The sequence below is a fragment of the Sceloporus undulatus genome, unplaced genomic scaffold, assembly GCF_019175285.1.
Source record: "Sceloporus undulatus isolate JIND9_A2432 ecotype Alabama unplaced genomic scaffold, SceUnd_v1.1 scaffold_19, whole genome shotgun sequence".
NCBI classification, from domain to species: domain Eukaryota; kingdom Metazoa; phylum Chordata; class Lepidosauria; order Squamata; family Phrynosomatidae; genus Sceloporus; species Sceloporus undulatus.
In genome coordinates this window covers 1,856,521-1,925,911 of record NW_024802941.1, presented here as the reverse complement: position 1 = coordinate 1,925,911, position 69,391 = coordinate 1,856,521, and the positions used below count along the sequence as shown (strand labels likewise).

Below are 69,391 nucleotides of genomic sequence, written 5' to 3'. Positions count from 1 at the left end.
AATAAAAGGGGGATTAAATTGGTTCTGGACATCATCAATCGGGGAAGACCTGCCGGAAGAGAAAGGTTTTTGTCGCCTTTTTAAAAGCCTCGAGTGAGGATAATTGGCAAATCTCTTCTGGTAGGTCATTCCAAGTTTTTGGAGCAGTGACAGAGAAGGACCTCTGGGAGGTCACCACCAGTCTGGTCTTTCTAGACTGTAAGAGGTTTTCCCGGAGGATCAGAGTGTACGGGAAGGATTGTATGGGAGGAGGCACTCCTTCAAGTAGACTGCACCCAGGCCATGTAGGGCTTTATAGGTGATAACCAACAACTTGTACTGTGCCCGGAAGCTAATAGGCAGCCAATGTAGTGATTTTAAAATAGGTGTAATATGGTCGAACTTGGATTTTCCGGTGACCAGTCTGGCTGCCATGTTTTGTATCAATTGAAGTTTCCGGATGTGGCACAAAGGTTGCCCCATGTAGAGTGCATTACAGTTGAAGCGACAAATCCAGGAGCACCCCCAAGCTGTGGACGCAGTCTTTCAGGAGAAGTGTGACCCCATCTAGAACTGGCGAACTTATCTCCATACTCAGATTGGGGTTACCTATCACGAGTACCTCCGTTTTATTTGGATTCAGCTTGAGTCTATTTTCCCTCATCCAGTCCATTACCGACTTCAGGCAGTCATTCAGGGGGGAGATGCCCTCCTTGGTCACTGAAACAGCATCTAGGCAGCCACAGGAATTTTGATTGACACAAGCAAATACTCATGTGCAAGAGATTTATCTCTTCTCTTTAGGGATGGATGTAAATCCATATATGCAAAAGAAGCATACATGTAGATTTTTTTTAACAGAAGTGAAGGGGAAAGTCTATTTACATGGAGTTTTCATCTGTGTCTCTCTCTGTCTCTGTCTCTGTCTGGCTGTTTAACTACAGAGACAGAGAGAGACACAGATGAAAACTCCATGTAAATAGACTTACAACAATATATAAACGCAGGCTAAAATTTTGGATTCTATTAATCAATGAAAGCCCACCAGTCACATAATGCTTTAATTTTCTGACATGTCATTTACAAATGTCTTCAAGCAACCTACCATATATACTCGACTATAAGTCAACCTCATGTATAAGTTGAGGGCAGGTTTGGGGGCCAAAATTGTGGATTTTGATATGACCCTTGGATAAGTCGAGGATAAAACTTAGGGACATGCAACAAAAGATCTAAATGATGAAGCAAAGGAAAGAAATGCCCAAGAACCTACAAAATTCTGGCAGGCATAGAAAGGTTTTGACTAAACTAAGGGCTGGATGGAAGGGAGAGCAGAGGAAGGTCAGTGCTTTCAGGGCAGATTGCACTCTTGCCTTCCACCAGGGGATGGTTCCCTTTTTAATAAGAATTAAAGTATAGTATTTACATTGACCCGTGGATAAATTGGCCTAGGTTTTTGGGGTCACTTTTTTGACTAAAATTTCTAGACTTATACATGAGTATATACAGTATACTGCCCTTTACAACAAGTTCCAAAAGGAGGAGGGATTACCTTAATAAGTTTTTGGACATCAGCTTTTGTAAGGGTCCTGTCCACATTAAATCCATTCCTTGGATCCAATACAACAGCTTTCACCTATACATTGACAAAAGATATTTCCAGATTCATCTGTATAATTTGCAGTTAAATACTTCTTGTTCCTAAATGCAACTGTACAATTACATAGACACTTTTTCTCAGCTGAAACTGAATGGAAGGAGGCCTAACTTTCTGACACTTGCAAGCATACTTATTTAGCTATCACCATAAATAAGGGGACTTCAGTCCTTGTATATACTTTACATTTCTGCTGCAAACTGTAAGTACAAATTCTGAGGGCTTGTAGGCACATAGGAATTTTGTTTGCTCATATCACATTGTAAAGCCAAGGATGGTTCCGTTCATTTTATCTAACTAAGTGCAGTCCACTTCTAAGTCCTTTTTATGGCCCAGTCCTAAAAATATAAATTTATCTCCATAAAATGCAGCTTTCACATACAGAGTCAATTATTCATGAATACTCTGGTGCTGCTATACTTCCGGTTATCTCCACAAAACTAGCCTGTACAGTGGATCCTTGTTATACGCTGGGGTTTGGTTCCAAGATTCCCCGTGTATAACAAAATCCGTGTATGCTCAAGTCCCATTAAGTATAATGGCATAGCAAAATGGTGTCCCTAATAAAAAATGGAACATCAAGGTAAATTTTTACTTTTTTGGAACATTTTCAAACCATGTATGCTTGAATCTGTGTATAAAAAATCCGTGTATAAGAAGGGCCGACTGTATATTGCAACTAATTCAAAATGCTTTTCTTACAGCCCACCCAATAATGTGGGTGGGTTAACGTACTACCAACCTGGATATCCTCTTTAAGTTTTACAGTACTGTGTTTTACAAACATGATTATTATTGTGCCAAAGTGATGGCATAAACATAGTGAAAACAGCATTTAAACAATACACACAGGTAGAATGTCTATATCACTCTTACTATGAATGCCACCAGAGTTTCTGATACGGTTTGTCCCTTCATGGCACATTCTTGTCCTATTTCACGGATGATATTCTTTATGACATTCTCTGCTTGAGTGTGAGACATTCTGCTCTAATAAAAAAAGGAGAACGGACATTTGTTACAACACATCTTAACTTTCTGCACACTAGCTTTTACCAATAGTACTGTGGTTGCATAATTTCATAAAGCTCATTAACCTTTTCAGTTGTAAATAATAATAATAATAATAATAATAATAACCTGGCCAGAAGACAGAGGTGATTTATGGGTGTTAGTGAGTCTGGTGCAACAGATTGCCCAAATAGCCTTTGTCTGATCTATGAAATGTATCTTATCCAATGAACAAGACTATGGCTCTGTGATCTGATAATTTAAGGGAATGGGAGTACTGTACAGTTGGCCCTCCACATTTGTGGCATTGACTTTTGTGGCTTTATTTGCAGTTTTACAGCTGTCTCTCCACATCATGGACTTTGTATTCACCAATTTGGTTATTCACAGGGGTCCTTCACCTCTAACCGCAGCAAATTATTTTCTGCCCAGGAGGAATTCCAAAACGCCCTCCATTTTGAGCATGACTAAGAAGCATTAGTTTACATTTTAATTAGTGTTTTTAGCTTTTATTTTCTGCCCAGGAGGAATTCCAAAACGCCCTCCATTTTGAAGCATGGATTTACACTGAAGCGTTTTGAACTTTGCTTTGGCCGTGCCCTACATTTTTTTCCTTGAACGCCTTACATTTGGCGGTGCCTTGCCCTCCTTTTCAGGGTTATGACATCAGCTCACCCTGTTGTTGGCGGAGAAGAAGGCTAAAGACCTTGGAAAGCTACACATCCCAGGATAGTAATGGAACCACAGCACAGAAAGTGGTGTCATTGGCAACACTGAGTGTCACGCTTGTAATAACGTGTGGTGGCTTTGAGTATCGGACTCTCTGGAAACCAGGCTTCAAGTCCCCACTCAGCCAAGTGTGACCCTTTGCAAGTCACACTCTCTCAGCCTCAGATGGCAAAAATGATGGCCAAACCCCCCCCCCCCCCTTTTAACAAATCTTCAGAGGAAAGGTGCCTCAAGAAGGGACCAGCACAGCTGCTATCAGTGGATGCTCTTTTCTTTAAGGCAGGGAAGCCATTCTAAAACCCTGTGAAGGGTCGCCCTAGATGGCCTTGGTCACACTCTCTCAGCCTCAGAGGGAGGTGTGTTTCCCCCCCCTTTCTCTCTGAAGGCATATTGCCAAGGGAGAAAGGTTTGCCTTAGGGTCGCCATAAGTCAGACACGACTTGAAGACACACAACAACAACAACAACAACAGCACGTGCGAAGGTGGACATGAGATGTTTGCACCTGCTTCTTCCTTCTTGGTCCCGACGTGAGGGCTCGGGGGTCAAGGGGGCGACAATCTTTGGTCTCACCTTCCCTCTCTCCTCAAGGGGGAAAGATTTCTCACTCGAGGGCGGTGCTTCTCAGCGGAGACTAGGCCGCGTTTCCATGGAGACGGCGGCAGCCTCAGTCTCCTCCTCAGGGAAGCCCTCCTTTTCTACCAAGAAGAAGAAATGTCCTCCATTTCAGCCTCCTGCCCTGGAGTTCACGAAACATATTCTCCTTTCTGAGCCTGTCTAAAAAAAGAAGCACACATTGACATAGCTATATAATATGAGTGTTTTTAGCTTTTTACTTTCTGCCCAGGACAGAGGGACTCCAAAACGCCCTCCATTTTGGACAATAGGGCTAAGAAGCATGTATTTGCATTGCTATTAGGAGTGTTTTTTAGCTTCTTGTTTTCTGTCCAGGAGGGGTTTCTAAAACGTCCTCTGTTCTAAGCATCACTAGGAAGCATTGGTTTATATTTATTTGTTTATTTATATTAATGTTTTTAGCTTTTATTTTCTGTCCAAGAGGAGTTCCAAAATGTCCTCCATTTTTGAGCCTGACTAAGAAGCATGGATTTATATTTATATGAGTGTTTTTAGCTTTTCTGACCAGGAGGGATTCCAAAATGTCCTCCATTTTAAGCATCACTGAGAAGCATTAATTTACATTTATATGAGTGCTTTTACCTTTTATTTTCTGTCCAGGGAGGAATCCCAAAATGTCCTCCATTTTGAACATGACTAAAAAACATGGATTTACATTTATATCAGTGCTTTTAGCTTTTAATTTTCTGTCCAGGAAGAATCCAAAAATGTCCTCTGTTTTGAGCTGGACTAAGAAGCACGAATTTACATTTCTAGGCGTGTTTTTTAGCTTTTATTTTCTGTCCAGGAGGAATTCCAAAATGTCCTCCATGTTGGCCATGACTAAAAAGCATGGATTTACATTACTAATATCTATATATCTATGTCTATATATTGTTTATTGGTTAGCCCTTAGGCCATATCAAAATAACACAAAGCAGATACAACATGCTATAAACTTCTATAGAAGGTCTATAGAAATTTAAAAAGCTAAATATAATAAATCTAAAGTATGAATAAAATACCATACAGATAGATACCATCTGAATGACATTTCTAATAGTATACAGTATTTAGCTTTTATTTTCTCTCCAGGACCAGGAGGAATTCCAAAATGTCCTCCATTCTGAGCATCACTGAGAAGCATGGATTTATATTTACAGGAGTGTGTTTAAGCTTTTATTTTTTGTCCACAGGGAATTCCAAACATTTTGAGGACATTTTGAAAGTCCCCCTGGAATTGGATAGATGGTTGAAATGTAGGACACGTCCTAGAAAAGGAGGACATCTGGTCACCCTGTCTTGGGGTCACCATAGGTCGAACGACTTGAAGGCACACATCAGCAACAGCAAATCATTATATGTATGGTGTGAAGAGAGAGGATAGACTTTTCTTTCCCTGCCAAGCTTTGGACAATATCACAATTGGAAGTATAATCCAGTGTCATTCTGAACGCAGTCATGCGTATTCATGTTATTGTGCGAAAGGTTATCAGACACATTTGCTAGCATTCCAAACGCACTGCGAACACAATCACGCATCAATCCACACTTAAGTAAATTTGGTGAACTAGGGAATCAGAAAGCTAAAGAAAGTGGGAGAGTGATGGGCATGGGCATGCATATGTATATATACATGTACATATATATGTATATACATATACATGTATATATGTATATACATCTAAATAATAATAATAATAATAAATTTTATTTTTACCTCGCCTTTCCATAGTTATGATCAAGGCAGCTTACAAAATTTAAAACATTACAATACAAGATAAAAATTCAATATAAAAGTTAAAAGCATTACTACAAGGAACAAGAACAGGAAATCAATAAAATACACATGTGAAGGGCAAAGAGAAAGAGAAATTAATTTACAATGGTCCGGGGTCGAAAGGGGAAAAAAATTAGGGGCAGGAAAATAAACAATTTAACTAAGGTGGGAAGGCCAACTGAAATAGATACGTTTTCAGATTTTTCTTGAAAATATCTAGTGAGGCGGCGGAGCGAAGCTCTACGGGGAGCTTGTTCCAAAGTGAAGGGGCAGCGATGGCAAAAGCCCTCTGTGAGGTCCGTGCAAAGTTTGACCTAGGGACCTCCAACAAATTTGTCCCGGATGTTCTGAGTGTGCGGGGCGGATTATATGGGGAGAGACAGTCCTCCAAGTACCCTGGGCCCAAGCCATTTAGGGCTTTATAGGTCAAAACCAACACCTTGTATTGAGCTCGGAAGCGAATAGGCAGCCAGTGAAGGTCTTTTAAAATAGGTGTTATATGGTCCTACCTGGAACTGCCAGCGACCAGTCTAGCTGCCATATTCTGCACCATTTGCAGCTTCCGGGTTTGGTACAAGGGTTGCCCCATGTAGCGCGCATTGCAGAAATCTAATCGAGAGGTTACCAAAGCATGTACAACAGATTTAAGGTCCTTACGGTCCAGGTAGGGACGCGACTGTCGTATCAGCCGAAGCTGATAACAAGCACTCCTGACCGTCGCATCCACCTGAGAAGTTAGCTGGAGCGACGAATCAAGGAGCACTCCCAAGCTGCGCACCGAGTCCTTCAGGGGGAGCGTGACCCCATTCAGGACCGGATGACAGATCTCACCACCCGAAACCGGGGAACCTATTACCAGTACTTCCGTTTTCCCTGGATTCACACTGAGTTTGTTCTCCCTCATCCAGCCCATTACCGACGCCAAGCAGGCATCTAGAGGAGAGATGCCATCCTTAGTTACTGCATCAGTCGAAGACATAGAGAAGACTATCTGGGTATCATCAGCGTACTGATAACACTGCGCCCCGTGTCTCCGGATGATCTCTCCCAGCGGCTTCATGTAAATGTTAAATAGCATAGGGGACAAGATCGCTCCCTGAGGGACACCAGATATCAGGGCCCTCCTATCGGAGCGACAGTCCCCCAGCTCCACCATCTGGGATCTGCCCGAGAGGTAGGAACGGAACCACTGCAAAGCAGTGCCCCCAATTTCCAACTCCCTCAGGCGTCCCAGAAGGATACCATGGTCGATGGTATCGAAGGCCGCTGAGATGTCCAAGAGCACTAACAGGGACACGCTCCCCCTGTCCATGCCTAGACGGAGATCATCAACTAAGGCGACCATGGCAGTTTCAACTCCATAGCCCGCCCGGAAGCCGGTTTGAAATGGGTCTAGAAAATCGGTGTCATCCAAGATCGATTGAAGCTGGAAAGCGACTGCTCTCTCGATCACCTTCCCCAAAAAAGGCAGCAGCGAGATGGGCCGATAGTTATTATGAATCAGGGGGTCTAAGGAGGGCTTCTTTAGCAGGGGTTTGACCACTGCTAATTTTAATTTAGATGGAAACTGACCCTCACTTAGAGATGTATTAATTATGCAATGCAGCATAATTCGCACCACATCTCCCCCCTGAGCTGTCAGCCATGAGGGACAGGGATCAAGGGAGCAAGTCGTCCTCCTAACACTTCGAAGGATCTTGTCCACTTCCTCGGTACTAACAAACTCAAAGTGATCCAGTATAACAGGGGCCACGGATGCTTCGGACACCTCTCCTACAGGATCTGCACAAATACTGACGTCGAGATCAGCCCTTATCCGAGAGATTTTATCCGCAAAGAAGTTGTTAAAATCGTCACAGCAGACTTTAGATGACTCCAACATAGGGCTCAGGGAGGGAGGGAGCTGAGTTAGTTATATACATATATATGTACAAGTATGTATATTCATATGTACATGTATATATGTGTGTGTGCGCATGCACTTGCGTGCATGTGCATATGCATACATCGCTCCTTCATAAATATATATATACATATGTCACAAACATGACATGTTGGCAAAATAAGACACCTCCCTCCCCATCACATCGGCTGGGCAACATGCCCAGGGAGGTCAGAATATGACTACCCAAAGGAACCCCCCATTTGCAGATCTGGGGTTGGGGGGTGGGTGGGAAGCACAAACCATACACTGCTCTGTTCATGTTAAAATGAGCACATATGCATTTTCCACTAGCTCTCTGCCCATACCATTGGAAACATCTGCTTTTTCCCCTCGCCAGCTCTAGAAGTGGAAGGACTACCGGAAGCAAAATAAAAGCAAGATTGCAATGAAGCCACTAGGTTGGGGGGAGGATACCAGGACTGAAGCAAACATGCATTCCACACCAACACAACTTTGAACTGAATGCGAATCAGCCTGGGAGAAGGATTTGTGAATTCGGTAGTTCACCGAATTTAGCTATTCTAGGGTTGACTTTGGATCGGCCTTGGAACAACTCCGTAATGACAGTGATTGCGTGTGATAATCTCCCGCGCATTAATGTGAATACTCATGATTGACTCCGGGATGACTTTGGAATAGACTGGTAGTTTTCGTCATGTGATAACAGCCATAGCAACAGTAATGGCTATAATGCAACTACTGTTTTAGCCATTTGAGTCTTGGGCCTCATTCCCACTTACAAATAAATTAGTTTGTGATCCGAATCCATGGATCAATTCACCAGCAGAGCAATCACATTTTCTTGTAAAATAGCCCACTTCTCGTTCAAATTGTCCAGTGATTCGCTTCCAAAGGGACCCTCTTCAGTGGATGATCATCTGATCATGCCACTAAAAAATTGATTCTGATCCGCATCCTGTTTACACTTGCGCTGAATCAATTTATTTCAAAAGATGCAGAAAAAAACGAGTCAAAAAGAAGCGTGTTAAATGGGTCTAGCGCATGGCCCCCCTCTCCAAACCACTTCAGCAATTGAGCTCAAGTGCAAATAAGGGTCATTTAAACAACTTCAAAGTGGTTTGCAAACAGGTTTAAAACATAGTGGAAATGAGGCCATAGAAAATAAAGCTGCATTTATATAATAGTCAGAGTGGTTTAGTGGTTTGAGTGTTGGATTAGGACTCTGGAGGCCAGGGTTCGAATCCCACTCAGCCATAAAACCCACTGGGTGACTTTGGGCAAGTCACACTCTCTCAGCCTTGGGAAGGCAATGCCAAACCGCCTCTGAACAAATCTTGCCAAGAAAACCCCATACAGTAATAGGTTCCCCTTAGGGTTGCCATAAATTGGAAATGACTTGAAGGCAAATAACTTCTTTCCTCCTGGTATGGTGGAAAATCCTCACTAATGTTGAAGATAAAGATAAAGCAAACTGCTAGTCTACTGACTCCTCCACATGGAACTTATGTGGGGTTTTATTATGTTGCCCTTGGGTTGCAAAACCATGGTTCTGGCCCCTACACATTGTACCTGGATAACAAGTTGAAAAGACACCAGTGATGGATACAGGTCCAAAACACACTTCAGTAATAATCCAGTTTGAGACCGGTTTAACTGCCCTGCCTCAATTCTAGGGAATTCTAGGAACTGTACTTTTGTGAGATGTTCAGCCTTCTCTGTCAGAGAGCTCTGGTGCCACAACAAACTACGGGGGCATTCCCACTTGGCTTATAATGTGACATCCAAATGTCACAGATCCAGTAGTCTCTGCTTTATTTTAGAAAGGCTAAAGGCATTTTTATCCCTCAAATTGGATAAATCCCTTGGTTTGAGGTATCCCTTGGTTTGCAGTATGAAACCTAAAACACTGGTCAGAATGCTCTCTGTTAACAATAACCAGGGGTCTTTTCACACTATGAACCACTTTTGGTGCAGCAGAAATAATCCAGGTTGCCACCACTTTAACTACTGTGGCTCAGTGCTATGGAATCCTGGGATTTGTAGTTTGTTCTGGCACCAGAGCTCCCTGACAGAGAAAGTTAAATGTCTCCCAAAACTAGATTGTAGAACTCCATAATATTGAGCCATGATAGTTAAAGTGGAGTCAATAACATGGATTATTTCTGCAGTGTGGATACAGCCTATAATTTCATTTTAACTGTCACAGTTTCATCCTATGGACTGAAAGAGGGGCACTATTTATGAAACATTTGTCTCATACTATAGATATGCCAGAGACAGGAAAGGGGCTAACATGTTTATTTAATCATGAATAAGCTAAAAATCTAATTCCATTGCATTTATGTTACAAAGGGGGAAATTAGCTACATATAGGTTTCTGTTAAATTGCTTCTTAATTTTGAGCTTCATGCCGGTACTAAAACCTTTACCAAAATGGTGAAAAATGCCATTCATTATTTCATTCAATCCCTTCACCTGTATCCCTGTTTTGAATTTGAGAGAAAAGGAAATAGCAGTATGAATTTTTGAAAACCTCATTTCTGATCTACCCAGTAAAAGCCCCTCTCTTCATTTCTTCTTCTCCCTCTATAATCTAATTCTTCACTCTCCCACTTTCTTTAGCTTTCTGATTGCCATGCAGATTGTACAAGCAAAACTGATCCAACAGTGTAGATCAAAATTCAGTTTCCTGGGACAGATGAGGAGGCTTTATGCAGTGATTAGTGCAGAATATAGGAGGACTATCCAGATACAAAGACCACTAACCTTCCAAACTGCACCTACCATACATTGGTTAAAATTCTTTTAACTTTAGAACAGAGAAAATTATCATAACCAATCATTAACTAAAATAAACAAAAGTGGTGTACAGACCGCCCCTTTCCCCAATGGATCGGGGCCTCAGCTGCCCTGAGGCTCCAATCCGCCACTTCCCCGCAGCCTGGAAAGGGGTGTTCTTGGGGCTTCATGCCCCAAGGGGAAAGGGAGAAAGGGGCCGCTCGGCCTCTTTCTCCTTTGTGTTGCTGGCGCAGCTGTGTAAAGGCTGCACCAGCGACACAAACAAAGGAGCTCCGCCCTTCAGCGGCACGAAGACGTCACGTCCACGCCACCCCATTTGAAGGTGGCATGGCTGTGACATTGTAATGGCAGCGCCCATGCAGAAAGGGCGCTGCCATTACAACGTGCTAGGGTTGGAAAGGACGTCTGGAAAGGACGCCCCAAGGCAACCCTAGTACGCATGAAGGCTGGCGCAAAGCACTGGTCTGTACAGCGCCATAGATCCCTATACCTATTGTAAACCAGTTGATATTTAAGTATAGGTTGAGTACTCCAAAGTATAGTACTCCAAAATCCAAAATTTTTTGAACTACAACACAAGTACCTTAGTACGTACTTGTTCTATATTTGCGAGGCTGAAGAGAGATGCCACTGCAGAGAGACCGAGGATCTGTGAAATGGTAGGAATCTACACCTCCCACAATTTCACAGATCCTCAGAGTGAACATTAATGCTTTCACACACAGTCACACATTTAATTGTGAGAGAAGATGGTTTTAATTTGTCCCTGCAGTACATCTGGATCTTTGTGGCAGACCAATAGGTCTTCAGAGATCCTTGCTGTTAGGTGCTGTCACTTGAGTGTGCTCTACAGCATCTGAGTCTAAGAATGGACTTATTTTTCTGAATGGTAAGATAAAATCTGCTTGCCCTGGGGCAAGCTGGGGAAAAGTAAGGTTGATGTATTTCTGAAATGCTTCTCTTGTTTCCAATATTTCAGCTTCCAGGCTATCTTTCCAAGATGTCATATGTTCCAGCTGCTGACCAAGAGACAGGATCTCACTGTCTTTCCTGTTCACTACATTGGTCACTTCTTCAAGCTGAGCCTCACGGAGAGTGTCTGCTGATTTGAGCAGTTTCTCAGTTTCTTCCTTATACTCTTTTTGGGAGATTGAAAATGCAATTTCCATCTCATGCTTTTTCTCCAAGGCTAATAGTTGCAAATTCCTCTGATAAACTGCATGAGCAACCGCCCCAGCTTGCTCCATTTGTTCCAAATGCTTCCTAGAGGAGTGACATGAACAAGAATAAAATAAGTTTAGCACAATTTTCATTATCAGTAGTTTGGAAATGACTCTTGTGCAGATTGCACAGAACTTATGATTACAGCCACATTTAAATTATTTAGAACAAAGAGAAGAACATTATGAAATTGAGTGATCTGTAACTGAATTGATCAAGAGAATCATCTTGCAAGAAAAGTTAGCAACAACATTCTGTCCAATGGCAGTAGGTTGCAACTTTTTGCGTGCTTATATGGGAGGCAGTAATACCAAAGACAGTGGGACTTACATCTAAATAAATAAGAACATCTGCTTGTTTTTGTTCCCAAATTTATACATGTATGCACAAGAAAAATAATTACAGGAGTAAAACTTAAGGGAATAGTAAAAAGACAGCATTTATTGATGTGGCCCAAATTTTCTCTATATTTCAAAATACAATAATAGTGAAGTGAAAGAGATTTTCCTTTTGTTGGCATACATGTGTGATGTGTATGGTTTTTGTTCCAGTATTGTGTTTGCTCAAAACTGTTTTAAACGTGTTTGAAACAATATACACATGTTACAAAACCTTCTATATAACCATCTTGGTCTTCTTCAGTATGGAAAGAAAGAAAAGGAAGAAAGGAAGGGGGCATTGGTGGATTTTCGTGCTCCCTATTTATCCCTTAAATTAGAGGATTATGCACTTTGATAACCTCTTTTTACAGTGGGCCCTTGGTACAGTATCCACTGGGAACTCCTTGTGGATACCCAAATCTGTGGATGCTCAAATCCCATTATATACAATTCCATAGTAAAATGGTGTCCTTTATATAAAATGGCAAAATTAAGGTTTGCTTTTTGGATTTTTTAATATATATATTTTTTCAAGCGGTGGGTGGTTAAATCCATGGATGCAGAATCTGTGGATAGGGAGGGCTGACTGTATATGCAATCTATCCCATCCAAATATACCATGGACTATTTTTCCCACAGGATGTGTGTGAGGTTTTTTTTTCAAGCAAGAAGTAGTCTCACCTTTGAGCAAAAGAAGAGTAGAGAGGGTCTGCTTAACCTTTTTGAAATTTTGAAAACGGATTATTTTGAAAAAGAATGATATTCTTATAAATTCAGAGAACTGCTGGATTTTCCCCTACTACAATTTCCCCATAACTACCAACTATTAAATAACCATAATTATATATCCTGCAACATGACAAGGCTAAAGAATAAATTATAAGACACCTTTGATGTTTGAGCAGTGGGGCACAGAGAGTAAACCCTGCTATATTGACAGGTTAAGGATTCCTGTAACCTGTGCCTGTACTATGCAGTCACAGATAGCCAAACAGCCAAGGAGAGAATTAAAGGTAGTGGGATGGATCCTGAGATATCCCTTTCACAAAGGACTCTTCCACCTGCAAAAAGGCCTTTTCTGACTTAGCCCGAGATATTGTATGACAAAAAAAGAACAGAAAAATCCAGAAGTATGCTTCCCCTTGCAGAGGGCTTTCTACAATTGCTTGCAAAAAGTCTTGTATAACATCTCAAGAAGTAGTATGTAATAAAGTCTTCCACAGGGATGGGGATACGTTTAAGTGTCTAGCAAGCTACTATGATCTATGCCCACCCCTGCAAAGAAAACGGGAAGTACCCAGAAGTCTATTTCTAATTTTGAAAAGCTCTTTGGGGGGTTCAAGGCCCTATATCTTATTTTCAAAGGAAGATTACAGGTCCTGGAGGCTTCACAGACAGCAATTCTCCTTTTTTGTCTGAAATCTAGGGACTCATGGTCCAGGAGCCACACAACTGGGCAGGTGGCCACATGATCCCCATTTCAGATCTAGCACAAGACATCTAGCACAGCAGCACATCATGCTTTCTGCTAGCCCTTGGACAATAATTCAGAGGCACTGCCAAAATCTACTTGCAAATTTCTCAGTCAAACTTAGGATCAGGTGCAACTCTTCTCCAGTCTTTTAAAGGATAATATGAAGTTTGACAGTCATTACTTTTTTTGTGTGGCAAGGATTCCAGCTATCTTCTGTCTCTCCTCCTGTCTTGCTTCAGCTATAGCTTCGGCCTTCTCCAGATGGAACTGCTTTATGAGTCGGTGAAGTTTGTGAGTCATCCGTTGCTCAGCAGCTTCTGATTCTCTCTTCAGCTCCAGTTCCAAGTGCTGCAGCATTTCAACCCGTGTATTCTTCACAGCTTCCTTAAGCAACATGAAATAATAAGTCAGAAGAGCAAGACTTTATGTGATCTCCCCCTTCTTCCCATCATACTTTAAATAAGAGAAACCTGGAAAGAATGCTGGAAGGACAAACTGAATTCTCTCCTATCTAAAATGTTGTTGTGTGTCTTCAAGTTGTTTCCAATTTATGAAAACCCTAAGGTGAACTTATCACAGACTTTTCTGGGAATGAGAGTGTGTAAATCATCCAGTGTCACCCAGTGGATTTCCATGGCTGAGTGGGGAGTCAAAACCTGATCTCCAGAGTCATAGTCCAATACTTAAACTATTACACCACATTGGCTCTAAAACATACAGACACAAAATTCACTGCCCATAGAAACTCTGCATATCAAGGTTTTAGTATGACATTTACTTTGAGCCCGAACAGACAGGCCAAAATAAAGCTGCTTCGGGTCACTTTGGAGGTATGCTGTTTAAACGATGTTTAAGAACTGGAGCGCAGCTTTGGCACAGCCTCTGGCCTCTTAAGACACGTGTGTCATTTAAACAGCATACCTCCAAAGTGACCCCAAGCAGCATTATTTTGGCATTTGTTCGGGCCCAAAGACACACTTCTTTTCCATACATGGATTTTTCTCTACACAGATGAGTGCTCAAATGTAATTTCCGCAACTAAATATCCATCAAAAATTATTTACCACACAACTTCTGCATTTTTAGGCTTTGATCATTAGCTTCCTTCCCTAAATAGAATATATCTATTTTTCATATGCTGATTTTTTTCTGGCTCTCCCTTCCCATGACAGTCCTATGTACCACATCTGAATCTGTTTATGATGGCTGGATGGCCCTTGGGAATGGTGTGGGATATATTTTAGGGCAGGGAGGGAGCAGATAAAGTGACATACTAGCAGCTGCTACTGAAATAGCAGCTGAGGATCCAAAGGATATCCCCCTTGCAAATAAGTTGAGAATGAAAAGATAATAACTACTAACTAGTAATGCTTGTTCGTCTTTGGTTTTAAGATCTTCAAGGTCTTTCTTGTGCAGTGCTTCAGCACGAATAAGAGCATCTTCCACTGCATCTTCTTTTTCTGTCTCAGCCTACAAAAGTAAGCATGAACAGACTTGGTTACCAAGAATAAGTAGTCTATGCTTACGGTATTTTGATGTGGCATATTGGTTGTATACTGTGATGTACCTTTGTTAGCAGAGCAGTGCCTGTCAGCAGCACCTCCCCACTCCTTCCCACGGCTCCCCAAATATTTCCTCTAAAAATCTTTCACCATTAGTGGGAGCCTGAATGATTTAAATAATAGTTCAAGAAAAAATGCACAGAATTGCAGCATAAGTATTTAACTTCAGATTAGTTGCCATGGCATAAATACATATGTAGAGCACCATTTCCTTTTCTACATGGTTGAACTACATGGTAGTTTTCTCTAGGGATAACTAGTGGCTCTTTCATCATTTTTTTAATGGCTGCATGTGCATTGCATAGATAAATACAATGACCCACACAGACTTATTGTTTTACTTACTGAGATTGCTATTTAGTATTGTCTTTTATTTAATGAGATTGCTGTAATATTTAGGAATAAGGAACTCAGGGTTAATTCTGAATATAGATGCATAGGACTGCAGAGTTCTGTGTTTCTGTTTTTTTGTTTTTACTTTAAACATTTGTGTCCCAGCTTTTAAGACAGAGTACTCACAAGTCAGCTTACTAAAACACCAAAACACAAACAAACAACTTCATTTATATACCACGTCATACTGAACTAGCAGTGTCTAAGCGGTTTACAACTGTAAGCTAATTGTCCCCAACAATCTGGGCGCTCATTTTAGTGACCTCAGAAGAATGCAAGCCTGAGTCAAGCTTGAGCCCTTTCACTGGTATTGAACTCGCAACCTTATGGTTTGGAGTGAGTGGCTGCAGTACAGGCATTTAACCACTGCACCACCAGGGCAATGCATCCCACCACAAGTGCTATGGGAACCAAAGTCGCGGCCCAGTGATCTCACACAATATATAATAAAATTTATATAATAAATATATGACACCCATAACTACATATAGACCATATTTCTGGAAGACATTCTGTCTGATTCAGTGACATATATTAAAAGAAGGACTCACACATTGATTCATGTTGACAGCATAATAATTTTACCTGAAGCAGTAGCCTGTTTCGCAGTTTTTCTATTCGTTTCTCTGTTTCTAATTCTTTTCTTTCTGCTGCTTCTTGCTTAAGGTCAGCTCCGAGTTCTGTGTATGTCAAGAAAGAATTGAACAACACTGCTGTACAGGAATATTGTACTATTACATGACATTTGTTCTTTTGCTTTATTATTCAACAGGATAATAGAAATTTTAAGATTTACGGTATGTTTATGTAAAATGTTAAAGCTACACTTTTATGTAATTACAGGCTGAATTCACACTGCAGAAATAATAATGATGATGATAATAATAATAATAAGGTTCAGTGCTATGGAATACTGCAAACTGAAGTTTTTTGAGACAATTACCCTTCTTTGGCTGCATCCACATGGCAGAAATAATCTGGTTTGACACCAATTTAACTGCCATGGCTCAGTGCTATGGAATTCTGGCAACTGCAGTTTGTTGAGGCACCAGAGCAAAGCACAACAAGCTGCAGCTCCCAGAATTCCATAGCACTGAGCCATGGCAATTAAAGTGGTGTCAAACCGGAATATTTCTGCGATGTGGCTGCAACCTCTGTCTCACACACACATACATTAAAAATGACTGTGTATGATATGTAAATCTCCCTGTTAGCTAGTGGACTACTAAAATTTGAAATGATGAGTAAATGCTGATATCAGATTAACACCTAAAAAAGATGAGATGCAAGGATAAGAGTGCTCCTCCTTCAATTGACTTTTCCCATAACAAAGATGGTCCCTCTTCCTCATGTTCGCAAGCTTTTCCTTTCAATCTATCCAAAATGTGATAAACAAAACTACAAACAAACATATGTAAAGCTTGGAAAGTTATCTTTTAAAGCAATTACAGTACGTACTTAACATTTCAAGCCCACTCAGATGTAATTATTTATCATTATTGTTATAATTTATTTGTTTTTTTAAGTTTTGTTACTTCCCATTCTTTGAAAATTAACAAAAATGCTTTCCAGTTTGCAAGCTGCAAGCCCACAGTACAAAACACACTCGCCTCCAGTCCTCCTCATTGCCACCACAAATGACACCTCAAGTGTCCCTTTTGCCAAGCCAGGAAAATCCATCTGGCAAAAAGGACGCTTTTAAGACTGGAAGAGAACAAACGTGCTTCAACGTCATTCGGAAACAGGAAGATAAATGTGCTTCTCTCCATTTCCCTGCCAGATTTGTTTTCAATGTGATAAGGCTCTAAACCAGCACATGAACATGTGATATTCCTCCTCCCACCTCAGTGAAGACACCCTTCCTTAATTCTAACATATGTACCGTATGTATACCACAAAAGGAGTGATTTCATTCTTTTTAAGTTTGATTCATAATATTAGAAGAAGGAATGACTGAAAAGTACTACTCATATGTACGCATATGCTTTGCATTGCAGGAATTGATGTCTTCATGGAAGGCATCTGAATGCCAGAGACATAGACATTGTTGGTCATGGCTAGATATGTGCAGTATTTAAGAACAACTTACCCAGTATATCTTTGTGCGTATAGTATCGAGTTTTGTAAGGCTTATATTCCCTAATCCGATCGAAGGTCTCTGGTGTAGGAGGTGGCGGTATTAGTTTAGAACAAACAGCACAGCAAACAAATGTGTCAAAATCTGGATTCCTAATCATGATTGTATTCAATTTGTTTTCGACTCCACTGGTAATGAAATGTTGTAACCGTGGTCCAGATCAAGAAGCAAACCTTAGTTATTGTAGCCAAAGCTGAGTGTGACTGGTGTTTTCTTATAATGCATGCATGTCAATAGGAGGGAGAGAAATATTTCACCATGGTATGGTGAGATGGCATCTTCAAGCAGCTGCCTGCTTCTCCTGCAGCTCTGATGTTAAGGAGCTCTGCATATCATATGGCCATCAGAGGGATGGTGAGTGTGGGGTAAAATCTCCCCAAGTAACAGTTGCTAGGCAAAGTAAGCCTGGATCACAAAAGCATCTGAGACACTACTTAGCATTAAGCAGGACATCTTTTAAGTTAGAAACTTAAAAGGGTTTCCATCTGCTTTTCCAAAGTAGTTTCTGTTGGGTTACTGACGGATTCAAGCATTGGCTGAGTATCTCAAATGTATTAGTTTTTATTTAAATGAAAATGCCATGGTTCTTGATCAAACTTGCAACATTGTTTAAATTGCATTTCCTCTTTAAGAAATAGCTATATGACACTTTTCTGCCAATGTATGTTCCAGATTTTTGAATCCAGATTTTGACACATTTTTTGCTGTGCTGTTTGTCCCTGACCAAATTAAAAAAAAATCATTTATGGCCAGAACAGTGTAATTAATTATGAGGGAAAGTTACAATGGTTCCCCATTTGGTAAAAGCCCACCAAAATTACTGGTCCAACACTTTTTTTTATAGCTAGGATGCACTTACACACACACACACACACACACACACACACGTGCCTGGCCTGAAGACAAAGAGCCCTCCTCCTGACCACCATCTTTAGGGGGAGAGAGGCAGGCCAGCAACAACAGGCCTCACCTGGAAGACAACATTCTTTTTAAATTAATATCAATTTTTATCTTGTATTGTAATGTTTTAAATTTTGTAAGCCGCCTTGATCATATTTATGGAAGGGCGGGGTAGAAATAAAATTTATTATTATTATTATTATTATTATTATTATTACCTGCAGCACCTGATTCAATGAAAAACAAAAAGGAAAAAAATCAGTTATCCCAATTCATAAAATGTGCAAAATGTTTTGTCTCTTGATCCTAATTTTATTTGTCATAGGCAAGTATTTAAAAATAAAAAAGACTGCAACCTGCTTCCTGTTTGTTGTTTTTGACCTATTACTAATATTAGAAGAGTTTGCAAAGTTAATAATAATAATAAGTTTATTTATATCACACTTTTCCAATTTTTGATCAAAGCGATCATTATGCCACTTCCTATTACCATCCCAGCTCATAATTGCTGTATGTGTGTGTGCCTTCATGTCACCTGTTGACTTATGGCAATCTCATGAATTTCATAGGATTTTCTCAGGCAAGGAATGCTCAAGTTGGTTTTGTCCATGTTTTCCTCTGAAATATAGTCTACAGCACATGGCATTCATTGGCAGTGCCCCATCTAAGTACCTATGAGGGCTAATATTGAAAAAAAAATTAATTTAAAAATGAAAGGCATAAGTTTTTTCACTGTTTATTACTTTTCTGTTGCACTGTAGTGTAGTTCGTCTTTAAAAATCTTTAAATAAGAAAATGACTAGAATTTTGGGGGATGGAATCCCAACAAAATGCCATTCAAAAAGAAAATATTTTACTTTCCTGTAAAAATGAACAAGTAAATGATGCTTTTTTCACTCAGAAAAAATGACCAATCATTGTATTATTTGAAAAATGAGCATTGTTATCCCTCAGAGTAACACATTCCATGTATACCTCAGTTAATGAAGTAGATAAGCTCCTGGGCATTACATTTGGTACCAGACTTCAAAGACATAGTCCTGTTAGTCTGGATCAGTAGCCAAAGGGATCATGCAATATCTTTGAGTCTAACTGAAAGAAACTGGTAGCATCTTTTGTAGTCTTAAATCTACTTCATCAAATATATGGTGTGAAGTATCATGGGACAGACCTTTATAGCTATGAATAAGCTGGTTGCATGTGTGAATAGAAATAGAAATGCAACATTTGTGGGTTTGGTGATGTGGTGACAAGTCCAAAAGCAGGAGGAAACATGTTGCCTAAAGCCAAGGTGAGTGGATAACCATATGAAAGGTGGGTGGTTACTGGAATGTAGTGTGATGCTGGCTGGGAATCAGAAAGATGAGATAAACTGGCCAAGACAGCCCTCATGAGGCTGGGGTGATAACTAGTGCTATGTATAGTGAGCCAGGAAACCTTTATCTGTTCAACTCATAGTACATGGACTAGAATGTGTTTTTGCTGTTTCTCTTTCCAATCTTCCTTTATAGTTTTTTGTTGAAGAACTGCTGTTCTGACGTCTGAGAAGAAATACCCAGGAAGATTGATGAGTTCTGCAACTGGGTTTTATGTATTCCCTAATGTCTGATTTATGTCAATTTATCCTATGGCACAGACACTGGTCTGTTTGCCCAAAGTAGAGTGTTGAAGGGCATTGTTGACAGAGGATGGCATATATCATGCTAGAGGATGAGGAAGTGAAAATACCTCAATATTGTGGGTGATGTGATTAAGTCCTGTGATGACATCTCCTAAGTAGACATGTGGCCAGAGCTGGCATCTGGCTTTGTGGCAAGATCTTGAACTCATCTCCCCATTCATGTTGTATGTCCTTCTGTAGGTATTGGGAGGACATCTGTAGGCAAGTTAAAGCCTGATACCAAGAGCCCTTGATAGGGCAGCGTTATCGTCTAGAACAGGTTGCAGTTCATTGATATGTCTGAGGGGTCTCAGTTGGGAGCTGTATGTGACCATAAATGGAGTTCTACCATTTCTTTTCTTTAGTGTTCTGCAATAGATTATTCTGGGTACAAGTCATGTCTTGTTGGTTTTTCTTTTTTACATTATATGGTGGGTACTGTAGCTTGCAGAATGTTTGATGTAATTCCTTAAGTTTGGCATCCCTGTTTTGTGGGTGAACTGTATCAGAGGGCTTGACTGTAAATTATGGATTTGTTTCAGGGTGGAAACTGGAAGCATGTAAGTATGCACAGCAGTCATTTGTTTTGCAATATAGTATGGTGCTTAGATGTCTGTTGTATGGCTGCATAGTGGTTTCTAAAAAATGAACTTGTTTTGTTAATAGTTTCAGTCTGAAACTGATGGAAGGGTAGAAGTTGTTGAAATTCTGGTGCAATGTCTTGAGTGAGTCCTCTCCATTTGGTACCAGATGTAGAAAAAAATGGAAAGAACAGGGATAGGTTCCTATATCACAAAAAAAGAAGAATACTTCAACATGCTTCAGCAAAGTTTTTATTTTATTATGTAAATAAACAAAAGCATCTTGAATAATCTAAAGGCCACTTGAAGGCTTCTTCCAAAAATGTATCCAGGGATTATTATTTTTATTTCTCCAGCCTTAAATTTTCTTTTGGTTTCCATTTTGGTGTCCAAACTTATATTTGTCTGTTTTTTGACATACTGGCGAGCTGGTGAGGCAAGCTTGTCTGTTCTCCCCTTCTCTCTCTGAAGTATGCCTGTACAGGCAATGCTTTTCTTCTAGGCTCTCAATATTAGAAGTGCACAGGTACACTTTCCAGTCTGTGATTATTAAAATTCCTACTGGATGCAGCAAGAATGAGGAGGCCCCAAATCCCACTCGTGTGGAATTAGTGTTGCCAGAATTTCAAAAACAGCAACAAGGGACAGTCAAAATTCATGACACGCAGGGTTGACAATCAGGAAGCCACTATGAAGAAGTTCAGAATACTATATATCCTCAATTTTTGCCTCCATATTGATACATACAGACAATATGCTTCTTTAATCCCATTTAGAAGTCTTCCGCTTCATCTGTCTGTTTCCTTCACTGTCAACAGCTTCATAGAGATCTTTTTTATTCTCTTGTTGTGCATGCAGATATCCAATATAAGCCACACAGAGAGTAATGGTTACAAGCCCAAAGGCCATTACTGTTTTGTTCTGTGAAGATTTTTCAAAAAATACATTATGCATTTTTAAATCCCAATGTCTTTTACTTAGTTCATGTCATATAAACTAATATATTAAGGAAATTATTTTATACTATATATTAAGCTGCTCTTTTATTTTATTTTATCCATCTTTGTTTCAGTGAGGAAACGTCTGAAATCTTATACATGTTTTCCAATGAAATCTGTGGGATCTCCTTCTAAGCAGACATACTTTAGATTGCAGTGTAAATTACTGAATCTCTTTAAAATTAACTGCTGACCTAATTAACAGGAAATATTTCCTTCCTCTGAAATATAGCCTATAGCACAGTATTTATTGGCAGTCTCCCATTCAAGTACTAACCAGGCCTGATGCAGCAGTACATATATTTTATATTTATGTTGATATGCATCCTAAAACAATGACTGACTAGTTTACTGATTGGATGGAAGAGTTGTAAACTGTAGTAAAGTTAACTATTTAAAATAGATTTTTGAATTGATTTTGGCCTGTGAAGTCAAAGGCTTTCATGGCCGGCACCCATAGTTTTTTGTGGGTTTTTTGGGCTATGTGTACTCTTCTAGAACATGGCCACATAGCCTGAAAAACCCACAAAAAACTATGATTTTGGCCTTTTTAATCCACCATCCACCTTAATTACTGCGTGCTGGTTGCTTGTGTTTGGTAAACACTGCTGTAATCAGCTCTTACTCCATGAAATAGAGTAGGTATATAATCTAATAAACATATGAAGTCATTTTCCTTTATGACTTTTATGACGACTCTTATGGTGCTACATAAATAACAGTAATGAATTATCTACTCATTACTAGTTAAGTTACAGTTCAACTACAACTCAGCTGATGTATGCAAGCCAAGCCCATATATTTCAACTGACCTAAATCAACAGTCTACATATTTTTTTATAAAATGCTTAACTGTAGTCAGTAGGTTATAGCTCTTGATCATGAGTGTGCATGCATCATGACAATTTCTCTATTCCATGACATATTAAATTTATATTTGGCCTACTATGACTAAAATATCTGGATACTGGGCTATTTTGATTAGGAAACAGTTTTATTTTTTCCCTTACAAAACATGTGTAACTTGTGAATAAAATTCAAAAAGCAAAAGAAAGCTACAATTAAAGGTACAGTGGCCCCTTGGTATCTCTGGGATTTGTTTCTAGGACTCCCTCTTGGATAGCAAAACCCGTGAATTCAAAGATATACCGGTGTTAGTCTACAGAATCAGTATACAGAGAAATCTTGTAGCACCTTTGAGACTAACTGACAGAAAGAAGTTGGCAGAATCTATGAAAATTCATGCTGCCAACTTATTTCTTTCATTTAGTCTCAAAGGTGCTACAAGATTTCTCTACATACAAAATCCATGGAAGTTCAAGTCCCCTTAAATACAATGGTGTCCCATATAGAAAATGGCAAAATCATTTGCATTTCAGATTTTTTTGGGGGGGGGGGTGGGGGAGAATATTTTCAAGCTGTGGATGGCTGAATCCGTGGATAGGCCATATAAAATATAAAACAGACTTTGGAATGCATAAGTCCCTGCTATTCTCTTACAGGTTTAATGAAAAGCTCCGGGTTCACAGCTCTGAACAGTGTGGTAGTTCTGGCACCTCGGAGTCCTGGAACTCGATAATCTTTCTCTTTGGGTGCTTCCTGTTGTAAATCTGGACTCTGACGTGCTGGAGGCATCTTCCTGCAGTGCAAAACGTTTGGATAAAGCAAGATAATAATTAAGGTTTCTGCTGGAAAAGAGATCTGTGCACACAGAAAGTATACAGGCCTTCTGACCAGCTACAAGGGAAATCCTCCTGTCCTCTAGAGTTCAGCTGACAGAAGGAACATAGGAAGCTGCCTTCTCCTATGGCAGACTTTAAGTCCATCTTGCTCAGCTGTATTGCAAAGGAGGACAAGGCACAGCAAAATGCAGGATATTCAAGGAGAATGTAGGACATTACAAAATAAAAGTGAAAACCACTAATATAAATGTAAATTCATGCTTCTTAGTCATGCTCAAAATGGAGGACATTTCGACATTCCTCTTGGACAGAAGGTTGAAATGGAGGATGTGTCATGGGAAAGGAGGATGTCTGGTCACCCTGTTCTTAAACTGCCTGACTGTGGCTCCCAATGAGCCATCACACAACCACCTATCTAGTAATGCCAGGGATTGAATCCAGGGGGGCTAGTCCAAATGAAGATAAGGGATCCATGTGTGTTATGTGTGTGTGGCCTATGCAGCAGAGGGATTGCCCCCAGGACTACTTTCATGAGGAGCCATGAAACTGGTTGCATGGCAAACTACACTGATGTGAAAGGAGCATGGGACTCGCGCGCTGCCTTTTGTTTATTCCTGTTTACATTTTGTATGTGGATGGTGGACATCCAGATCAGGCGGCCCAGACACCCTCCTTTTCTATGACGTGTCCTACATTTCAGCCTTCTGTCCAGGAGGAATCCCAAAACGTCCTCCATTTCGAGCAGGACTAACAAGGATGAAATTATTATTTCCATTAGTGTTTTTTTCTTTTATTTTCCATCCAGGAGGAATCCCAAAACGTCCTCCATTTTGAGCAGGGCTAAGAAGGATGTATTTACGTTGCTAGGAGTATTTCTAGCTTTTATTTTCTATCCAAAAGGGAATTCCTAAATGTCCTCCATTTTGAGCATGACTAAAAGGCATGAATAGATAGATAGATAGATAGATAGATAGGAGAGTGTTTTCAGACTTTATTTTCATCATGTCCTCCTCTTTTTTTATTGAAGGTCTTCCATTCTGTGATGACCTATGGAAGGAAGGAAGGAAGGAAGGAAGGAAGGAAGGAAGGAAGGAAGGAAGGAAGGCAAGGCACCATAAAATATAGGACCCTAAAGAAAAACGTGAGCCATTACAAAATAAAATTCCTCCTGGGCAGAAAATTGAAAGCTAAAAGCACTCACAGAAATAGAAATTCATGCTTCTTGGTGATGCTTGAAATGGAGGACATTTTGGAATCCCTCCTGGACAGAAAATACAAGCTAGAAACACTCCTATAAATGTAAATCCATGTTTTTTAGTCAAGTTCAGAATGGAGGACATTTTGGGATTCTTCCTGGACAGAAAATAAAAGCTAAAAACACTCCTATAGAAATGTAAATCCATGCTTCTTAGTCATGCTTGGAATAGAGGACATGTTGGAATCCCTCCTGGACAGAAAATACAAGCTAGAAACACTCCTGTAAATGTAAATCCATGCTTCTTGGTGAGGCTCAAAATGGAGGGCGTTTTGGAAGGCCCCCTAGGAAGGCTTGAAATGGAGGACACGTCCTGGAAAAGGAGGACAGGTCTGGTTCCCCCTGCTGCCCCCAATTACCTCAGGAAAGGGGGCGCTGGGGGGGTTCAAAGTGACCCTATCATGGCCCTGGAAGCGCCCCTTGACCCCGCCCTCTGGAAGACCCCAAAGCCCCCCCACCTGCTTTCCTGCAGCGCTGGCGGAAGAGAGCTAGAGCTGCTGCTGCTGCTGCTGCTGCTGCTGCTGCTGCTGCTGCTGCTGCTGCTGCCTGAACGCTTTGTTCCCGCACAGCGGCTCAGCTAGCTTGCCCGCGCGCGCCCCCTGGCGGTCGGAAGCTTTGCAGCCCTTTCACTCTGGAGGGAGGGAGGGAAGGAGGGAAGCAAGGAAGCTAGGAAGCTGTGCAAAGGGTACAACAGTGTTGTTGTTGTTGTCCTTGTTGTTGTGTGCCTTGTTGGGGTCCTTTTCTACTTATGGCGACTTTGAGGCGAACCTATCATGGGGTTTTCTTGGCAAAGTTTGTTCAGAGGAGGTTGGCCATTGCCTTCCGCTAAGGCTGAGAGAGTGTGACTTGCCAAAGTCACTCATTTTTTGTCCCAAGGAGATATGGATCGCCACGCCGATGCATATCAGGTTTGTTGTTCCCATTTTGGTTTGGGTCCATGAATCTCTTAGATTCATTGTAACCCCTGTATTATTCACATGTGCCATCATTTTGGGATACAATGGAACCTCCTCTCTTCCTTTGAATGATACAGAGCAATCCAAATTGATTTAGAAGCTTATTCACACTGCTGAAGATGTGGATTGATGAAGATCGGGGGGGGGGGGGAACAGTATTGGTATCAAATATTCCAGGTTAAGTGGTTTTTTTGCCAGCCCCCCTCATGCATTGAGTGCATTCAGGACATGTGTGAACAACAATGATCCATTCTAGATTATTTTCATAGTGTGAACGGGGCCATAGTTGCAAATGAGTTAGCTGTGTGAAATTATCACCTTCAATACAGCCAGTCTTTCCAAGACTCCCTTTCTTCCCTTTTCTGGGAGAAGTCCTGCATCAAAACTGTGTCCTGCCAGAGAACTGCATAAAACCCTGTGACCTCAGCTATATAGGGCCTGAATTCAGTAGTCAAGAGCACTTCTAGCATTAGATCATGAACACAATGGCTGTCCTCTTACTTCCCTCCAGCACATAAATGGAAGGCAATTTGTCAGGAATGTGAATGAAATTTGCATGCATTAGACTAGTTTGCAAATATCTGAGAGTGGAAAATACCAAGATATCAAAGGATTCAAAGGGACATCTGTGTTTTGTGTCAGTGTTTAACTCACAGAAACATATAATCTGCTATACCCGTAGCTATTGTTGTGGCAACAGTTTTATAATTAATGCACACTGAGAAGAAGACAAAGAAATGAAAGGAAGTGGATGCCATTCCTTTTCTTACAACTAGAAAAGCTGATAAGAAACATAACAGTGTTGCTGTTGTTGATTATTATTATTAAGGGAGATAGTGGGGGTATGTTTATACAGTGGAGATAGTGGGGGGATATTTATGCTGGGGTTTGGTTCCAGGACTCCCTGTGGACACCAAAATCTGTGGATGTTATTATATACTGTAGTCAAAAGTCTTTCTAGGGAAATTTGATTTAGCTCAATCTATTGGGTTGGCTACAAGAATCCTTGAGACCATTTCCTTTATGTATACTGAGAGAAAAGAGATCAAAGGAATATTGCAGAGGCAGAATTCTCTGAATGAGTTGTTTCTTTTATTAAAGGGGAAAGTCACACAACAGTCCACATTCACTCACTCTTTCATACCAAGGCTAAGGAAATTAGGGGTTAGCTTGGAATAGCTTGAGGCTGAACTAATGGCGATACTTATACAAGACAAGGCTTGACTCTGGATCCACTTGTGAGGGAGGCAGCATTGGATATGACCGTTCAGGTGAGCAAAGGGAGCATGAATGTACTGGGGCCGGTCAGAGTTCACAGTGACAGAGTATCTCCATGCCTTCCAATTAGCCCACTGATGAAGAATCTTGGGGATCTTTTATAAGCACAAACTAGCCTGAATGCAAAGGTGTTTGTCCTACATCAAAGGAAATCAAATCTGCATTATAAAGTATGGCTTGGTCTGGCAATGTCAGGGTGAAAAATGGAGTTGAAAATCAGCCTTATCTAGCTTGTCCGGCAAAACATCCTGCCTCAATTGCCTGTCTTCCTGACTTCAGAAGTGTTAAAGTGTCTCCCAAACTATTCTGTTTGGTGTGCATATGGAGTAGTGCAGACGTGTTCTTACGCCTCGGGAATCATGGCTGCCCAGAGTACAGCATCCGTTTGGGGCATACACACCAAAATTCAGAAGATGTCGGCTTAGTGTAAGAATAGAATGGGATAGTAAAAATGATAACCCTTATATAAAATGGCAAAAATCAAGAAAACATCCATGTAGCTGTACTGGCCATATAACAAATCCAATAACATCAAAAATCCACAAAACAGTGGTACCTTTATTGGACCTACTAAAATACACATGTTGCTATTTAGAAAGCTTGCAACTTGTATATAATAATAATAAATAAAAATTTTATTTGTATACCGCCCTTCTTTCAATCAGGGCGGTGAACAGCATCTATCAAAGACAATACAATACAGTGCAAATATTCAACACAATAGATTACAATTAAAATCACAGTTAAAACCAATTCTGGCCAGCATAACTACTGCTGTCGGAGGGGGGAGACTAGCTGGATCCTGCAACTGGGAATGCACGCTTAAACAAGAAGGTTTTTAATTCCTTCTTGAAATGGGTTAGGGAGGTGGCCGAGCGGAGCTCTCCGGGCAGCGAGTTCCAGAGGGTCGGGGCTGAGATGGTAAAGGTCCTCCTGGCTGTGGAGGCCAATCTAGCTCCAGGGACCCTCAGTAGTTGCTGCCCAGAAGTTCTGAGTGCATTTTGTGCATTTTGGTTGGTCCAATAAAGGCATCACTATTTGGCAAAAATCAAGGTTTTGTTGTGTTTTGTTTTTTGTGGTTGGATATTTTAAAGCTGTGGATGGTTGAATCCATGGATGCAGAATCCGTGGATACAGAGGGCCAACCGTAGTGTCCCAGTGGGTGTAGATAGCAAGTAAGTATCTTAGGTTCTTGCTTGCTTCAGTAGAGGATCTAGTGTTGATATCCATAACAGTTCAACAGATGTTTTGTTCAGTTTGTCATATTTATCAGCGCCTTAGTCCAGGGAGAGAGCAATGAAGAAACAGTCCTTAAATTCTTCAGCCTCACCTATGTACAATGCATACTTTCTTCAAGCTATCAGTCTTAAGGTGATGTCATACTGCAAGTACAGCAAGCATTTTCTTGATATGAGGTTAATGTTTTTTTAAAAAAAGAAGAGGAAAATGAGGAATGCAATAGAAACTTTCAAAAGATTTAAGAGAGAAGGAGAGGAAGAAAAGGAGAAAGATACAAATGTATAGTTTTAAAAAGTCTGTAAAGTGGGTGCATGTACCAAAATTAAAAGGTTGATTGCCAGATCTGGAAAAGATGGAGAAAAGTGGGCTGGATCCAGACTTAGGGTTGAAATGGATGGGCAAAACAGAACATTTAGAATGATGCATGAAATGAAAGCAGGGGAAAGTGAATCCAAGTCTCACTTCAGGGCTAAAAAACAGAGCAAAAAAAAGCTAGGGAGTTTATCACATGATGGGACGGATCCTGTGCAGAAATTGAATTTAAACTTTAAAAAACCTACAAAAGCAGGTAGATTTTCAGATGATGTCAGCATTAACCCAAACAGAAAGTGGACAAAACTTGCAAAAGCAGGTTAATTTTCACAGAACGTAAGGTTTAATGATCATGAACATGACATTAATCGGAATGGAAAGTCCTGAAAATAAAAAGGAGTGGGCTTTGTCGACTTTCCGTTCGGGTTAATGTTGCATTATTGCTGATTAACCCCAACATGTCTGAAAATCAACCTGCTTTTGCAGATTTATTCTAGATTTTTAAATCCCGTTTCTGCATGAGATCCGTCCCATGTGATAAAGTTCTAAGACTCAAGGTGGAAAATGCACCTCTTTCCACCAGCATGTAAATGGCCCAGGCTGCTGCAAAGCAAAGAGGCAAATGTCAATAATGCACTCAAACCAGACAGTCCAACAGAGGAGCATGAGGTGAAGGGGTATGTGAAGGGGGCATGTATGGTGGACCTCCATGATTGTGCTTTGCCACTGGGCAGACTAATGCACACGTGCGACTGTGTGGCCAATCATATGGGTGGGTATCTAATGGAATGGCATCTGGGTGGGAAGAGGGAAGTAACTGAAGTTGCTGATGGTGTGTTTGTGCAATTGTGTGCATGCATGGTAAACAGGTGGCAAAAAAAAATGTATCACACAGCTTGGCTTGACACCATGCAATGCGGACAGTCTGTGGGTGTTCAGGCCACCTTCGGTGCCACCAGTGGTGCGACCTATTTTCAGATAATGCAGGACTTCATATAACGCTTTTTCATGCCCATCTGCTCTGGACTTAAGTTACACTTATAAGTGACACAGTGAAATCAGAGGGATTTCAATTAGTCATCTTAAAGGAAGTTACATTAATTTGAATTGGGGGCAACATAAGTACAACTGAATCTGAACCTATACAGCTGGAAGCTTCTGTCTCAAAGTGTCAAAAGTGGATTCTATACCAATGCATTAACTCTAGGATGTAGGAGCAGCTTTATTTTTGTTGAAGAGAACAGTACAATGAAAAACATCTCACTCATGCAGGTTCCCAAGTTTGACAGAAATCTGACTCTTGGAGGATTTTATGCTTTGGGGTGTATCCATTCAGCAACAGCAGTGCTGTAGATTATGACTATACAGTATTATATAAAAAAGGAATGGAACAAAACACTGACTTCCATATTCTGCCCATCTGAAATGATTCATTTATATGTTCATTCAATATTTTAAAGTGAACAGTTGGTTTAATCTTTGTTTGCAAAGGCAAAGACAAGCAATTCAATCCACATGTTTTCAGCAACCAGTAATAAAAAGGAAACAGCAGGAGTTCATTTCTGATAAGATCTTTAATTAAAATGTTAGTATTAATTATAATTGTGTCTTTAACAACAACACCTGGACTTCAACTTACATATGAAAAGTTTATGTATCAAATGTCTTGATAATGTAAGTACAACAGGAACACAGTCAAATCTTTTGAGATGGACCAGATAAATGAACTCAGTAAAATCTATTCAATAGTGAACACCTATCTGTGACATAGTTATTTTGTATATTCATAGGTTTAAAACATAAACATGCTATAATCCTAAACCCATTTACGCAGGACTGATTTTGAATAAATTCAGCAGGACTTACTTCTGGGTATGCAGTATAGGGTTTTTCTGAAACCAATATGGAATGACCCTTTCTGTTGCCCAACCAGCTAAAGATTGGCCAGTACATGAGAGGCAGGCCTATGTAAAACCTGCCTCAAAACCTGTCCTCCTTTTCCAGGACACATCATATATTTCAGCCTTCTGTCCAAGAGGAATTCCAAATTGTCCTCCATTTTGAGCATGACTAAGAAGCCTGAATTTATAGGAGCCTTGGCAGCATAGTGGTTAAATGCCAGTACTGCAGCCACAAAGTTTTGAGTTTGATCCTAGAGAAAGTCTCCAAGGTCCACTCAGCTTTCCATCCTTTTGTAGGTCAGTAAAATGAGTTCCTAGCTTATTGGGGGCAACTAGCTTACACATTGTGAACCGCTTAGGGAGTGCTAGTTCACTGATAAGCGGTATAGAAATGTACAGTGCGCCCTTACTTTACGTGGGGATCCATTCTGGACCCTCCCCCCCATGTAAAGCAAATAGCATGTATGCTCGAGTCCCATTGACAATAATGGGGATCATGCATGCGGTGTGGCGTGGTGCGTGCGCCATGGGTGTGCGCACCATTTTGTTTTTGTTGCACTAGCTGAAAGCTGCATAAAAGGTGCCTACGTATGATGCGCACGCACTGTATTTACTATTGCTGTGTGTGTTTTTAGCTTTTATTTTGCAATGCCCTTCATTTTTATTGAATGTCACATTTGTGGTGTCATGTCCTTCTTTGCAGTTATGGCATCGGATCACCCTGGCTTCAAATGCATGAGAGGATAATTTCATGCAAGACTTGAGGCAGGTCTTATATAGGCCTTCCTTGTGTGCTACTCAAAAGCCGAGAGCCGGAAGAATGGATGCTAGCTATGCTAGCAAGAAATGGACACATCTCAGAGGCCATTTTGCTGTGCACTAAATGCTCTTGTCAGTCTGTTGGGGTGGCAATCAGCAGCCACGCTAATGGACCCACCCCAGCAGACTTACCCCAGAATATGTGGCATGGCATGCAACAAAATGGCCTCAGATTTGGGGGGGGGGGTTTCTGTTGTCCAGTACAGCTGGAACTTGCGCTTGCTGCTCTTGGCGGTACAGGTGGCTGAGAAAGTAGCACATGAGGCATGATTCTGGGATGCTATGTCTCACTTGCCAAAGAAGAGGAAAAGGAAGAAGAAGAGCAGAACCATGCCAACCAGGATCTCAGTTGGTGAACTCTGTAGCATTAGTAGGATAAGGACATTTTGGTGAATACCAAAGGCTCAGGTCCCTGGAGAGAAGGGCTGGTGCCTGCTCTTGACAACTCAAGAAGTATATTGAGGCATCCTACATGGCCCTTATAGGAGATTAGACTTCATCCTCCAAATATGGGACACCCCATACAAAATGGGACACTTGGGAATCTTAATATAGTACAGTTTTCCCTTCGTATCCACAGATTCCTTATCCACAGATTCAACCATCCACATCTTGAAAATATTACACACACACAAACACACACACACACACAACCAAAAAAACCCAAACAAACCTTGATTTTGCCCTTTTATATAAGGCACATACTTTTACTGTGCCATAGTATATAATGGGACTTGAGCATCAACGGATGTTGATATCCACAGGGGGTCCTGGTGCCAAACCCCAGCAGATACAAGGCCCACTGTACAGTGCTGGATTATCATGGGATCCTACAGACATTACTCAGCAACAGCTAAAAGCATGCACACTATCATACATAAATATGGGGGGGGGGGACTGTGTAAATGTTCATAGATTTCTATACATTCACCTGTAAAATAATTAGTTGGTGCATGCCTGGGATGATAGAAGTGAAAGCATGCTACGAAACAGAAGGTTTCTGCTGATCACAGGTAAAAGTAATTTTATACCTATTCTATTTTATTTGGCTTTACATTTTGATTTTTATTAACACCTTTGTGGTCTAATGATTTTATCCAGTTTATACATGGACGTGGTCTTAACTACTTTTAATATATTTTATTTAGATTATAACATTTTATTTTTCTAAAAAAAAGATTTTAGTGTTTGCCGCTCAGATCTTTGGATATAGGTTGGAAAATGAATCTAGAACTTAATTATGTTAACTGATATAACTATTAAGTTTATCACACAGGGGAAATCCTGTGCAAAAATGGGGATTTAAATTGGAAAACCCTCCACAAAAGCAGGTTGATTTTCACACAACATCATTGTTAAACTAATGTTAACTGGAACAGAAAGTGGAGGGAAAGTAGACAAAAGCCTGCTTTCCCTCTGCTTTCTGTTCGGGTTAACATTAGTTTAACAATAACATTGTGTGAAAATCAACCCGCTTTTGCGGTTTCCCCCCAATTTAAAGCTCCGAAAGTAAAAAATTCCAAAAGTAAAGAGGAGTAGCTTTTGTTTACTTTCCTTTTGGGTTAACACTAGTTTAACAACGACATGTGTAAAAATCAACCCACTTTTGCAGGGTTTTTTCCTACCTTTTAAATCCTGTTTTTGCACAGGATTTCCCTGAGTGATAAATTCCTATGTCAACTGATATAATAATTAATTAATTAAGTATGTATTTTTAAACACTTTTATCTTTTAAACTATATTTTATTCTTTTACATGCAATCTGTTTTAATAGTGTAATAATTTAATTCTGTTTTAAAGTAACATTTTTAAATGTTTTTAATTGTACTGTTTTAAATCTTGTAAGCCGCTCTGATTTCCAGTTTGAGGGAAAGGGCGGGATATAAATAAATATAATAATAATAAGATTAACTGATTCTCACTGGTAAGAACAAAAGACAGAACAAAGGAAAAATGCAGAAAGAGTGAGAATGGAAGATTATGTCCTCTGGCCTTTTTATAAACTTCCATCAGTGTCAGTGTGATGGCACAGTAAAAGTCTCATCTAGGAGCACACTTAGATATGAAGGTGCTTTGCAGAAAAAACAGTTAACAAGCCAACCAATCCATCCAATCCAGTATTGTTGAAGGCAATCAGCAGTACCTCTGTTTAGTACGATTTCAGGCAGGATACTTTCCTTATCCTACCTGAAGATGCCAGTGATTGAAAATGGGACGTTCTGCACACAAAGCAGATGCCATGCCACTGAGCTACACCCACTTCCTTTTGTACGCATGGTTGCATTCTCAAAGTAAATGACACACAGGCTGGGAGGTTTGTTTACACAGTTGTGTTTCTTTACACAATCTCTTATGAGTTCTCATATTTCACTCCCTGGTGGATCATGAAAACATACCCACAGCAAAAGTTGCTTTGGGGAAACTTTACTTTGAAAGGCAGTAGAGAAACCTTTAAAATAACTTAACGAAATAAATTAGGAGGCTTTGAGATGGACAAGATTTCTTTCTTTCTTTCTTTTTCAAAAAAGATCAGTTCTATATATTTGTAACATTTCCCTTCTTTCTTTCTTTCCTTTGGTTTAGAACCCCCTGCCACCCTTTACAGGGGGATTTTGTCTTCTGACATTTATTTAGGGAAGATATGAGTCTAGAGAGTCTAGGCAACAAACAAGGGAGGACCAGAGAACCAGTCTGCACTGGGGCCCTTCACAGACCAAAATCCACATACTCTGTTCATCTCTTGGTCACACTGAGTGTAACCTCAACCACGGCGTCTTTAGAAACAGCCAATCTATTTCATGCTTACCTTTTTCTGAAGTGTGCCATATCTGTGTCTATGCAGAAGTGAACACTGTGTGTTACTCCCTGGTAGGTGTACATATGGCAACCTGTTTCTTTTCTTTTCATCTCACTGAAATGGATAAGTAGCTGCAGCTTAATATAAATACCAGTTACATCAGGGAACATGATTTGAGAGCACACTTCATTGGTGCTTTGGATGAGAATGATCCTTTTTTTAAAAAAAAATTATGAGAACAATTGCTTTGATACTCAATGCATATTTTTATGGTGGAAACCTTTCTGTGGTGGGGGGATTGTGGTGGGACTGTGTGCTCCTGTGATGCAAGAGGCTATGCTGATAGTAGCAGTGCCGCTAGTAGAATCTCCCAAGGAGGAGCCGGACTAAATATGCCAAACAGCTACTGGGCAACTGCAGTAGTGTGAGTGAAGCTGGTGGCGGATCTCTCAGAGACAACGGGAGTGGCACCATTGGTAGTACTGTGCAAAAGGCAGCAAGGTAAACTCCTTTTGAATGGTTTTACCATGAAGACCCTATGATGAGATAATCCAAAATGAAACAAGAGACAGTGCCAGGTGAAACTTCCAGCTTGGAAGGCACTCAACGAGCTATGCGGGTCCAGCAAAGGACAAATGTGAGTAGCACTGTGGCTAATGGTTCAACTAGCCTCAAGGTAAAAGATTATTCAGCTATTGACATGTTCAGAGGTGAAAGGTATATCCAAAGCAGCACAACACATATGATAGGAACATGGAATGTAAGAAACATAAATCAGGAAGTTAGATCTAGAGTGTAGAACAAGAAACTGAACCTTTAAACATTGCAATACTTGTGGTGAGTGAGCAAGTGGACAAGGATGGGACATTTTGAGTCAGATACTTGCACAGTGCTTTAATCAGGAAAGGAAAATCTAAGAAATGGGGTGCCATTAATAGCGAGGAGAGAACACTTTCTGGCTCCCAGAGCACCTTCTGGCTCCCAGTAAATTAGACTTAGTAATACAAATCTATTTTATAGATTTTCAAAGAACTGCAAAAAAATTCAGCAGAAAACCAGCCTGTGTTTCATAGATTATAGCAAAGCCTTTGATTCTGTAGATCATGAGAAACTTATGGCTCTCTCTTAAAGAAATAGGCATGTTGCAACATCTGATTGTCCTGATACATAACCTGTAGTCAGGTCAAGAGGCGCCACCATGATGATGCTGATGCCGTGCAGCATCTGCACTCGTGACGTATGCAACATGCCACAAAAAGAACCCGGAAGAACCAGGTTCTTTTTACTTTGGAGGGATGCTGTGCGATCTGGCTGCTGCGGCGTCCCTCTGGAGGGAATCGGGCTGCTACCAGCCTGCCCTTTTTAACAGGTACGTACCGGGCCTAAGCCAAACTGTGCAGCGTCTCTCTGGAGTAAAAAGAACCCTGTTCTTCCAGGTTTGTTTTGTGTTGTGTTTCGTGTCGCCATTGGTGCACTCGTGACGTAAGCAACACGCAGCAATGTGCAGACGCTTTGGGTTGTCATCGTCATCATGGCAGCGCCCATGTGGAGAGGATGCCACCATGATGACGACGCCCATACATACTAGGGCTAGGAAGTGTGCAGTTGCCATGTGCTCCCTAACCCTTGTACTGGCGGCAGCATGCCACTTTAGGCCAGTGTGTACCAGGCCATACTGAAAGTCATTCTTGTGAAAAGAATCTAGCTGTAACAACAAATAAAGGGTGGTATGGGTATCATAAGGGGGGTGTTCTAGAGAGCTGTGGGCCGCACCAGATGACACCCTAAAAGGGGGTGACACCACTACTTCCCAAACACCTGCCTTTTGGCAGAAACAAGCCGTGGCATTTGCCTGCATTCTTTTCAAATGCTGGAGCTCAGCAGCTTAGAGTTTTTTTAAAATTATTTTTAAAATAATTTAATTTTTTTAGTTTTTAAAATTCTTTTAAAATTTACTTTAAAAACATCACATCTTACCAATTTTTTGCTTTAGCCACACGAAACTATGTACATGTAAGTACATTTAGGCTGTGTATACAATATTGTAATTTAAAGGTATAATTTTAATATTGCTAGTTGCTTATGTCCCAACTGTTGCCATTGCATTTAGTGATATATGGGAATTACAATTTATGAGTAAGATTAATACAAAACATATTACTAAGGATTCTGTATGGTGTGGTATAGGAAGAGGTCAGACGGGGGCTGATACCATGAGTTACCACACTCGGTGATGCCAATCCTAGTGACACCACTGAGTATAAGAATGAGAGGGGCAAATGTGCTTATCAATTATAACAAATGAGAACTGTGCCCATCATGAATGGGCAATGTTAATGCTTCCTGTTTAGTTCAGACAAATAATATCTCTGGGATAATATCTCTATAGTCGCTGAATAAAGGTCTACTTTTAATTACTGAAGCTTGATTTTCTGAACTTGATGTCCTACTGGACATGACAGTTCTACAAATACCATGGACTGCTAAAAAGACAAATAATTGGGTCCTAGATGAAATCAAGCCTGAATTCTTCCTAGAAGCGAAGATCACTAAACTGAAACTTTTGCACTTTGGACACATCATGAAAAAACAGGATTCACTAGAAAAGACAACAATGTGAGGAAAACTGCAGTGTAGATGTATATTGTAACAACACCATTGAGACTGACTAAAGAAAGAAGTTGGCAGCATGAACTTTCGTAGACTTAAGTCTACTTCCTCACATCCATTTGGAGGGTGCATCTGAGGAAATAAACTTAAGTCTATGAAAGCTCATGCTGCCAACTTCTTTCTTTAGTTAGTCTCAAATGTGCTACAAGATCTCTCTACATACTGATTGCACAGACTAACACCGCTATATCTTTGAATTCTGCAATGTAGTTGGATAGACTCATAGAATAGAATAGAATCATAGAATCACAGAATTGGAAGAGACCACAAGGGCCATTCAGTCCAACTCCCTGCCATGCACGATTCAATCAAGGAATCCCTGGTCTTGAATCTGCAATATCTAAGCAGAGCTGTTAATGACAGGATGACTGGGAAGGCTTGATGGCAGTTAACAACAAACAAACAAAAAGGGCTTTCTGGACATCAGTGTGAGACTGACTTAATGGAGTGTAATGCACAACAGAGGCTGGCAACTGCAATGGGTCTGGAAGCTGCTTTTCTGCTAACAAGACTCACCAAATGCTACATATTCTCCCAAAATAGCCCCCTAGCCCCCCCAAACTTAAGTGGCTGAAATGCCACTTCCATTTTTTTAAAAAAAATGATGTTTATTATGTTTAGCAGTGTATGTAGGGCAAGCTGCAACCTACTGTATTTAAAAAGTAATTTTGCTGCTCTTGGAGGCTTCCAAAGAAAGCTAATTTGCCCTTTTTGGGGAGGGACAGAAAAGGAGTGGTCCATGGACTCTGGCAAGATTGAGATGTGCAAAAATAAATAAATAATAAGCAAGCAAGCTGGGGAGGTGGTGGCCACTTGTGGCCTCTGGCCTGTACATTGCCAACACCAGATGGCGAGGTTTCTGAGGAGCTAGCTCATTCTCCTTGAGGTCCAGACTAGTCCCCCCCCATGTTGTATTCAAGGTGGTTTTTTGGTGTGCGTGTATGTTTTGAGGAACATTAGGCCAAGAGTGAGTGACTGGTTCAAAGTCACCAGGAGTGCTTTGCAATTGCAGCCACCTTGCCTCATTCAGAAAATTTTACTAGTGGTCAAGATAATGCCATCTTTGGTCCTGTACTGGGAAAACAATGGGATGTAAATTAAACAAGTGAACAAAATCTTCAGCTTTAAATCCTCCTGTATTTTCTCCACTGCTTCTTCCACCTTTTTGCCACACACCCCAAACCTGTTAAAATGTAATAGCAGTGCCATTTTTTTGGGAGGGGTGTGCTGGGAACTCTCTGGAAGCAACCTCAAATAAACTTCATTGCTGACCAGGAACTGGAATGCCAGTCTCTAGAGACCAAGCCAGACATGCTTTCCTCTACAGCACGCTGCCTTTCAACTTAACCTCTAACAGAAGAATTTTCCAATTCTGCTCCAGCATGGGAAGCCCAAGTATGCTATTTAAAATATATAAGTTCAGCAGCAATGCTATTCAGTTTGAGTTTCTGTTTTCTCTGACACTCCTCTGGACAACAGGAGGCATGTGGTGTTCCTCATTTGAATAGTATGCTAGAAGAAATGATCAGGTTACACCTGTTTAGGTTACACTGCCTAGGAAACCACCGGAATCACTTTTCAAGACCTGAAGCTGTAAAACTCCCTTTCTGGGAAGAGGAATCATTAATTTTTAATGGTACCAGAAACCTGCTGTGTTCTCTGACAACCATCTGCTGTTATATAGGTAAGTCTGTTTTCCACTTATCTTAAACAACATGTAAATGTCTTCCCTTTTAAACAGCTTGATAGTAAAATAGCATTTAGATTCTAAGTACGTCAAATTCAACAAAAATAGCCTTGCAGAAAGGTTTTGCTGGAAAATGTTTAAATTCTCAGGAAATACAAATGAAGCGGGTTTGCCTATAGAAACAGACAAATGCCATGCCATAGTGGATATTAAAATCTGTCCATCTGTGATGGATGATTGACGCTGGACTTTCAGATGACCTTCTGGCCCACCATGGTTTACTGCGACATTTTTTTTCTATGACAGTTACTTAAAAACCTTTTAAAACAATTATCCGGATGACACATTAGCATTTGTTTATATGATATTTTTGGCAACCTCATATATGCCACTAAAAGAGCCTTTCTCCCCACCCAGCAAAACAGAATGTCTGAAATGGAATGAACTAAGGTGAATTAGATAATGTGGAGAAGGTGTAATAATAGCTATGTGTAAAAATGTACACAAAAAGATGATGTTATAAAAGATACATCCATTGAGAAGGGTAGCCTGCTAGATTTAATATGGCCTCAATTGACATCTAGTAATTCTCTCAAAGAGCTTGTCCAAGTTAATTTTTGGACTACAGTGCTCAGAATCCCACTGCCACCATGGTTCAGTGGCAACGTTAGGGGTTTTTGAAAGGTAGCGTTCCCCAAAAAGTAATTTCTAAAATTGGTCAATAATTATCCATATTTGCATTGCCAACAACTTTATCTAGGAGGAGTCACCATGCCAGTCATTAGACAAAGAAACAGAGGAAAAGTGAAAGAGATATAAAGGGAAAGTGAAGGTTTAGAGACAGGAAGATGAAAGAGAGAGAGAAAACAAAAGAGAGTACATTAAAATACTATCTAAATGCTTTGAAGTGAGCTCCATGTTTTGTGGTCCGGAAAGGCTGAAGGCCTTTGCTAGATAGAACACTGTTTCTGTGTCTTTCATTGCAAGTTACAAAGGAGCACTGGGAAGGCACAAGTTAATTCTCCATGACAGCAGGACAAGTTATATCTGGTCAATTTTTCTTACTATGAACTTTTTGAAAATGCAGCATGTGTAGTCTTCTTAAAGCAAATGGGACTTCACAGTGCAAGTGAATGTTGCAGACAACAGGACAAAAGCTACAGACAATTTATGTCAAACAGGACATTGCACTGAAGATCTGTGAGAGTATTCAATCCATTTTTAAGGGAACCCATTATGGAATGCTGCCAGTGCCACAAAATTGCTGAGAATAACTTGAGCCAAAACACACATGAACCTGTCTGGGGTATTACATTCTCTCTGAAGCATCACAAGTAGTGAGCACCTGGCATTTTGGCAGGGGTAGCAGGGGGTATACGTCAGCAAAGCATACAGGAAGAAACAAATCTCTTGATGTTACACAGAAATTGCTAGAAGGGTAGATATATCAGTCTGCTGTTGTAAAAACAACAACCAAGAGTCTTGTGGTTATCTTAAAGACTTGCAGGTTTCATTTTGGCATAGTTTTTTAATGGACTGGGCCCATTTCATCAGATGCAGTCTGATTAAGTGGGCTGGAGCCCTTGAGAGCTTATGCCAAATAAGACTTGTTATGTCTTTGTGCTTTAGATAAAGGTGTCCCACTGAATTATTATATATTACCCCATTTTAGGAGCTGAAGCTCATAGGCTTGGTCAGTGCCTTTTTTACACTTAAAAAGGACATTTTGTGTTCATCTCGCATTTCCCCAATGTTTTAGTCTTTCAACACCATGCCAGCAGAGTACACAATGCAGCAGCCACTCCCTTGCTTGTAAAGTTGTTGTGTTAAGCTAGAAAAAGACCTGCAGTGTGTGCCTCCTGACTAGATATGTACGGTATAATCTCTTTAAATGTGGCCCAACGTTCTACCTCTGGCATTGCAAGTACTTATGGTAAACTTCATTATCTATAAAGTGTAGGGCAGCCCCTCACCAAATTTACACTTCTAAATTGATGGCAGGAACAAAAGCCCCTGTGGAAAGTTCATGGCTTAATTTGGCACCACCCATTGATATTTTCCAATTTCCCTCTTGTTTTTGTTTTCAAAAATGTCTAGGCTGGAGTGGACAACTGTGTAGGGGCAGTGATCAATTTCCCCATATGCTTCCCAGCACACTGGGAATTACACAGAAATACTTCTGGTCATCAATTTGAGCAAGGTCTCAGCCAAAGGTTTTCACAGGCCAGGGGAGGGGAAATGGCCATTTGTGTGTATTTTGGGCCATTTGGTGGTTTGTTGGGGGGGGGGGGCAGGCAGAAAATCAACTGAAAATCACACTCAAAGACTAAAAAAGGGAGAGTTTTGAGAAGACTAATGGGAGGCATTCTGGGCCCTGCAAACCACCCCTTCGGGTGAGCTTTTTGAATGTGGTAGTGTTACTGCTAGTTTTCTAACATACCTTTATGAGTTTCATGGTCTTAACTATCCCCTTTCTTCAGATGGTATTATGTATTACTAACTATATGTGAAAATGCAGCCATCTATTCTGGCTATGTTTGTGGGGACCTTCTGCTCATTCTACTTTGTGCAACTCAGCACTTCTGCCCCAAAGTCCTGGCCAGAGTGCACCACTGCAGTGGAAGCATGGCCTTTCCAATCATGGTTTGGGCAATTCTTGGAGTTATAGTCCAGGCAGCAATTTTTCCAAGCTTCATTCCTCATAAGAATGATTGTGGGCAATAGGACAGAGCTGGTTTAGGACGCGTGTCCATAGAACTCAGCTATTGTTTATTGCTGTCTGGTGAGTATTATTTGTTTCTGTCTGATGTAGAACAGCTGCCTGTAGTATGAATGCCCACTCCAGAAGCTGAATGCATCATGGGATCTAATTTGGGATTACTCACAGGAATCCAATGAACCTTGAACAAAAATGTAAGGTACACCCATGTGACCAAAGTAGGCCAAATTTCCTTTGTGGCTGCATGACATCCTGTCCTGAAAGGCAGCTCCTCAATTCTCTTTTGCAGCTTCAAGGAGAAATATTGAGATGTTGTGGAGGGGAAAAGGGAACATTTTGGCATGTATAACACATCCAGTGCACACTTTGGATTTTGGCCAGTTTTGTTAAAGCTTTAGGACAAGCATGTCCTACATGTTTTTTTTTAAGTATGCATAATTAGGAAAGCTTGTACAAGGTAATGTTTAACTTAGTAACAATAAGAAACAAGGTCCTTAAACTTAATTATATTCATTAGCTGTTTTTGGTTGGTTAGGTATCAATTCTCTATCTTTGCATTACATTTATTGTGAAATAAGTGAGAAGGTTTGGACTCCACTGATGCAAGGACCTCTCTGTGCTCTGGGTGTTATGTCTCTCACCATTGTAAAATCTGTGCTAATGCTAGATCCCCCTTTATTATTTGTAGCAATATGTTTTGATCAAGGAGAGCTCGGCTGCAGTGTGTGACTGGACAGGAGTGCCTGGAATGGTATGGTGGCATGAGTTTCTAATATACATAGCTCAGTTGCTCTCTCATCTAAATGCATGAACATTTGTGAATCTTACAAGAATGGGGAACATGTGGTCTTCTAGATATTGTTGGACTGCAATGCCTGTTATCCTTAAACACTAGCTATGCTGCCCAAGGTTGATGGGGGTTTCAGTTGCAGTTCAACATCTGGATGCCATGGCCATCTCTTATCCAAATAATTTATACAGGGCACATCTGCACAGACCATTTATATTGGTTTCCCCCACAGAGCCAAAGGCTTGATTTGACTATGGATTGTCTGCACATAAAAAGGTCAGTCCTGCCATGAATCCAGGCCATCCCTCCCTTAATCCTCTTTCAAAAAAACTCACCATTTACTCTAGGGCCCCATTCCCACTGGCCTATAACGCAGATCAGGATGCGAATCATGGGTGCATCGTTTCCATTTAAGCATGCATTCGACCCGCATTGCTCCGATATCGTTTCCATTGGAATTCGAATCTGAATCAAATTATCCTGAAAAACCTGAATTATAAGTCGATAAACTGGTTTTAAAAAACAGTGGCTTTTTAGTGAGTTTTCCTGTGCCTTCCTAGTCTGATTTGGGGCAAAAGAATGGGAATGAAAGGGTATCTGATTCGGGAACCTGGAGATGGGAGGAGCAGCGCTCAAGGGGCTGACCTGGGGGTGTCACCCTCTTTGTTCTCTTTCTGCATTGCCGGCACCATTTTCTTCTGTTCGCATAGCCTTTCCCCCAGTGGATTGGGAAGCAAGGTAAGACGATCGTGCTACATTGAGCTCCAAATGCAGCAAACACATTACTCCCCCTGCAACCTCCCCTCTGCTCCACATTCATAGACCGATGTATGAGGAGAGCCATTGAACACCATTTTATACTATTCTTTTTTCTTTTTTTCGCCTCCGCCTTAGCGCCTGAGCAGCAGATGGGCTTTGCAGTACATGCCTGCTTGATCGCCCCCCCCAGACAGCCCAGGGAGCAATGGGGGAGGCAAAGGGATTGGGGGGAATGGAGGCTCCTTCTCTCTTTCCCAGAGGAACTATGGGAAGACACAGGAGAGCCTGGACACCCCGGGGATCTGAGGGGGGGATCGAGCCTTCTCTTCTCTCTTTCCCAAAGGGAATCTGGGGAGACACAGAAGAGCCTCGGATGCAAAGGGATTTGAGGGGAATAGAGGCTCCCTTCTTCCTTTCTTGGAGGGGAAAAGCGCCTAAGCGACTGATTGGCTGTGACGTTGACAGCTGATTTTAAAAAAAGAGGTCCCGGAAGGGCAATGGGAACGGGGAACAAAATAACCCGCTTCAAATTACCACAGGGAAAATACCAATGGGAACGAAAACAGTGGTAAAAAAACCTGGTTCTGTTTGCACCCGTTTTTAATGGGAACGATGGGTCAGATTCGATTACGACTCAGGAAAAAAAAATCTGAGTCAGAATCGCAGCAAAATAAGCCGCTTTTTTGCCCAGTGGGAATGGGGCCTATATCTTCTTAGAAAATCCAGAGCATTTCAGAGCTCTGCCAGGTGGCTGTCTACACAGTGTCCCATTGTGCCACCTGCCAGTGGTGATGCAAGTGGCTCCCAGTGAAGTCACACCGAGACGCCCAGCCATATGATTGATGTTGGATGCATTTCTGGCCTCAGAGGGAGCAAATTGTGCCAGCTGAGGTGGCAGGTGGCACAATGGGATGCTGTGTAGTCAGGTACTTGGCATTGCTCCTGAATGCACAAGTACTAGGGAATTCAGGGCAGCTTCATCACCACAGAATATTCTGGTCAGTGTAGATCCACCTGTGGATCCTGTCATCACACCATTATTTAAAGAATGTTCTTGGAATCAGTTGCAGAAGTGGATAGAAGTCCATCTGACAGGGATGACAACAAAACCTTGAGTCTAACAAACCAAACATGGCTCTTAAACATTGGTTGTACAACCCATGTTTATTTGAAAAATGCTGACATGGTTTTGTAAAACAAAATATTTTTACTGTATTTTAGGATCCTCCCTTATTTGATGGGGCACAATCTAAATTCTGAATGGTTATAGCCTGTGATCTTCTCTTACGTTGTCTAAACCAGTGCTTCCTAAGCGATCCTATGTGAGGGACTGGCAATTATTTTTTTTTCCAATGTGCCAGACTTCAGTACCATTTCTGTACTCAGTAGCTACAATTATTTCTTTATTTCCTGGAAACTCATGAGGCAGCTGCAGCAGATGACTCAGAGACCAGCACCGATCTCAGGACCACCACTGCTTTGAATAGCACTGACATAATCTACACAGTACCATATATATCATGGGTTTACTTACAGTTGTGTAAGTGCTACCTGTAACAGTAGTTCTTCAGTGGTCATCTGCGATCATACAAAGGGTGTTCACTGCGCCTGCGCAGTGCCTGGTGCCTTGCTCGGAACCTACTGAATCACAGGGCAGAGTTTAAACTCTGCAACAATTTGAAAACTTTTTGGCGGTAAAAAACTCCGCCCGGAAACGTTATAAGGCCCTGCATTTCCGGCTTTTTCCCCAGTTCCGCAATTTTTTCCGCCAAGCAGGCGATGGAAGAGCAATGTGAGCAGGACACGGAGGGGACGGACGGGTGGGAATTTGTATGTAGTCGCTAGAATGACCACTCAAGAAATACTGTACGGTAAGCAACCTGTCCTTCTTCTTCGTGGTCGCTGCGAATCATACAAATGGGTTTAGACTGACAAGCTAAGGTATGCGGCGGAGGGAGTGTTCCTGAAGACTATAGCTATGGTAAACCAAAGGTATATTTTATACAATAAAACAACTTGAACTATAAAGAGTCAGTCTTTTTGTTCATGCACAGATCAAATAGCAATAAACTTTCTAACCTGAGAAGGGAACAGGGTCTGCAAGACCGATCCCATAGACTTGTGCAAACCAACAGTCAACGACAAAATGTAAACAGTGTCAACTGTTACAAGAGTAATAAACACAAAACTCAGTAGTGCAATCAAGGCAACCACCCTGAAACAACACAGCCCTCCCGAAAGCTGCGTCTCGGATGGCCCTGGTGTCGCAACCTATAGTGCTTAATAAAAGTCAGAGGTTGGGATCAGAACAGCAGCCTTGCAGACATCAGCCAAAGGAATCTATCCCCGACAGGAATGCGAGGAGGCTGGCCATTGACCTTGTGGAGGGACCGACACTGCCAGGGAGAGGATTGCCTAACAGTTTCATAGCAGAGGTGGATGGAACCACCACCCATTTGGACAAGAACTATCGCAGACACAGGCAACACTTTCTTCGTTCGGTTCGAGTAGCATTGGAAAAGTCTCTCGGACCGACTTGAGGCAGCAGTTCGTCCAGGTAAAATGCAAGTGCGCGCCTGACTCCTGACATGAAAGAGAGTGCAGGCGTCGCTCCGCAATCCCGACGTCGGGTTGGATGCGAGAGTGGGCAACCAAGGTACTGCACATGTGGAAAGCAGAAACACAATCTTCGGCAAGAAGGTTGATGTCTGTACGGAGGACCACCCCCCTCACCTGTCCTTTGTGGAACCTCAGAAATGGCTGGTCCCCTCCGTAAAGCACAGAGTGTCGCTCACACCGCACGGCGGGCAGAGGTGATGGCCACAAGGAAAGCGGTTGTTTCAATTCAGAGTCTCAGTCGCTGTGGCATTGGTTCAAGGCTTGATTGAGAGCGACAGTACCGACTCCAAGCTCCAAGCGCGCGTTGGTACGACACAGGAGGAAAACAGAATGGGCACAACCCTTCGGAACACCTCACCAAGGGGTCGTTGAGAAAAAACCCTCCCCCCGAACTGGTATTTGGCACAGATGGCAGACAGTAGTCATTTGATGGAATTGAGGGACAGCCCTCCATCCAAAAATGACATCGAAAAACTCCAGCACACTGGAGTGGACACCGGTGCAGGAGACAAGCCCTTTGGTCAAGGAACAGGCAAAAAATCTCCTCCATTTCAGGGCATAAGAGCGCGGGGTGGAAGGTCCCCTCGAAGCCAGGATCACCTCCTCACTGCCTCCGAAAGCGGTCAGGGCTGAACCGCCAGGCGAACCAGCGCAGGCCTGATGTCCGGGGTGGGAGAATCCGTACGTCTTGGATCGACAGCAGGTCCCGGACGAGGGTCGAGACGGAGGAAGCCATCTCTGGAGAGATGGAGAAGGATGCGAACCACGGCGTCTCGGCCACCACGGGGTGATGAGGATCGCATGCAAGCGGTCCGGTGTAATCTATGGACACCACCCTGATATGGAGGGAACGAGGAAGGCGTTAGAGGAGCTCCCCCGTCCCCGAGGAAAGCGACGCGTCTCCGAGGGATCCGTCCATTCGCCTTCCCGGAGCAGAACTGGGACAGTGGCTGTTTCCAATCTGGTCTCGAAGAGGTCATCACGGGGATTTTCCCACCGTCAAAGGTCGCGCCGTCCTCGGGAACGGAGCCTCCACTCGTGGCACGCCGAGGGGGATCTGCTCAGGCGATCCGGCCAGTTCGTTGTCCTCTGCCTCCTCCGGAAGATGAATCGCCTGAGGAGGCGTGTCCTGTGGATCACCGTCCCAGATGCGGAGCGAGTAGGTCGAGCAGGGTCCCTGGACCTGGTACACCTGTGTTTTGTTGATATGTAGTACATCACGGTGGTGTTGTCCGTTCTCTGAGGACCACCTTGTCCATGATAACGGATTCGAATGCCCTCAAAGCTTTCTCCACCGCCAACATTTCCAGAGCGGTGATGTGGAAGAGCTCGGCTTGGGTAGTACCACCGTCGTTGATGACGACCAGGTCGAGAAAGTGAGCGCCCCTCCCTCGAGGGGGACGCATCCGGTGTAAGGGTCAGCGGGGGCTGTGGCAGATGAAAGGGCATTCCGATGCACAACGTTGTGGTCGTCTAGCCACCATCCCTGAGAAGCGGCTATAGGTCTGGTTACCCAGTGAGCCATTTGGATGGAGGGTCTGTCATCGGAAGAGAAGGCCGAGAGGAAACAGGATTGAAGAAAGGTCGAAGGCGGAGTCTTGAACAAGGTGTGACGAAAGGTGTCGAAGCATGTGACCTAGAGAAAAAAAAAATAAAAAGAGGGCGACCGCCGGACATCCCTGGCCCCACCCTTCTGTGAGAGATGCAAGCCTGATCCGAGGTCGTCAGCGCCTGGAAACGGTCTGAGGGAAAAAGGCGGAGGCATGTTTCCGGAGTCGAGGATGGACCCGAGGGAACTTGCCTGCCTGGAGGTGGGAAGTGGGACTTCTCCTCGGGTGATGACCATCCGAGGGAGTCCGAAAAGGCGTAAGGCGAAGGAGAGTGCCTCCTGCAGCTCTCTTGGGACAAGGACCCCCTTTTGATGAAGTATGGCCACACCGGTGCCATGCACTTCGTGAATACTTCTGTCTCGGTGCCGGGGTGCAAGGCTGGAGGGAGGACGTGTAAGTGGTAGGGCGAAGAGCCACATCTAAGGTGAGGAATCGTCGATGAGACTCTCGGATCCCGAATGTGGAAAATCGGCATCCTTCAGGTCGACGGTTGCAAACCACAAGGCCCTGATGGAGCATAGGCAAATGGGGGCCAAAGTTACATTCGAAAGCGACGTATTCAGAAACAAACAGTTTAATTCTCTCAGTCAAGGATGGGGCCTGATGTCACCCATCCGCCCGTCGGTACCGTTAAGTACCTGGAAGAAAAGGGCCGAGAGAATTGCTCGGTGCGGTAAAGGGGAGATTGCCCATTTTTTCAAGTAGAATGCGCACTTCGTGAGAGGGTGGTCCGAGGGGGGAGTGGACATAAACGCTCCGGTTGGAGGGAGCCTCTTGGAACTAGAGGGTATATCCCCCTGTGGACATGTTAAGAACCGAGTCCGATGTATCAAGGCCCAGGTGTTAAAAGGGCCTCAGATGTCCAAAAAGAATAAGGGCGAAGGTGAACGAAGTGAGCTGCGCCCCTTCAAGGGTCTCTTCTTTCTTCCCCTGGGCCGGTGTCCTGCCGCGGGACTTTGTGGTACCGGGCGGGAAATTGGCGACGGCCAGAGGAGAGGAAGACGGCGAGGGAGAACGGCGCCTCGGTGAGTCCTGTTGTTGAGGCCTGTCGATCTGAGAAAAAGAGCCCTGGACTGACCTGCGGCGGCCAAGACGGTGCCGCCTCCATTGTCTTGAAGGGCGAGAATGGGGCGGAAGACATCCCGTGCGTCTTAGCAGCAGCCGTCATTCTGAACTTTGCGGTCGAACGCTAGTCAGTGGTCGGCGTGGAAAAGGCCGGTACTGGGCCAGTGGCATTCCTCATGGCCGATTTAAAAAGTTGGCCGTTGAGGGCAGATTCCTCCTCTCAACCAGGCATGCCGGCGCAGCGGCGAGAGATGCTGGCCATGCCTAGTCCACGCAGTCGGCTAGTTCCTGGAGGCGGTGATGAATCCAATTCACCTAACGAGTGGGCCCGCATCACACGGATCTCGCACAAGCGAACGTGTGGACATCATAAGGAACGGCAGGGACGATGGGCGAAATCCCCTCCATAAAGGCGCCTGGAGGTAGGCCCCCATATATGCATTGTAGGTTTAGAGACCGTCACGAGGAGGGCGGGCGCCGAGGAGTAGGCCGCCGTCGCCAGGCCATCCGTCTTTTAGTCTCGGTCGCTGGGGGAAGTCGCGTGTTTGGCACGAAGGTCTGCTTGTGCCCCCTCGACAATGCCGAGTTCGGCTTGGATGGTCGGTCAACCAATGGACAGCCGGGGGGGCGATCCGATACAACAAAAAGCGTTTCGACCTTCCTGGAGGACGCGGCGAGCGAAGTCGGAGCATCCCCATGACTCTTGCACGAGGGACTGCAATGAAGGCAGCATCGGGATGCATGGTGGGGGTGGGACACGACCGAGGACTCGGCGTTCTACACGCTAACCGGGTCGCGGGCCTCCTCATTCAGGCGGGGAAAGCGCGATGTCAAGAGTCCGGCACATCTAATGGATGTGCCGCATGAAGGAGCGAACATCATCGGTAAGTGAGAGGAGCCCGGGTGATGCATCTCCCCTGCGGTGAGGGCCGTCGGATGGGTCGTCCTCATCCGTCCGAAGGTTCCCCCGCGATGGGGCAGGGGAACTGATTGGAAATAGGAGTCAGATTTCCAGGGGAATGTCCGTCACCCTGACTTGGGATGGGGTGCGAGCTCGGGATCTGTGGAGCCAGTGCTTGGAAGGCGGGCGACGAGGCACCGAGGATGAGGCCACAGCCTGGGAAGGATTGAATGTTGTTGTCTCCTTGGGGCATCGCAGGTCGCAGTTTACGAGCCGGTGAACTCCCGGCAGGCCTTCTCCTGGGGCCCGACTGTAGTAGCTTTGAGTTTTACGTGTCACAGAACATGTCCGTGTCAGCCCCCCCACGGCTCATCGGTGTCAGAAAACGGGGCAGCCTCCTCCTCAGAACGATTGGACCGAGAGTAGAGAAGGCTCCCTCTGAGGAGAAAGGGTTCCTGACGGCGGCGAGATCTTGGAGTGCGGCGGAGCGGTGTGGTCGGCACCGTGGTCGCATGACTGTGGGCGTTCGCCTCAGGGCACGAGGGAGGTCCTCTCCTAGTCTCCGTGGAGGGGGAGCGTTGGCTCTTGCTTTTGCTTGCGGGACGCTGCTCAGCTGACTTGGCTGGGGCGCTGCGACCTCAGTAGGTTTCCTTAGTCCGTGGACTGGACTTGGACTTTTTTGGGTGGAGCTGCCTCGGTCATCTCGGGATGACGACTCTTTTTGGAAGACGTCGTAGTCACCGCCAGGTTTCAGGCGGGAAGAAGGGGTTGTTCCGGCAAGTCACAGGGCAGGACAGTGGGTCCCTTAAGTGGGTCTTGGCTGGCTTAAGCCCTCTCGATGGTGCTGCCTTAGCCGAAGGAAGACGCCTCCATCTCGGGCAACACCTGGGAGCGTGTCGGGATGCCTTCCGACGATGCTTGGAGGACGGTAGCCGAGGCAGTCCGGACCTCTGCCTCCGACGCTCTCGCGGCGCGAGCCCTCCGGGGATGGCTGCCTCCCGGATCTCTCCCTGGGCTCGAAACCCTCATCCCGGCGTGTTCTGGGAACGCTTGGAGGGTTCATCGGTGCCACTGGTCTCGTCGGGGGACCACGGGTCAAATCGGAGGTGGTCGGAGACCGTGTCCCGGCCGGGACGAGACCACAACTAGAAAGCGCTGGCCCGTGAAGAAAACGGCAGGCGGAGCGGCCGGGGGGAGCGAGACGAGCGGGGACGTCCTCAGGACCGTTCCCAGGGGCCAATAGCCGAGGTGAGCCGGGACTCCCGGTTCTTCCTGGCTTGGGAGGACAGAGACTTAAAGAGGTGCAGGCTCTGCATCATGGTCTCTCCAGGCAAAACAGCAGGAGGAGTGAGGGTCCTGGACGGGCAACTTGCCCCCGCAGACAGTACAATTTTTTGAAGGGCGCAGGCAATCGTTTCCGAGTCGTCAAATCCGAGGGAGAATCAAGAGCGAAGTAGAACAGCGAAGAAGTTCCGAAGTTTAACCGGGCGGAGAGAGAGTTGGTCAAAACAGTCCCGAGGTCGAAAGTGAAAGTGGATTCCGTTAACAAAGCAGAGCAGCGGAAGTTCCCTAGAAGTAGATAGCGCGGCGGAAAAAAGGAACTGGGAAAAGAGCGGGAAGGCAGGGGCCTTATAACGGGTGGGCGGAGGTACCGCAAAAAAGTTCAATATGTTTCAGAGTTAACTCTGGCCCAGTGATTCCAGTAGGTTCCGAGCGCAACGGCGCAAGGCGCGCAGTGAACCATTTGTAATGATGCGGCAGAGACCACGAAGAAGAAAGGCAACTACAAACAGCTGGGTCAAATAATTAAAGCTTAAATTGCACAGGGGACTGGTAACACTCTCTGATGGAGGCAAACATTGTAAAGTAACGCTGAGTTGGATTTGTGTAGGCTGAAAATACAAGTACCATTGCAGTGGTGAAGACCCAGAAACTGAACAGTTACGTGATCAACTTGAACAGTGTCCATGCTGGGTTGGGCAGGATTTGTGTGGCCATGTGACTCATGTTGCTTGTCAAGTTTGGTGACCCAATGGATTTCATAGGTTGTCTTGACAAGGAATACCAGAATGGCCTTTGCCAGGTCTTTCCTCTGAAGTATACCGCCCTCGAAGTACTACCAGGCTAATCCTGCTTAGCTTCCACAATCAGATGGGATCTGTAACCTTTAGGGGTATTATGTGTTAACAAAAAAAAAGTAACTTCCCACTATTGAGAGGGATCCTCTGCCCATCCAGATGTTATAGACTAACTAGGTCAGTGGCCAGCTGCTGGGATTTATGGGAAACAGCACCCAGAAACATTTAGAAGGCTCCCAGCGTCAACTTAGGAACTGATGCTTACGGAAACACAGGTCACTAGTGGTCCTAGGAGAGAGGGTAGGGTATTTATTTGAGTGTTAGAATTAGAACTCTGGCAGAACCAAGGTTGGAGTCTCTGCTCCACCATGGAAACTTACTGGGTAACCCTGGGGTATGTCATACTCTCTCGCCCTCATAGAAAGCATGGCAACCCGCTTGAACCAGTTTTTTGCCAGAAAAACCCTAGGGTCACCATAAGTCAAAATGAATTGAAGGCACACAGCAACAAGGTGACCCACACGTCAAATTGAGGGAAAATCTTGAGTGGAGTGCTCAGGATTTTGTCCCTGGGGCTGTCATTCTTCACATTTTTAGCCAATGACTCAGATTATGAAAGTAGAGGAAATGCATGTCAAATGTCCGCGATGAAAAGAAAACTGGAAAGTGTGCTAACATATTGGAAAAACAGGACTTGATAAAAAAGAAAACCAGGTGAGATAATGGATGAAATTCTAATAAAGCAAATACAATTCTGCAGTTAGGTCACAAACCCCAACTAAACAAATGTACAGGTATATAAATGGAGGAACTTGGCCTAGTAGTATACTTTTGTGGAAAGATCTGGATTATACTGACATAAGTTAAACTTGATCCAGCAGTGTGATACTGTAGCAAAGAAGCAAATAAGATTTTAGCTATTATTATTAGAACCATGGTTGTGTTCCAGTCCAAGGGATGTAATATTCCACTATATTCTTCACGAGGCCAAGCCGCATCTGGAGTACAGTTGGGCCACTCTATCCACGGATTCTTTATCCATGATTCAACCATCCATGGCTTCAAAGTATTTAAATATATATATAAGTACTGAAGTCAACCTAGATTTTAGCATTTTATATAAGGGATACATGTTAACTGGGTTAGTGTATTTAATGGGACATGAACATCCATGGATTTTGGGTATACACGAAGGTCCTGTAACAACCCTCATGGATACCAAGGACCTGTATGACATTTATCTGGGCACCTCATTTGAAGAAGGAAACAGATAGCTGGAGAAAGCTCAGAAAAGGCAACAAAGGATGGTAACAGGAACAAAACAGAAAGAGGAAGGTTGAGCAAGCCGGGCATGTTCAGCAAGAGAAGAGAAGACTGAGGATGACATGATAGCACTCTTGAAATACCTCAAGGTAGACATAGAGATGAAGGTGCAGCCAGGTCCTCTGCTGCCCCCAGGGTAGGGACAGGTCTAATGGGTGTTGTTACAGAAGCAGATATCGATTGGAGTTTTTAGTTTTAGAAGACTTCTTGAGAGTGAGAGTGGCCTGTAATAGAATCAATTGCCTAGAGAGTGGTGGGTCTCCTTCTCTAGGTGGCTTCAAAAAGAGGCTGGACAGCTACCGCGGGGTCTCTACTGGAAATCCTGCTTGTAGTGGTGGCAACTCAATGCTCTATGAGCCTCCGTCCAGCGCGATGAGTCTACCTGATCTACAGAGTGAATTTTACTAATAAAGCCACTCAGCATAACTTTTCGCAAGTAAGTGATGTGGTTCCTGGTCCCATACGCATTTTGAAATGCCTAAATGGGAAAAAAGGGTAGGGTTTAGAGATAGGCTCAAGCCCCTATGTTTTATCTATAACCCTTAATTCTGATCCCAGAAACTCAGAGCTGCCTTGGATTGAGCAGTTGATAGGAAAGGGCTCAACATATACGTAAATATTATTTAAAGTACACAAACAAAAAACTAAAATATGCATTTAGCCTTCCTCACCCTCCTTGGTACATGAGACAGAACACAGAAGTAATTCAATGGCCCTTAGCAGACAAAGGTTTTGCAGCTCCATCGGATTCACTCCTGATCCATGCGAGTTCATGTTAAAATGTGATGTATTATCACATGGATTGCGTTCTATGGGAGTACTTCTGAGCCAGAATCCAAAGTCCAATTCCAAGTGACTCCTGAGTTTTGTGATTGGGTAACAAGTGAATCAACAAAAAATATTGTTTCCAAGCCCACTTTGATTTCCAATCCGAATTGTCTGGTGTGGAATGCAAACTTTACTTTACTTCCATACTGGTACACACCCCCCAAAGCTCAAGTGCCAAATTTCCGCATGATGCAGTGGCTGCAATTTTGCTCCATTTGCTTCAGTACTCCTTCAGAACAGGGCACATAATATTTCTTTAATAAGAAATAATAATAATAAGAATAAGAATAATAATAATAATTTCCTTTCCTGCTTTTTCCTCGGCTGGAAGCAAAGGTACCCAAAGGAGAACAAAGCAACCCTGGCCTCCAGCCTAGGGAGAGGCAGTAAAGAATTATTATTAATTAGGATTATTATTATTATTATGATGATTATTATGCTTATTATTATTATTCTTATTAATAATAATATCATCCTACTAAGAATCATAATTCCCTTTTTTTTTTTACTATCAAACCATTTATTTTTTTGCCCTTCTCAACAAGGCTGGGGCGGGGTACCCACCGAAGCATAAGACACTGGCAAATAATAATACTAATAATAATACTAAGAATAAGACTAATAAGAATAATATAATATATATTAGTTTTGCTGAGGCACCAGAGCTCTCTGGCAGAGAAGGCTCATGTCCTCACAACACTAACAGTTTCCCAGAATTCATAGCCTGAGCCAGGACAGTGAAAGTGGAGTCAACTGGATTATGTCCTTCCCCAGTGTGATGCAATCTAAGAAAGGCAACTGTTACACAGGGAAGGAGAGTGGAGGGATTGATTCAGGAAAGTGGTAGCGTTAGGGAGCATTGGGAATAAGGGAACCGGATCATTTCTGCACTCCTCCAAATGGGTCCTCCGTCAGATCGCCTTTCAGCGCTACAACGATTATTTTTGCAGAGAAGAATTTTTTAATAATAATAATAAATGGATGTGGGCTCTGACACTGGGGATAGATGTATATGTTGCTGAAAATGGATGAGAATGACAGGAGATGATGGAGGGGTGGGCTGAAAGAGATGAGGAAGAAATGCAGTGGAGGATAGATATGGGATGTGCGGAAATGGATGGGGGCTCTGACTGAGGACCCATTTTGGATTGGGCTGCCAGGGATTGGAAAAAGAAAGGGAGGAAGAAACGTGAAGCTGTCATTCTGTGAGGCAGCATTCACATGAAACTGGAACCAGGAAATGGCCCCCTGTCTGCACCGCCGGAAGTGGCAAAGATTCCAATGCGTTCAGACCGACCACTGAGCATGCACGAGGGTCGCCAATTCGCATTGGTGATCCGCATGTAAATGTACTGGTGTGGTAATTCAATGTGCACTCAGTCCGCTTTGCACTCAGGAATCAAACACATTTCGTTCTTCATGTGGGATAATGCTCCATGAATTGGACTTGGATTCAAATTGAACTCTTCTTCCCCTTCACTTCAGATTGGCTCTGGATTTTAGTTCAAATTTCACGTGTGATAAGGGCCAATGATTATTCTAGCTATGGTACACTTTACATTCATAGTACAGACCATGCCAAAAAAAAAATCCCTAAAGGCTGTATGTTCTTGTTACTTCTAGTATTCCATCTACCGTTGGATGAAACTGTTAGTGCTAGAATCAAATTAAGGCTAGGATTCTGTTGTTTTTGTCATGCATTTGTATGTTTTGACCATGACGTAACGTCTGTGCTCACTTCACAATTGTGCAAGTGACCTTTGGCAAGTGTAATTGTTGCAAATTGGATTCTTGGATGATGCGTAACTATTCAGCAGTGCCTTCAATACTGGCATTCAGCAGAAAGGTGGCATAGTGCAACCACTGATGAACTGTGGTTGTGTGCCTTTAAGTTGTTCCCAACTTATGGTGACCCTAAGATTACCCTGTCATGGGGTTTTCTAGGGCTGAGAGTGTGTGACTTGCCCAAGGTCACTCAGGAGTTTATCAGACAAGGGAAACTGGAAGTATAATCCAATGGCAATCTGAACGCAATCATGGGGTTTGATGTTATTGCGTGATAGACTACCACACGCAATTGCAGGTAATGGCGAGCTATTTTCGGGCAATGAGAAATCAGTTTGAACCCAATTCGAATTTGCATAAATTCACTGAACTAGTGAATTCACATAAATGCATTCTGGCCCCACTTTCTTTTCATTCGAAATTAAGAGAAATTCCTCCTGTGTGATAAATTTCTCAGTGGGCTTCCATGGCAGAGCGGGGAATTGAACCCTGTTCTCCAGAGTAGAAGTCCAACACTCCACCCACACTGGCTCACTGCTTAACTAAGTTAGTGCAAATTAACACTATACAGGCAGAAGGGAGGATCTCAGCTGAAGTCGCTTCTGTATGGCTCTCTATTAATGCCTGACATCAGACCACCCCATTCTGCAGTCAGTTTAGCCACATGGACGCTTGACGTTGCATTATCCTTGCATTGCCTTGTGGCACCTGAATAGGTTAGTCAATTACAAAACACATTTTACACACTTAAAGGCCATTATCTAAGATAATTTAGGACTGAAAGATTGCAATATATACATTGTACTTATGATCCTCGGAGACTAGATACTGAGAGTGTATCAGGATACTGGAAGGAATAATCTTTTATTGTGTATGATACAAGAGCAATGGAGTGCTATTTTGTAAGAAAATACTGCCACCTAGCAACAAAATCATAGAACTGAAACTGATTTACTTTGCAGGCTTCAAGGTTTGATTCTTGTTATGTACAGTCAGATATAAATTCTATTGAATTCAATGGAATTTACAGCAAATAAGTTTTGTATTGGCAAAGAGTCTCAGGAAACAATTGGGAATCTATAGAAATACTCATTTTACTCTATAAAGCAGGTATGCCAACGAAAAGTAGATTCCATTTCAATATTTGATAAATTATTTGACTAAAGACCTTGAAATACTTAAATTTGTACTCAATACAATAGATTAAGTGGAATAGGAAGTAATTTAGGGCATTTAAGACATTGGCATGAATGCATTCAAATGAATTCAGAGCTCTCCGGTAATAGAATAATGTAATAAATAAAAATATTCATTGTTCTTTTTGACAGTGGAACAGATTGCCTCAGAGGTTAATGGACTTTCCTTCTCTGGAGACTTTTAAACAGAGGTTGGACAGCCATCTCTCAGGAACGAAGAATTAGGGTTAATCCTGAATGAAAAACGGAAGCTTCCTCTACCCAAACTGACCTTCCCATAATGGGCTATTTTGTACATATGGCTTGTGGTTCAGTGGCTCCATCCCAACTCAGCAGAAGTGAAGGTTTAATCTTGGAAATCCTCCAAGAGCTTGCAAAATGGATACCCTCCTATGCCAAAAACGTCAATCCTAGCTTTAAGCATTATAGAAATGATGTTGAATAGTAGTCCAGTAGTGGAAGAACCCCACACCACTTATCTCTGCCTCTTCCACTACTTTATTTATACCCTGCCTTCTTTCCAAAATTGAGACACAAGGCAGCTTACAATTATTACAATATAGTAAAAAACAGACAAAAGTTCAGCATTATTAAATCATTAAAAATAAGTTTAAAAGGTCCAATTTAAAACAATACACTTTAAAAGGGTATTAAACCAATAGCCATTTGCAAGTCCTAAAAGCCCATCAGGGAGGTAAAACTTTTACCTGCCAATGGAAGGACAGCGAGGGAGCCAGCTAACTTCCCTAGGAAGACAATTGCAGAGCTTAGGGACAAGCTACGTATGGTTTCTTCTAGTAAATGAAAACAAATTGTCCCTAGTGTCTCTCTTATGCATCTTTGTACCCTAAATTCTAAGATCCTTGAAAGAGCAAAACAGGAATAGAAAGTTCTGTTATTTCCAGTTTACAAATAGGAAGACTAAGGCTGCATCTGCACAGCAGAAATAATCCAGTTTGACACCACATTGTCAAGCTCAATGCTGTGGAATGTTGGGAATTGTATTTTTTTATGACACCAGAGCTCTCTGATAGAGACGACCAAATGTCTCACAAAACTACAATTTCCAGAATTCCATAGCATTGAGCAATGGTAGTGCAGTATCAAACTGGATTATTTCTGCAGCGCAGCCTGTGAGGTTTCTTAAATAGGTCAAATGTTGTATCTTACCCTGGTCTAACTGTCACTCCCCCCACAACCAGTAATGTAATTCAATTTGGATGCTTCCTATTTTCGATGGACACTCTCATATGGTATATTTGTTTTGTTACAGCGTCTTGCTTTTCCTGAAGTAGAAGAAATGAGCTGGGGATTTCTCCGAGATATTCTAAGTGGAGTGAATAAATATTCAACTGGAATTGGCAGAATTTGGCTAGCTATTGTGTTCATATTCCGCCTGCTTGTCTACGTTGTAGCTGCAGAACATGTCTGGAAGGATGAACAGAAGGAGTTTGAGTGTAACATTAAGCAACCTGGCTGCGAAAATGTCTGTTTTGACCACTTTTTCCCAGTTTCCCAAGTAAGGCTTTGGGCCTTGCAACTGATCATGGTCTCTACTCCATCACTTCTTGTCGTTCTCCATGTGGCTTATCGCGAGAGTCGAGAAAAGAGACACAGAACCAAGCTCTACAAGGACCCAGGGAGTATGGATGGTGGATTGCTATGCACTTATCTCATCAGCCTCCTTTCCAAAACAGGTTTTGAAATAGGTTTCCTCTTTCTGTTTTACAAACTTTACGGTGGATTTGATGTTCCCCGCCTGGTGAAATGTGATATGAATCCATGTCCTAACACTGTTGACTGCTACATATCCAAGCCCACTGAGAAGAAAGTCTTCCTCTATATTGTGGTGGTGACGTCTTGCTTGTGCATAGTCTTAAATGTAATTGAATTCAGCTATTTGATTTTCAAATATTCTATCAAATGTTGCTTCAGGAATTATATCAAGAGAGCTCAAGGCTCCAAACGTGAAAACAAAAGGTTGAATCCTACAGACCACAATGGAACAACCTTGCCTCTTGGAAATGATTCAACCACTGTCTTTGGTATCCATGGTGCAGATGAAAAAAAACCACCCATCAGCCAGCTTGAAGAATAAAAGCACACATTACATTAAAAACACACACATATTAATTACTTTAAAATGGATACTGAGATAATAGGACAGCTTGAGGATTTTAGCCAGCAGGCTATGTATGTTTTTTTACAAATAAAATTATTTTACGGTTCACCAAGATTAAAGAGCCAGGTACTGGTTTGAATGTTGTACAACTCTGGAGAGCAGGGTTCAAATTCCTGCTCAGCCATGGAAATCCAATGGGTGACCTTGGGAAAGTCACACACTCTCAACCTCAGAGGAAGACAAAGGCAAACACCCTCTGAACAAATCTTGTAGTGAAAACTCCATGATAGGTTCCCATTGGGGTTGCTATAAGTCAGAAATGACTTGAAGGCACACAACAAGATTAAGGAAGATTTAAAGATAGACTTTCCTCTAAGTTAATGTGTGAACATTTAATGTTTATGATAGAAAATATTGAATCCAACAGTACGTAAGCAGCTATTTCCATTTTAAAAAGAGTTCTGTTGTTTTAAAGACTTTTTAAGTCAGAGACTTTCACTCTCTGTTTTTCCCAGGAAGAGGAAGCTGCAAGTGCCAGCTAACTGCCGACTGGCTTCCTTGCTATGAGTTGGGGTATTCTATGGCTTTGATTCTAATGCCCTTACAGGTGCCCACAGCTTGCTTTTGCAATAGAAGTTCCTGCACTCTCCTACTCCTTCAAGTGACAAGGGTTTCTGACTAATTCTTCAAGCAAATTGTATAAAACTGTACACATCTTTTTTGCTGGGTAGTAGAAAAACCCTCCACCCTCCCAGAGGCATTAGCAAGGGGGCAGAGGTCCCACACAACTACCACCACTGGTGCTCCCTTACTACTGTGTTTGCAGTTGCTGATCCTTTCCATTTTCCAACGGAAATCATTCCTTTTGGAAATGCAAATATTATCCATTCTTCTGATAGGCAACTATACTCATTATTAGTATGTATTATTTATTACAGAATATTTATAAAGACAGAGGAAAAAGAAAAAATGGGACCCCCCCCCTTTTTTTTTTTTTACAGTTTACAATGGAACTGAGGTGGGTAGCAAGATGGGACTACATCCAGATAGCATTAAATTGTTTAGTTTGGGAAGGAAGCTGACCTAAGAATGGGTGTTTTGCCTGTTGTGAATGGTGCAGCATCCCCTCTGAAGGCAGGCAGATAGTGGTCCTACTTGGAAGCGAGTTCTGCTACTAAGGGTTGCAGCCAGGACAGTTTTCATCAAGGCTCTTCTCAAAGAGGGCCGATCTGGCTATGGCTATGTATGCATGGTCAGCAACGTAGGTGGGGCTGCTTTTGAAATGTTTGGGAATTATAACTGGCACAGACATTCACTAAACATAAATTTAATTCATTTGCACTGGCCTCCATTTTGATCCTGAGCCCAGTTTATAGTTCTGGTTATATACTTTAAAGCCTATATGGTTTTGTTCTAAGGCATGTAAAGAAATGTCTGCTTCCAATGGGATTCTATTTATTAAGCTTTTCAAAGGCTGTTTTACCTCTTACTGCTGTCTGATGTTCAGTTCGGCTTTTCGCAGACAGTATCTAGTCTGGATCTGGATCTGTTACCCTTGTGGATCTTGTGAAAACCTCTTATGAAAATCTGATTTCAATGGGGTTTTAAAAGTCTGATGGGACCCTGCTCTTTTATCTGGATAGTAAATGCTATCTTCTGTTACAGTTTTGTAATTTTTAAAAATTGCTAGCTTGTTGTTTTTCATTTTGTTGCATTTTATTAGTATTCTGTTTGAAAATTGTTTTGTTGAGCTGCTGTGAGAAGCAGAGTAAATATGCTAAGATAAATAATTTTCACAAGTCTCCCATTGACTTCAAAATTATGCTGTTGGATCTTATGCCTGAATCAGATGGGCCAAAAGGACTGCACTGGGATTGCAGAAGCACCATTTGCAGTGGGACTGCGACAACTGCATGTGCCCAGTTCTGATCTGGGCCACTGCCTTGGTCATGAACCAGGCTGCCAGAAGGCATCGGCACTACTTCTGGCCACATTCAGGGAATGTGTCATCTAAACTCCATGCCTCCAATACAGTCTGAAGCTGGTGCTTTAGGCCTAAGGTAGTTTGCTGTTATATCCTCTTGAATGTAGAGCATACAGAGTCTATCCACCTCAAACCTCAGCTTATTATCTCTTCTCTGAAACTATCAGCTTAATTTCTTATTCCGCTTCAATAAGAAACCCAGGTTTAACTTCATTTGATCAGAATTTTGCCATTACCACCTATTTCTCAAATCCCTCCACTACTTAAATTTATATTATTGTCTGGTTCATATATTGAGTTGACCCATCCCATCTGCAGAGGTTTGGTTCCGAGGGCACCCACAGATAAGAAAAACACAGACAGTTGTGCCTGTATTATTCAGTGAGTAGCAACACACACACGTCCATGTTTATACACCATCATTGAATAATATGGAGTGTGGCAATCCACAGGGGGTCAAATTTGCAGCTTTAGATTTTCGTTTCCTGAGTAAAAGTGTGTAACAGATTCAAAATATCCCATTTCTGTCCACTTTGGATTCTTTGCTTCAAGTACTACAGTGTTTCTATGTTCCATTTCTTGTTTTACTATGTCTAGCTTTCCTTGATTCATACTTCTCACATTTCATGTTCCCATTTTTTGTTGTGCAACTTTGGATCTTCCTTTCATTTCTGAGCACATCAACAGCTGAATGTCCTTTCAGCTTGAGTCCTATTGTGTCATTAGTCACAGCACTACTCATATTTGTCCTCTGCTCTACCCTAGTAGCTCGTTGACTACTTTCTGACATGGAAGTTTCTTCTTCGGGCATTGTCTCTTGCTTTATTTTGGATTGTCTCACCATACGATTTCCATAGTAAAAGACATTAAAAAAGGAGTTTACTGTTCAGTACTAACAAGTGTTAGCTATGGTACCACTGCTGTTGTCTCTGAGAGATCCTCCACCAGTGTTACCCTCCACTACTGCTGCCGCCCAGTAGCTGTTTGGCACATTTAGTCTGGCTCCTCAGCATAAGCCTGTCATGGGAGACCCTACAAGCAGCACTGCTACCATCAGCATAACTCCTTGCCTCAAAGCAGTATGTAATCTTACAACTGTGGAAAGGTAGTGCCATGATGATCATGTAAATGTAAGAAATAATTCTACCATCTTGAAAATAAGAGAAAAACTCTAATCCCCGTTCAGATGGGTTGGAAGAGAAGAAAGCGTATGCTAGCTCAAGGCTTGTCCACATACAATACTGAACAGTTGTTTAGCCATACAGGCTAACAAAATGTTAAATTCTATGTTGTGTATATTACTTAACAATGGACCACACATAATGATTATGTACAGTATAATCAAACCAGATTGCTAGAAGAAAACAGCCATTTTCAGCAGTGTTTTAAAATCTTTAGATCTAAATATTTTTGCACAAACTAAATTTTAAACAGAGATTTCTCTCAGAACATTTTGGGAGAGGAGATATTTTAAGTGCCATAGGATTGAGCTGTTAATTGCATACGGATCTACATTTGGTTTTAACATTGAACTCTCCCAGATTTGTCTAAGACTGGTGAGTTCTTCTGACATAGTTCATTGGGTTTTCCTGGTTGTTGCCACTGCATCCTTTTTTGGGCTGTTTCTAGCAATTTCTTGAGGTTGCACAAGGGTTCCTATGATATCATAGGATGCTATGTAGGGAAAATTTTCTTTCTTTCTTAAAAAAAAGTTGTAGTGCTATAGTACAAAATTGGTCTTTCATTGATGCAGTGGTCCTGTAACTCTTTAAAAAACAGGACCTTGATAAAACAGAAAACCAGGCTGAGATAAATGGAATGAAATTCTATAAAGGCAAATACAAAATTCTGCATTTAGGTCACAAACCCAAAACTAAACAAATGTACAGGTATAGAATGGAGGATACTTGGCTTAGTAGTAGTACTTGTGGAAAGGATCTTGGGATTACTACTGATCATAAAGTTAAACTTGATCCAGCAGTGTGATACTGTAGCAAAGAAGGCAAATAATATTTTAGCTATTATTATTAGAACCATGGTTTCCAAGTCAAGGGATGTAATATTTCCATTATATTCTTCACGAGCCAAGCCTCATCTGGAGTACAGTTGGCCCTCTATATCCACGGATTCTTTATCCATGAATTCAACCATCCATGGCTTCAAAGTATTTTAAATATATATATAAATTCTGAAAATCAAACCTAGATTTTACCATTTTATATAAGGGATACAATTTTACTGTGTTATTGTATTTAATGGGACATGAACATCCATGGATTTTGGTATACACGGAAGGTACTGGAACCAAACCTCAGTGGATACCAAGGACCTGTATTACATTTAATTCTGGGCACCTCATTTGAAGAAGGAAACAGATAAGCTGGAGAAAGCTCAGAAAAGGGCAACAAAGATGGTAACAGGAACAAAACAGAAGAGGAAAGGTTGAGCAAGCCGGGCATGTTCAGCAAGAGAATTCATGAAAATGAAAGGAGGGGAACTTTTAATTTTTTTAAAAAATCCCATTGCAGGTGGGAATAAAATGTGTCAGAAAATAGTCTCCCATAACAGAAACATCATATGAATTTTTGACTGAAAACTAAAATAAATATCTCAACCTCCTGACAAATTTGCCCTATCTGGAGGAGTCCACAGTCAATATAGGCAGACAAGAGGCTAAAGCTATGCAGACCTTGCTGGACTGTACTACTACAACCATTCTTACTAGGAACTATGTTGGAATGTTTTCTTATGAATGAATGCTCTTATCTTCCAGAATACTGGAATTCACAGCACAGAGTGAATTCTACTGCCAATTAAACCCTCAGGTTATATAGTCCAACAATAGCTACATCACATGGTATTGCCAATCACAATGCAGAGCTACAAGTAGATTGTCTAAGAGCACATCAGCAAGGCACCAGATCCCATCTGATATTGGAAGCTAAGCAGGATCAGCTATGGTTAGTACTTGGGTGGGAGACTGCCAACAAATACTAGGTACTGTAGGCTATATTTCAGAGTATTCCTTGCCTGAGAAAACCATTAATTAATTAATTAATTAATTAATTAAATTAATCATATGCCAACAGCTTATTTGATCACATACTCACACATACAAACTACAGAGGAACAGTGCTCTCCTTAAGCTAATATGGAAGCACTATATGAGCAAAAAAGAAATTATGCCAGCTGCCAAGTTCTTACCACTTTTCTGTGGTCTAGTGTATGTCCAGCAAGTTTTAATCAAAACAATTTGTGTTGAAATAAATATAACATTATGCTTCCAGTGCTTCCATGCTAACGAAGACTTGTATCTAACTGGACAAGCAAAAGGCAACTCATACAATGTTACTTTCCCTCTCCAGCCCAACTTGTGTCTGAGATGCCCACGAAGCAAGGGGCTGTGTTGCACATGGATGAAGCAATAACAGGAAGTTTCCCCAAATGTTCTTGTGCTAGTGGAATCTCCCTTGGCAAAAACGTTCAGTTTGAGGCTATTCCCTACTACCACTGCACCACTGTACAATAGCCCGAGCTTACAAATCATAGAATCATAGAGTTGGAAGAGACCACAAGGGGCATCCAGTCCAACCTCCTGCCATGCAGGAACTCACAATCAAAGCATCCCTGACAGATGGCCATCCAGCCTCTGTTTAAAGACCTCCAAAGAAGAAGACTCTACCACTCTCTGAGGGAGTGTGTTCCACTGTCAAACAGTTCTCACTGTCAGGAGGTTCCTTCTAATATTTAGGTGGAATCTCTTTTCCTGTAGCTTGCATCCATTGTTCGGGATCCTATTCTCTGGAGCAGCAGAAAACAAGCTTGCTCCAGCCTCAGTATGACACCCTTTTAAATATTTAAATAGGGCTATCGTATCACCTGTTCACCTTCTCTTCTCCAGGCTAAACATACCCAGCTACCTAAGGAGTTTCTGTCTTCTGAAGATGGCTTTTGGAGGGATGGCAGACAAAGAGAAATTATCTCATATAGATCAAGATCTGTTCATGCAACCACTAGATAGTGCCTTCTGGTTTTGGGTACTCAGGCAGCTAAACTGAATAATTGTTGCAGCCATATTCAACACACACCACAAAGAGAAAAAATGAAGCACCTCCCATGGCCATTCCTTGGTTTGTGGAGATGATGCAGGATTGGAAACATGTCTGGCTATGGCCTATACTATAGCAAGTTACATAATGACCGCCTTAGTGCTGCGATCCATCAGGGCCCTCCAGACCTCTCAGCACTGCTGTAATCATTTTGTATATGGCTAAAGGGACATAACAAGACACTTTTCCAATCTTGCCCACTTGGTACAGTATTAGCCCGCATGGCTAATACCCTAGCCAGGAGCAAGTTTTCTTGGTTGGGTGGAAAGTTGTTGCCCAGGCCCTTTTCCCTCCCAGAAAGCAGACTACTTTTTGCTCTATGAAACAACTATTATGCTATTTTAATAATTTAGGGACTGAGAAGAAGTGAGAATACCTAGAGTTCCTTCAGGTGTCAGATTTGGCCCTGAGATCCCCAGCTATCCATTTGGTTTTCATTAGACCTCTCTGGTACTTTCACACAAAAGGGCCTGTTGTTATAGCTAATAAATCACCTGAGGGAAAAGGATGGAACTCTATCAGACTGCAATTCCTCTTATTCCCTGTAAAAAATGAAACCAATCCACATTAGCATTATCATTTCTCAATTGCTTGTACCTGCCTGCTCCAGTGAACCCCAAGCAGCCGATTTCCTTTCTTTTAGGGCTGAAGCTGATGAAGTGCCTCCACTTCAACTGGATTAGAGTTGAGCTTGGAGTATACTTGGATGGGTTCTCCTTATTCCAATGGTGGGATGTGGGATGAACTTTTCAGAAAGAATTAAAGTTCTACCTCTCATAAATTTATAATAATCCCAAATCCAGTCTTTCTCTAGCACCTAAGCCAAAGAGAGGCCAGGGAGTGATGGAAATCAGACTCACACATACACACCTGGGTGCCAACATGCATATGAATTTTGCTTTTAAAACTGGCATTACCAATGGCAGCTGGTGGCATGTGCACAATGCAGAAGCTGATTTTGTATGACAAAATGTTATAGGATGCTGTTGTAAAAAGTAAAACAAATGGATAATTCAACGTTCTGCAATGTGCAGGTTACCATGGTCAATTATCAGGAATGATGGGATTTGGAGTCCAAAACATCTGGAAAGCACCAGGTTCAGAAAGGATGTTAATATACCAGCGTCCTAATAGTACAGTTGGCCCTCTGTTTTCGTCAGGAATCTGTTCTGGACCCCCGTGAAAATGGAGGCTCGTGCACATTCAAGCCCCATAGGCATGAATGGGGCGTGCCCCCATGTGTGTGGCTCAGGTGCACACACCATTGAAGATAGCAGAGGTTGCCCCTCTGTGGATATTCAAGGGCGCAGATCTCAGATCCGCAAGTTAGGAGGGGTGACTGTATTGTAAAAATCCAAATGGAACAGTGGAAGAAAAGACAGATTGTACCAAGAAGGAATTAAAACTAATCTATATGTACTATATTATTTCCAACATATAATACACAACTAGAATGTTCTTCTTCTGGCTGTCAAGAAACACTTTCAAATATGTTATTAAAAGTTCCCTTAGGATAACAGTGACTGTTTAAATACTTTCAACAATGCTGGGAAACTAGAACCAAATTCTCCTCACATTGAACACCACCCCTCCCCAAATTTTTGATATCCTTCATGCATATGCCTTTTTTACTCATCCTGATCTAGAGTGGTGATACAAAATAAAATAATCTGCTGACTGCCAGTATTTACTTTCCTTTACAACTGTGGGTTAGTTGATTAATCTGCAAATTTTCCATATTACAGAAACAATTCTGAAAAGTCCTTGCTGGCAATGTACTAATCCATTCTCACTCCTACTGCTAGAGGTTTGGTTTTACCTCCAAAATGGTAGTGGTGGGGGAAGGAATTGTGTTATTCATTTCCTTAATGATTTTCTTTAGGAGAAACTTAACACTTACAACAAATTATGTAAGCTGACAATGAAACATGCAATACTGAAATAATAAATGACACAAGATCTGCAGACTAATTACTCCTGTAGGCTGTTGCTACAATGAAGAAATAAAGCAGTTTGGCATCACTTTAACTGTCATCCTGTGGAATCCAAGGATTTGAAGTTTGATGAAGCATTCAGCCTGGCCTGTCAGAGAAATTTGGTGCCTCATTAAACTACAAATCCCAAGTTTTGAAGGATACAATCATGGTAGTTAATGTGGTATCAAACTGCTTTATTTCTGCAGTGTGGATACACTCTTAGGTCCAAAACACACCACAGAAATAATCCTGTTCAAGACCGCTTTAACTACCCTGGCTCAATGCGAGGCAATTCTGAAAGTTGCAGTTTTGTGATATATTTAGCCTTCTGTGTCAGAGCTGGTGCCAGAATAAACTACAATTCCCAGGATTCCCTACCATTGAGCCAGGGCAGTTAAAGCAGTCTCAGACTGGATTATTTCTGCAGTGTGTTTTCTACCTTAGTCTTCTTCCACTGTTATCAGGCATGCATTTACCTAAGAAAAGGAAGTTATTTATTTCGTGTGTACACATGCATTAACCTGGGCACACTTTATTTGGTCCCTTCACATATCTTCATCATGTTGATATGATGAAAGACAATCATGTTCTTGATGACGCCAAGTGTTTCCAGAAGACAGAGTTCCCAGGATACAGAGTGTATAAAAGTCTGAATGAGTATATTTACTGCTACCATGCTAGGGAAGAACAAGGTTTCTAGTAAGGTCATGAATAAACATTTTCCTTGCCCCAACCTGTGTGGAATAATAAAAGAGGCAAACCACTCTTTTATTACTACACCATGGCCTGTTACAGACTGCCAAAATAAAGCTGCTTCGGGTCTCTTTGGAGGTATGCTATTTAAATGATGCGTGAGTCCTAAGAGTCCAGAGGTTGCACCAAAGCCACACTCCATTCCTAAGCACTGGAGTGCAGCTTTGGTGCAGCTTCCGGATTCTTAGGATGCATGCATCATTTAAACAGCATACCTACAAAGAGACCCCAAGCAGCTTTATTTTGGCAGTCTGGAACAGGCCCTTCTCTCTTGTTGTTTCCTTGTGCTTTACTGCTGACAACCAAGTCTTCAAGTTGCTGGGCCATCTTAAATGAGAATGTGGATAGTAAGGTTGGGGACACTGGACTTTCTGCTCCAACAAAACTATCTCACATCTTCTTGCTGGGTTATGAGCTAGTACATTAAATATATTTCAGTGTGCATACACTGTTAACTTCAAGTGAAAATTGATTTTTTCCCCATTTAAAATGTTTTCATTTTGTAAAAAGCCAAACAAATAAACTAAAAAAACCCACCAGCCTAGTTTCCAATTGAAGCTATGAGTGAGAATATAGTTCCATCTCTTATGAGAGTATGATTTTTTTTCTCTTAAAGAGCATAAATTCACTTTCTATTCAAAATGCATTTTTGTGCTTCTAATGCTGTTGTAAACAATACCTATTTTATAAATGGATATGTAGACAGTATAATCAAACTAAGTGATTTAAAAATCCATTCCTGACAAAAAATATCATTTTCAAAGGAGTGTTGTAGAAGTTATGATGTAATACCTATACATCAATGTAAAAATTTAAAAAACAAAAAGGATCTTTATAAGATAACATGTATAAAACAAGAATTGAAATGTGATTTTATTTAAGGCAATACTGGGCTACTTCACAAATCACCACCTCAAATATATACAGTGCTCCACACTACTAATTTTCTATCACATTCACGATGGGTTATTCAATACCAAACTGTTGTTTAAATCTTCCATGTCAGCAAACTATTTAAAATTTACATTTACATTATATTATGGAAGTGGAAGAGTTTTAGATCCACTCAAAAGCAATGCAAGTGCAGTTGCATGAAAACGTTCTGAGAACTATAGCTCAATACCATCCAAAGACACTGGATGTTTCAAGTTACAAATACAACTGTGTCAGTATGTATTTTAACCATGTGTGATCTGATCCAAGTTTCTGTCCTGTACACATACCCTATGCAAAATAAACTAGATATGGTAGACTTACCTAGTCTTTACTTCAAAAAGTTTTAAGTTTAAAAGAACATTTTTTAAAAAAAACATAATCACTTAGTTACAAATTAAAATTCTGAATATAAATGTGTCATTTAATATTTCAGACTTACAGACTGCTGGTTGCAGCAAATGATTTACAATAATAAATATATACAAAAACGTATCTACAAATAAAAAGTACTGTTATATATGAGCAGTGACTGGTGAACGATACCACAGACAATTTCACAAAGATTTCAGTCATGGAAAAGGGACATTTGATAAAAAAATTGAGGTTTTTGATCAATTATTTACAAAACTGAAACAATGATTCTGTTCCAAGTCCCATAGGGATAAAAACAAATAAAATTACATGACAACTGTCATGAATTTTGCTAGGTTAAATCACTTCAAAAGAAAACCTTAAGAAATAGCATCATGCTCAATGGCTTCCTACTTTTAAAAATGCAGTACAGGTCACATTTAGACACCATTGGAACAAGGAGTCCACTCATATTACCTGATTATTTTGTAACCTCTGCTTTTGCCTCTCCATGTTCATCAACTCTTGCCAGACTGACAATAGGTTTCATTTTCTGAAGTTGCTTCAACACAAGCTCAGTGCAATCTTTAAAAGTCTTATCTAAAACTATTTTTACAGTACCACTACACTGAAATTGTGATGTGTTAACAAACTGTACATATGTTTCACTTTCTGAATATGATCTTCGTCTTGCAAAAGAGTTCTTGTCATTAGATTTTCTCGATTTTGAATAAGAACCTTTCCTAGTTCCACAATTATTGTAGCTCCTCTCTGTATTTTTCTTTTGCTTCACTGCAGACTCTTCGAGGAACTTGAGAAAAGATACTTCAAACCCCATGGGCTTAAATGAACTCCAGGCAAAAGCTGAAGAATCTTCTTCAGTAGTTTGAACTGCAACTGCAGTTTCCTCCTCTCTGTGCACACTACTTAATTCAACAGCCAAGACTTCTTCCTGCTTCTCAACTTTTTTCTTTTTATTTTGTGTTGCAATTTTTTCTTTGCTTGCCCTTTTTAAATTACTGTTTACGCCCTGCTGTTCTGTAACGGAAGAGCTAGTTTCTTGATAGTCACTATTTACATCAGGAGTGGGTTTTGCATGGTTCTCTAAAC

General features: G+C 41.9%; 5 protein-coding genes across 9 annotated transcripts in view; 1 reads left to right on the top strand and 4 right to left on the bottom strand.

The window, feature by feature from the left end:
- The window catches only part of LOC121917474 (cilia- and flagella-associated protein 206-like), a 19,603-nt gene extending 15,344 nt beyond the window's left edge, over window positions 1–4,259 (bottom strand). Inside the window, exons 1-3 of one of the 5 annotated variants that reach the window (XM_042443478.1) lie at window positions 3,881–4,259; window positions 2,513–2,621; window positions 1,532–1,615 (exon numbers count right to left, since the gene is read on the bottom strand). In XM_042443478.1, coding sequence (XP_042299412.1) covers window positions 1,532–1,615; window positions 2,513–2,620 — 192 coding nt within the window. In that variant the 5' untranslated portion in view covers window position 2,621; window positions 3,881–4,259. Of the gene's footprint in view, window positions 1–1,531; window positions 1,616–2,512; window positions 2,627–3,322; window positions 3,476–3,880 lie in introns of those variants that run through there. The other 4 variants (XM_042443479.1, XM_042443477.1, XM_042443476.1 and 1 more) reach the window with 4 other exon arrangements.
- A 6,514-nt stretch (window positions 4,260–10,773) lies between these two features.
- LOC121917472 (uncharacterized protein C6orf163 homolog) lies at window positions 10,774–17,985 on the bottom strand. The gene is made up of 5 exons (XM_042443474.1): window positions 17,595–17,985; window positions 16,091–16,185; window positions 14,913–15,020; window positions 13,732–13,934; window positions 10,774–11,738 (listed from the first exon to the last, which is right to left on the bottom strand). Exons 1-5 carry the CDS (start codon window positions 17,740–17,742, stop codon window positions 11,282–11,284), a joined length of 1,011 nt encoding a protein of 336 aa, XP_042299408.1. The 5' UTR covers window positions 17,743–17,985; the 3' UTR covers window positions 10,774–11,281.
- Window positions 17,986–21,022: 3,037 nt separating this feature from the next.
- LOC121917473 (small integral membrane protein 8-like) lies at window positions 21,023–25,269 on the bottom strand. The gene is made up of 3 exons (XM_042443475.1): window positions 25,177–25,269; window positions 23,282–23,420; window positions 21,023–21,704 (listed from the first exon to the last, which is right to left on the bottom strand). The coding sequence occupies exons 2-3, from the start codon at window positions 23,414–23,416 to the stop codon at window positions 21,546–21,548; spliced, it is 294 nt and encodes a 97-aa protein (XP_042299409.1). The 5' UTR covers window positions 23,417–23,420; window positions 25,177–25,269; the 3' UTR covers window positions 21,023–21,545.
- Window positions 25,270–38,332: 13,063 nt separating this feature from the next.
- On the top strand, window positions 38,333–58,357 carry LOC121917456 (gap junction beta-7 protein-like). Its single transcript, XM_042443437.1, has 2 exons — window positions 38,333–38,374; window positions 57,324–58,357. Exon 2 carries the CDS (start codon window positions 57,351–57,353, stop codon window positions 58,146–58,148), a length of 798 nt encoding a protein of 265 aa, XP_042299371.1. The 5' UTR covers window positions 38,333–38,374; window positions 57,324–57,350; the 3' UTR covers window positions 58,149–58,357.
- Window positions 58,358–67,849: 9,492 nt separating this feature from the next.
- LOC121917471 (zinc finger protein 292-like) overlaps window positions 67,850–69,391 on the bottom strand; it is a 49,175-nt gene continuing 47,633 nt past the window's right edge. The window contains exon 8 of the mRNA XM_042443473.1: window positions 67,850–69,391. This exon is cut by the window's right edge and continues 6,595 nt beyond it. Coding sequence (XP_042299407.1) covers window positions 68,763–69,391 — 629 coding nt within the window. The 3' untranslated portion in view covers window positions 67,850–68,762.

Bases quoted from the DNA above. Each gene is read 5' to 3' on its own strand.
- LOC121917472 (XM_042443474.1), bottom strand. From the start codon at position 17,742: ATGATTAGGAATCCAGATTTTGACACATTTGTTTGCTGTGCTGTTTGT. The intron at 15,021-16,090 runs GTAAAATTATTA...TTACTTTTGTAG, and splicing joins GAAACAGGCTACTGCTTCAG to GCTGAGACAGAAAAAGAAGA. The intron at 13,935-14,912 runs GTTAGTAGTTAT...ATGTTGCTTAAG, and splicing joins AAGACGAACAAGCATTACTA to GAAGCTGTGAAGAATACACG.
- LOC121917473 (XM_042443475.1), bottom strand. From the start codon at position 23,416: ATGCCTCCAGCACGTCAGAGTCCAGATTTACAACAGGAAGCACCCAAA. The intron at 21,705-23,281 runs GTAAGAGAATAG...AAATCTTCACAG, and splicing joins CGGAGCTTTTCATTAAACCT to AACAAAACAGTAATGGCCTT.
- LOC121917456 (XM_042443437.1), top strand. From the start codon at position 57,351: ATGAGCTGGGGATTTCTCCGAGATATTCTAAGTGGAGTGAATAAATAT.